Source organism: Helianthus annuus, chromosome 12 (assembly GCF_002127325.2).
Source record: "Helianthus annuus cultivar XRQ/B chromosome 12, HanXRQr2.0-SUNRISE, whole genome shotgun sequence".
NCBI classification, from domain to species: Eukaryota; Viridiplantae; Streptophyta; class Magnoliopsida; order Asterales; family Asteraceae; genus Helianthus; species Helianthus annuus.
The window spans coordinates 52,602,103-52,671,966 of NC_035444.2; the positions used below are offsets into that span (position 1 = coordinate 52,602,103).

The following is a 69,864-nucleotide window of genomic DNA, read 5'->3' on the forward strand; positions in this document are numbered from 1 at the left end:
ACCCACACTCCACCACCATCACAACACCCTCATCCACCACTATCATCCATCATCCATCATCCATCATCCATCATCCATCATAGAGTGTGTGTAGTAGTCTCGGATCCAAGATTGATAGTAAGAGTGTTTGACAATCCAAGGCCATGTTTGCCTAAGTCTCTTACATCACTTGGTGAAGACAAGCATTTAGTGTAATACTTTTGTTTTTTAATCTTTTCGCACTTTTTATTTGGTTATTTATTAATGACTTTAATAACTAGTTTCTTATGTTGAAGTTGAAACTTCCTTATCATTTGTCTGTGGTGTCTTGGCGTTATTTTACTGTCTATATAAAATAAAAGATTTACACCATTCATATCTCTACGGTCTATATAGAGATATATTGGCTACCTGGTCGGGGGTTAAGGGAATGGTTTGGTAAGGTTCTTGCCTTGTTCAGTGTATAGATCCTGCAAGGACCTGGGTCAAGCTTACTAGGACCTCCTTCAATACGCACTGGTATTGGATGGCGGGGGTGCGAATAGCTTGATCCCCTCATATGTAAACTAATGTTAATACATTAACCCGGCTACTTGGGATTGTATCCCTGCTGACTCAAACCACTTAGCCGAGGGTAACGTCACCTTCAAAAGAGGGGCCTACCAAACCCTTTAGGATTGTATCCTTGCTGACTCAAACTACTGGGTTGAGGGTAACGTCACCTTCACAAGAGGGGCCTACTACTATAACTAAGATAATCTCTTAAAAGTGCAAAAGTGCGAGAAACATCAAAGGTTACACTAAAGGCGAGTCGGATCCAAGTGATTCATCTTGTCTATCTGTTTTATTTTATTTATATTTTCAGCATTTTTAGTTTTTATTTTCATGTTTAAAACCTTTTTCTAAAATTTTTGATTTGATTAGACGTTGAGGATAAACCGGTATTAAAAGCTCTTGTGTCCTTGGACGACCTCGGTATCTTACCAACACTATACTACGCTCATGATGGGTGCACTTGCCCATATGTGTGTTTAGTGTTAGTAGAATATCGTGTTTTATAAATTTAAAACTTGACTAAAGTGTTAAAAAGGGCTAAAAATATAGTTAAAAATATATCACCCTCGATACGCATCAAGTTTTTGGCGCCGTTGCCAGGGACACAAGGATTTTAAGAAAGTTTGGAATCAACGTCCTAATAGTTTTCTTATTTTTCTATTTTTTTAGGATTTTTTTTTTAAATTTTTTAGCTTCTGCAGAGCTTAGCACGGGCCGTGCCTGGTCGGACACGGGCCGTGCCCAGCATTATTACTGGCAGTTTTTATTTTTCGAGTTACAGAGAGCTGAGCACGGGGCCGTGTCGGTGCAACATGGGGTCGTGTCGAGCTTTCCAGTAACGGGGATCCGGAAAACAATCACTGTAACTCCGACCCCGGGGCCGTGTTCATTTGAGCACGGGGCCGTGGTGAAGCTTCTGACCAACGTTCTTTTTGTTTTTATTGTAGGACTTGGAACCCAGGCGCAACACCTGAACTTTCTACGTAGTGTATGAGCTCCAGTTCCAGTAGAGACATAAAAGAACCTCTAGACGAACCCGAACGCTTTCTAAGAAAAAGGCTTAAAGCTAAAAACCAAGAGAAAGTTTCGGGGGACCTACTTCCAATGTCGGATCAACGTACCCTCATGGATTACCTACGGCCCACCATAGGTAATCTTGGCGCCGCTATCAATGCACAGAATGTCGATGCCAACAACTTCGAACTTTGGCCGCATTTGATCCAAATGCTTCAAAACTCCGCAACCTTCCACGGGCTTGCGGATGAAGATCCCCCTTTACATATTACCAACTTTTTGATAATATGTGATACTTTTCGGATCAACGGAGCATCAAATGACGCCATCCGCCTACGAATGTTTCCATTTTCACTAAAAGACCAAGCTAGGGCTTGGCTTAATACCCTCCCAGTTGGTTCGGTAAACACCTGGGATGAACTAGCCCAAAAGTTTCTGTATAAGTATTTCCCTCCTGCTAAAACGGCTAAATTAATGACTGAAGTTAATACATACTCACAAGAGGATGGGGAATCCTTATATGAAACTTGGGAAAGGTTCAAGGAGCTACTAAGAAAGTGTCCTCATCATGGTCTTGCGGTATGGCAACAAGTATCCACTTTCTACAATGGGTTGTTGCCACACACAAGACAAACACTTGACTCTAGCTCCGGGGGACTTTTAGGTAATCGCCGCCCAAATGAAATTTATAATCAAATTGAGGAAATCACTCAAAACAATTTTCAGTGGCACACTCCCCGAGGCAATAAATCTATTGCCTCGGGCGCCCATAAGATTGACGAAAGCACTTCTTTACAAGCTCAAATCGAGGCTCTTTCTTCAAAAATCACAAAGTTAGAAATGGTAAAAACGGCCTCGGTTATGGCTTGTGAAGGGTGTGGTGGGCCACATGAAAATTGGAGTTGTATGAAAGAAATGGATAATCAAACGGAAACGATAAACTACATTGATAATCGACCTAGGCCGTCAGGTCCTCCGACAGGTACCTACAACCAAGGATGGCATAACCACCCTAACCTTGGTTGGAGAGAACCTGGCAATAGTAGTAACCAATAAAAGCAAAACCAAAGAACAAACTTTCAACAACCACGCAATGAGTCACAAAATTTCTCTCAACAACAACAACGGGGACGAGAGAGGCTTGAAGACACTGTCTCACGCCTCATCTCTGACTCCGATAAGAAAAACTCGGATCGATTTCAACAATTAGATTCGAATTTTAGAAACCAACAAGCTAGTATTCAAAACATTGAAAAACAATTAAATCAACTAGCTCAAAATTTCTCTGAGAGACCACAAGGCGCGTTACCTAGCAATACCGAAACAAACCCAAAGGCGCAAGTACATCTCATCACATTGAGTAACCGTACCGTAGGTCCCGAGGAAGCTCCGCTTCCCACAACTGAAAGGAGTTCACCAAGCCAAACCACAGCTTCATCAACACCCCAAAAAGAGACGACTCCTACGCCAAGCCAAGAGCCACCCAAGAATCCTCCGGTGCCTTATCCCGGTCGGTTACTTCGCCAAAAGACCGATGAGCAATTCACAAAATTCGTAAATCTACTAAAGCAATTGCATGTCAATATTCCATTTGTGGAAGTCCTAACCCAAATGCCTAAATATTCAAAATTCATGAGGGACTTTCTCACTCACAAAAGGAAAATTGAATCATTCCAATTAGTTAATTTAAGCGAAGAATGCTCCGCCTTACTACTCAACAAACTCCCACAAAAGAAGATCGACCCCGGAAGCTTTACCATTCCTTGTTCAATCGAGGACTCACCCATACGCAATGCACTAGCCGATCTTGGGGCTAGCATCAACCTCATGCCCGCTTCAATGTTTGACCGACTCGGACTAGGGAAAACAAGCCCTACGAAAATGAGCATACAACTCGCCGATAGGTCCGTCAAATACCTACAGGGTGTCGCTGAAAATCTATTGGTTAAAGTCGGAGACTTTGTCTTTCCAGCCGACTTTGTCATACTAGATATGGAGGAAGATACTGAAGTACCCCTCATCTTAGGGAGGCCCTTCCTAGCTAGGCCACGAAATGGTAGACATGAATGGGGGAACACTAACATTGAGGGTTGGGGACAAGGAAATGAAGTTTGGAGTTGGGAAAAGAGTAGAAGATGATGACCCGGTCAACTACATGAAAGTCATAGACTCAAGTTTGGATGATGCTCTCCGACGGTGCAACATGGGATGCAACCCATCCCACTTGGGTAACATATGACTGGCTTTGGGTTTAGCCGAGGACCCTTATAAACGTGGCGCACCACGGAGGCATTCCGCGGAACTATCCTTAGTTTAGATTAACCTTTATGCTTTCTAGTTTAGTTTTAATTTTCAGGAATAAAACACACTCGGGATGGTGAAGGATACTAAGGGAAGCTTGAACCAACACCCCATGCACAAAAACAGAGCCACCCGACAATTTTTCTTCATTACAGCAAGTTCAGCATGGGCCGTGCCCAGCCAACACGCCCCGTGCTGAAGGATCTGCAGAAAATCGCCCAGTTCAGGTAACTGGACATGGGGCGTGCTCACTGAACACGCCCCCGTGCCCAGCCTTCTGTTTGTCACACCTCGATTTCCACGTGTCTCACCGGTGGGCCCGGTGGGGGATTATCGTGACGTAGTTGGCAACAATATAGTCAAACCACACAATATATGAATGCACAGCGGAAGCATAAAGATAAATATATTTCAACTTTATTTGTAATATCAAAGTATCACCATTGTTGAAATAAAATCCACAGGGGATCAGTAATAATAATAAAAGTATTTTTCAACAGACGAAGGCATCCTTAAGCTTGCGAAACTCTTTAAGATGCTAAGGAGACATGGCCAGCCAATTACGTTTAGTACCTGCATTTAATCTTTTTGGGAAAATACGTCAGTTTACACTTGTAAATACATTCAACCGACACTTTGGTAAAATGTTTAATAAAATTGATTTGAATGCACAAGGCACAAGCTCTTTATAACTTGGAGTAATTTATAATTAAATCTTGTAAAGAATTACATGTTTACTATGCGTTTGGTCGCCCGGGTCGTGCCGGGTTAAAGTTTAATAAACACACCACATAGTATAAAACCGTGGCGGGAAAACCAACGGCTATACATTTATAGTCATGGACATAATGTTGGGTGTACGCCTACACCCGGATGTCAGGGTCGTGGCCATTTCGTAAAATGCTGCCAAGGATATCCGGGACATGGTCATTAAGCCCCCAAAGGCGTAAAGCCAACAAAACAAATTTTTGAACGGGTCACATTGATAATACCCAACTACTAACGAGTTGGGGTCAATTGCCCGACCAAGCGGTATTTTAAATACCGTAACCCAAGCCTGTATAACGGAAAATAAGTTAAAAGTATTTACCTTTGCAAGTATAAATCCTTAATCGAAATTAATTGCAGATAGCTTTTACTGATCTCCTAATCTGGAACGAAGGTTTAAATTAACCTATTAGAATCCTAACGGGTCTTTAATTAAGCTTAAGCTTAGACCGGCTAGTTTCAAAGATACGGTTCGTATGCACGATTAAGCGAAGACCGGATAGAATGTGATTTAGACCCGACAAGTTTGAAGACTTGTTCAATATGGGTTTATTATTCACATTCTGGATTTTGAGATAAAACCGTTAAGGTTTGACCCGTCTTGGCTAATTTATGTAAACTTGTTACATAACCCGAATCGTACGCGAAAAAAAAGCGTGACGGGTATTCATGAGAGTTATAGACAGGTCTCCTAAGTTAATTATGCCTCGAATATGTTGTGACATCAGTAAGATGCCTTTCATTATGCCCGAAACGTGTTTAAACACCAACTAGGCCCCGTAGGGGTATTTTGGTAATTTCACATAAGCCGAAAAGCTCAAAACTGGAGTCTGAGTTTATCAACCTTTGCTTACTGTTAAAATATTGAAATTTGCCTCTTATATCAGTAGGTATCAACCCGGGTATGTCCAATATAATTTTGTTACATACTTTGCGTTAAAAACGCTTAATAAGGCGATTAAAGGCCATTTCCGGGTTCGATACTTAAATCTAATATTTTTATATTTCCAGAAGGCTTAAAATAATCTATTTATCGTATGTGATTAGTAGCAAACGGTTTGAAGTTGTTTAGATATGTAAAACTCATTTTATGGTCCGTAAGGGCAAAACCGACAATTACCGGATTAAGCCTACGACTACTAGTTATGCTCAGTCTAAAATTTATTAAAAATATTTAAAAATCCCAAAATAATATATTACATCAGTGGGTATTAAGTTTGATACCAAAAAGTAGGCTTAACTAGGTTATACGCTAATTACGCCATTTTAGTAACATAAAGCATTTATTTTGCGATAATGAGCATAACTCTTAATCTACAATTCAAATTGATGTCAAACTTTGCATACACGTTTATATATCAGTAATTAAAGTTTCTACTCTTTTACATTTCCAAAAATCACGTTTTAAGGCAATAAGGGCATAATGGTCAACATATGGGTAATTAACGGAATCATGCATATTAATTGGATAACTCATGATCCGAGGTGTATAATCACAGAGGGTTATACTAGCATGTAATCTGGTCCAAATAAGGCTCTACGGTATTTTTGAAACAGACCATAACGGGTCAGAACTGAAAGTCCAAGTGAAAGTCAAACTATGTGACTTTCGGTTCCGAACCGGGTCCTTATAGTAAATCGTCGAGCTGAACATGTTTAGACATGTCCTTACACTAATTACTAAGTTATATTAATGATAAAACAGGTTATAAGTGTTTTACATTGTTAATCTTGCATAAATCGCATTTTAAACTTTCTGTTGACTTTTTAAGTACACGTTTGACTCGACTTTTGACCTAGTTAGAGTGGTGATCAGGGGGAACCCTTTTAAGGGTTTATTACCCACATAAATACCAACTTATAACTACTTTTAGTTCGAGATATGACTGAGCCATTGTTGACTAATCTCGAAGTCAAACCGTAATTACGACGGTTTGATTTCTAGCTAAATAACTAAGCTAAACTCAATTTAGAAAGGATTAGAACACTTACTGAAGTCCTAAGCTTGATTAGGGAACACTTGAGAGGAAGTTGAGCTCCAGAAGTGGTCCTCAAATGCAGATGAAGGTGTGAGTAAACTTGTTGCACAATGTGGCCTTTTATAGGCAATGAAGATCATTAAGATCATCACAACAAGGTCTACAAGGGCTCCTTGATGATCAACAACTGTCCCATAGTGCTAGGAGATGATTAGGGGTCGCCCATATCTTTGGAAAGATCCTTACATTAATGTTTTACCGTTTACAACAGCCAACAGCCAACTTTCTGTCGCTGGGCGTCGCTTACGGACCGTATGGCATGGCCCTTGCGGTCCGTAAGCCTATGGCGGAAACATTTTTACCCCTTCACCCTCTTACGGTCCGTAAGGCAGAACCCTTACGGTCCGTAAGCGCTTAACAGAGGAAAAAAAATTAACCTTTCAAGCATTGAATGGTCAACTTGCAATACATGTTTTTGAATCTGGGACAAGTCAGTATGAGGCCCCTTTTAACCCATGCCTGGTCAGATATCACAATGTATTATGGGCTTGCACAAGGATGGGGTTTAAGAACCATTATTTGTATTGCATTATTTTCTTTAAAATCCAATATTAGCAAACTTGGACACTTTTGATTATTAGTAATTACCGGATTAAGATATATTAGATGCTTATTAATTTTGCTTAGGGTCTTGGGATTCATAATGACGAAGTCGCTCAGAGGTAGAAAATTAACATGTCGACATATTCGAAAATCCTACCGCATATCTTAATTAAATCCGGGTTTATATTATTTTTGTCGTAAGCGACACGTGTCATTTATTTATTGGGCACAAAATTCCGAGGTGTTACATCCTCACCCCCTTAAAATAAATCTCGACCCGAGATTTACTGGAACAAATAAGGGTATTTTTCTTTCATCGTGGATTCAACCTCCCACGTGAATTCGGGACCTCTTCGGGCATCCCACTTGACCTTAACAATAGGTACATGCTTCCTTCGAAGCTTCTTTACCTGTCGATCTTCAATCGACAAATGTTTTTCCACAAATTTCAAGCTCTCATCAATATGCACATCTGTATGTGGTATTACGAGTGATTCATCCGCGAAGCACTTCTTTAGATTGCAGATGTGGAACACATTGTGAATTCCATTGAGCTCTTCTGGCAAGTTTAACTTATAGGCAACGGACCCGAAACGTTCGATAACCTCGAAAGGTCCTATGTATCTCGGGCTTAGTTTGCCTTTCTTGCCGAAACGCATCACCCCCTTCCAGGGTGATACTTTAAGTAACACTTTTTCACCTACTTCGAAATGAAAATCTTTACGCTTTGGATCTGCGTAACTTTTCTGCCTATCTCGGGCAGCTTTGAGATGGTCTCGAATCTGGACAATCTTGTCCGTCGTTTCAAAGACTATCTCTGGTCCTGATAATTGGACATCTCCAACTTCCGCCCAACAAACAGGCGATCTACACTTTCTACCATATAATGCCTCGAAGGGCGCAGCCTTAATGCTGGTATGGTAGCTATTGTTGTAGGAGAATTCAATTAATGGTAGGTTCTTATCCCAACTACCACCTAAATCGATAGCACATGCACGTAGCATGTCTTCCAACGTCTGAATAGTACGCTCACTCTGACCGTCTGTCTGAGGATGGTAAGCCGTACTAAAATTCAAACGTGTGCCCAAAGATTGCTGGAAACGTTTCCAGAAATGCGACGTGTATCTAGTATCCCTGTCGGAGATAATAGACACAGGTATGCCATGTAAGGCTACAATCTTATCAACGTATAACTGGGCTAACATGTCGGAGCTATAAGTCTCCTTGATGGGTAAGAAATGTGCTGACTTAGTCAGTCTGTCAACTATAACCCATATTGTGTCATTCCCTTTCCTCGTCTTGGGTAACTTGGTAATAAAATCCATAGTTACGCATTCCCACTTCCATTCGGGAAGTTCAGGCTGTTGTAGCAAGCCAGGCGGCTTTTGATGCTCAGCTTTGACTTGCGCACAAGTCAAGCATTTGGCTACATAAGAGGCTACAGACTTTTTCAAGCCTATCCACCAATAATTTGCTTTTAGATCCTGATACATCTTATCAGCTCCCGGGTGAACAGAATATTTGGAACTATGGGCTTCCTGGAGGATAACATCTCGTAGTCCTCTATAAAGTGGAACCCATATTCGTCCATTCAATCGTAAAATCCCGTCCTTGCTAAGAGTTAACTGCTCCTCAGTCACCCCTAGCTTTTCTTTAGGATAGTTAGCTTCCAACATAGCTTCTCGCTGTGCGGCTAACAACCTTTCAATCAAATTATTCTCCATTTCGATGCTCTTGGCATTGATTCGGATGGGTTTCACCCTTTCCTTTCTACTCAAGGCATCAGCGACTACATTCGCCTTGCCGGGATGATATCTGATTTCACAATCATAATCATTTAAGGTCTCCATCCAACGGCGTTGCCTCATGTTCAATTCCTTCTGATTAAACAGATGTTGAAGGCTCTTATGATCCGAGTAGATTACAAACTTGATACCATACAGATAATGCCTCCACAGTTTTAGTGCGAACACAACGGCACCCAGCTCTAAGTCATGGGTGGTGTAATTCTTTTCGTGCACCTTTAACTGTCTCGAAGCATAGGCAATAACCTTGCCTTTCTGCATGAGCACACACCCCATGCCAGTGTGTGATGCGTCGTAGTAAATTACGAACTCCTCGGTACCTTCAGGCAATGTCAGTACAAGAGCGTTGCTCAACCTTTGCTTCAGAATATCAAAGGACTCTTGCTGCTTAGGGCCCCAAACAAATTTTATCTTCTTCTTGGTCAGGGAAGTTAAGGGCGCAGCAATCCTTGAAAATTTTTCAATGAATCGCCTGTAATATCCTGCTAACCCCAGGAAACTACGAATTTCTGTAGGCGTCTTTGGCTCTTGCCAATTCATGACAGCTTCAACTTTAGCGGGATCCACTTGGATACCACGCTCGCTGACAACATGTCCTAGAAATTGGACTTCTCGAAGCTAGAATTCGCACTTAGAGAATTTGGCATAGAGTTTCTCATGATGCAGGAGTTTGAGAATACAACGCAGGTGTTTCTCATGGTCAGCTCGGTTCATAGAGTAGATAAGAATGTCGTCGATGAAAACGATGACGAATTTGTCTAAGTACGGCTTGAAGACGCGATTCATGAGATCCATGAACGCAGCCGGTGCATTTGTGAGCCCAAAAGGCATCACTAGGAACTCGTAGTGACCGTAACGAGTCCTAAATGCGGTTTTATGTACGTCTTCATCTCTGACTTTCAGTTGATGGTAGCCTGACCTCAAGTCAATCTTCGAGAAGTAACTTGCCCCTTGTAACTGATCGAACAAATCGTCGATCCTCGGCAAGGGATATCTATTCTTTATCGTGACTTTATTAAGCTCGCGGTAATCGATGCACAGACGCATCGATCCGTCCTTTTTCTTAACAAACAGGACCGGTGCTCCCCATGGAGACGAACTAGGTTTGATGAAACCTTTAGCTAGCAGTTCATCCAGCTGGGTCCTCAACTCCTTCATTTCGGTTGGTGCTAGCCTGTAAGGTGCTCTAGCAATAGGTGCTACTCCAGGGATGATATCAATCCTGAATTCCACTAGCCTATCCGGTGGCAGACCAGGTAGATCTTCAGGGAAAACTTCTGGATATTCCGAAATGACGGGAATGTCTTCTATCTTCGGTTTGGGCTCTTCAATAATCACTTGTGCCATGTAGATGACATAACCCTTCTTTAGACATTTTGAAGCCTTGAGCATAGTCACTTGCTCAGGCAATCCGTACTGGGTATCTCCCCGAATGGTAAGCGATTCACCAGACGGAGTCTTTATCACCACTTGCTTTCTGTTGCAGACGATTTGGGCCTGGTTGTGAGATAACCAGTCCATACCCAATACTAGGTCAAAACAGGCCAATTTAAAGGGAAGTAGAGATAGAGGAAAAGAGTGGTTCTTAATGGATATCACACATCCATCTAAAACAGTGGAGACGGTTTCTATGGTGCCATCTGCTAGCTCTACCTCGTAATTCACATTTAAGGTTTTGACAGGCATATTCAGCAATTTGCAAAATTTATGATCTACGAAAGACTTATCAGCGCCCGAATCAAAAAGTACTCTTGCAAAGATATCATTTACGAGGAAAGTACCTGTGATCACGTTATCATCTAGCACTGCTTCCTTCGCCTCCATCCTGAAGACTCTTGCATTGGTCTTCTTGGTTTCCTCCGGCTTCTTGGCATATTTAGGGCAGTTGCTTTTAATGTGCCCTTTCTCGTTGCAGCCGTAGCAGGTTGCATCCTTTATCTTTTTGCAATCCACGGTCTTGTGGTCCTTGGACTTGCATAACCCGCAAGCATACGACTTCGACTGAGTCTGCGAGTTTGATTCGAGTCTACACTTTCCAAAGTGATGTCTCTTGCAATTCTTGCACTTGGGCTTCTCACCAGACTGTTGCCCATCCTTCCTTGACTCCGATCCTCTCTTGTTATCAGCGTTCCCACGGTGTTTCTTGCCGACCTCCGGGAAGTATCATCTTCACGCTTTCTCTTCTCAGCTTCTTTGTTCCTCAGCGATCTTTGTCGGACCGCGTCCAGAGTGAGGGACAAAGAAATGTCAGCTACAGATCTGAAGGTCGCTGGCCGAGAGGCCTTTACGCTTGCCTTTATCTCGGGGGCTAACCCACCGATAAAACGAGTGATTCTCTTTGGCTCCGATGTTACCAGATATGGAACCAACCGGGACATCGTGTTGAAGCTCGTGAGGTAAGCTTGACAGTCAAGGTTTGTCATAACCAACGATAGAAAGTCGGTCTCGATCTTTTCAACCTCATGTTGAGGGCAGTAATTCTCCTTGATGAGAGAAATGAATTCCTCCCATGTCATGCTGTATAGAACAGCCTTTCCCGAGGCCTGAACCAAAGACCTCCACCAAGCCAGGGCCTCGCCCTTAAATGATTGTGAAACAAACTTTACCACATCTTTCTCTGCGCACCCACTGATGTCCACCACGGTATCCATCTCGTCTAGCCACGTCATACAATCGACCGCTCCCTTCTCCCCGGTGAAATCTCGGGGTTTACAAGATACAAAATACTTGTAGGTATAGCCCCTGGCGCGTGATGCATCAGTATACACTCTTTTTGGACGGACACTGTTTTCATTGGATGAGTGATTATCATCGTCCTTTTTGGGCTTAGACGGTGGTTTGCTGTGAGATTTTAAGTGGGTTTTCGGCTTTGAGTGTGGTTTGGATATGGTTCTGCTCCGGGATTCAGTATACTCCTCGTATTGTCGATCCAGGGCTGCCTTAACAGCATTGTCGACAAGAGCTTTCAATTCTGCGCCCGTCAAATGAACCTGGGCGTTATCGTATTCGTCTTCTTTCGAGTGACTATTCTCCGCACTAGGATCAGCCATGGTAACTTGAATCTGTTACAGAAGATAACGAAAAAAATTTTATTTAGGAGTTTATTATGGAATTGTCTTTTATGGCAATTCATTAACCATGGTAAACAGAGACCATATCTGGTTAATTTGTTACTCACTTTTTATTTAGGATTTGAATATAACTTATCCTAATTACAAACAATATTGTTAGTGGCATAAAAGCCTAGTCACGAGGACGTTTTTATAATATTAGCCGGGATTACAGAGAATCAAGGCATGAAGGTTTGAACCGTAGTCCTTTTACCTTTTCTGACAGGGAGTCATAGACTACCACTGCCTTTTGTCTTATGTGACAATAATTATGGCCCGTAGGCATTACACCACTAATGGATGTTGAACAAATTTGGCCCGTAGGCACTACATCGCTAATGAATGTTTAATAAGTTTGGCCCGTAGGCACTACATCGCTAATGGATGTTTAATAAGTGATCATCTTTATTGACGATTTTAACCCATGATTTACAAATCATTAATTTGGGCTTTGGAACCCTTAAAAGGATTCTTATATAAGAATGACGCGTGCGATTTTAACGAATCACATCTGCCATGAATGTTAACATGATTACCGAGGTTAACTTGGAATCTGAATCTTTTAATCAGGTCTTACCATCTTGGCCGGGTCTTATAAAGACACCTGGCTAGGTTTCACTCTTAAGATTCTTTATTTAGGCAGATTTAAATTTAAAAGGAATGATTTTTGATTTATTTCATTTATAATTAACAAATTTAAATTCATAACATAACATTCCATAAATTTCAAATATGATTAGACGCTGCCCTAAACGGGACTTCTTAAATAAATGAATACCTACGCAGAGGTTTATAGAAAAATAAGTCCACGCAGGGACCAATACAAGATAGATGTCCGCGCAGGGACTAAAAGATAAGTCCACGTAGGGACTGAAATACGATAAATGTCCACGCAGGGACTAAATTGTAAATACAACAATACATAAGGAGACTAATGATCTCGTTTCTTCCTCCCTTTTAGTAGGTTTGCTAGGCCCTTGAGAAATCCACGATTACTCTTTCGTTCTTGTTCGAAGTCTCGTTCCACACGGTGGAGTATTTCTTCTTGCTCCGGTGGAGAAAAACGTGGCTGTTGCGACGGTTGCTGAACCGAAGGTCTAGGAGGTATTGGATACCCATGAGCTGAGTAATCTGGTCTCCAAGAGGTTCCATAGAGGGCATTGTAATTTGCCGCTACCACGTATGGATCGGCATCATAGTTATAGTTGTAGTGCGTGTGAGTCGGCTGCTCAAACGGATTGTACGCGGTGGAAGCGCCGTACACTGGTATCGGATTGTCATATCCGAATGGTGGCGGAGGTGGTGCAACTGGTGCAGAATTCACCTCTGCAGGGTGACCAGAAGGTGCCCCTAGTTGTGGTTCTTCTTCAGGCACTGACGGAAAGTGACTAGCACTCGAGTGGCGGGGAGTGTTGAAATGGAATTCCCCTCCTCGGGTAGACATCCGTGCGCCTGATCTTCTACGCCTTGGCGGATCTGGAATTACTGGTTGAACCGGTGGCGGTGGCGGTGGCGTAACTTCCACGAACCGCGAATCCTCCGAAGGATCCTGTTGCTGCTGCTGGTCATGTGGCGAGAAATGATGTGAAGGTGTAAAGTACCAATTACATTGGTCAAACCTCGTCTGGTAGCTGTCGGGACCTTGATAGGGTGTTCCATGGAAGGATGACCCATCAGAAATCTCGATTGGATGGTTGGGAGTACCCCGTGCACGCTCGACGGGATATGTATCCTTGTCCATATCCACTGCATTATCTTTAGAAAAGTGATCCTCTGGTCCTAGAGGGTTATACCCTATTGGCTCTTGGACATAATCCGCCAGGTTAAACTGTCCTACGAAGGAAGGTGAAGGATCGCCATAAGATCGGTGCGAAGCAGATCGCTGGAGAGGTATAAAGGATGGTTGAGGGTTATTGGGATTATTTTCTGAATCTGGTCCAAATGAATGACGGTATGAGGGTGTTGAGCTATGCGGGGTAGAATGTCTCGCAGGTTCAAAGAGGTTTCTTCTTCATCTCTGTGGTTCCTCACTTCTTGTACTAGAAGGAGCTCGCATGTTCGAGGGTCCAGCTTCGTGATCATTGTGAGTAATGATCGTTCCTTTGCCTCTTCCTCGTCTGATTGCTGGTGGCATATTTCCTGCTTTCAAAACTTTAAATAACAATAAACAATAAAAGACAAACTGGAATAACAATTCGAATTTGTCCTATGTTCTTGTCTAGACTCAAGAATGTGCAATTGTGTAACTGAGATTAAACACAAAGGCTAGTGTTTAATTCACTCAGTGTTGGCTCTGATACCAACCTGTCACACCCCGATTTCCACGTGTCTCACCGGTGGGCCCGGTGGGGGATTATCGTGAGGTAGTTGGCAACAATATAGTCAAACCACACAATATATGAATGCACAACGGAAGCATAAAGATAAATATATTTCAACTTTATTTGTAATATCAAAGTATCACCATTGTTGAAATAAAATCCATAGGGGATCAGTAATAATAATAAAAGTATTGTTCAACAGATGAAGGCATCCTTATGCTTGCAAAACTCTTTAAGATGCTAAGGAGACATGGCCAGCCAATTACGTTTAGTACCTGCATTTAATCTTTTTGGGAAAATACGTCAGTTTACACTGGTAAATACATTCAACCGACACTTTAGTAATATGTTTAATAAAATTGATTTTAATGCACAAGGCACAAGCTCTTTATAACTTGGGATAATTTATAATTAAATCTTGTAAAGAATTACATGTTTACTATGCGTTTGGTCGCCCGGGTCGTGCCGGGTTAAAGTTTAATAGACACACCACATAGTATAAAACCGTGGCGGGAAAACCAACGGCTATACCTTTATAGTCATGGACATAATGCCGGGTGTACGCCTACACCCGGATGTCAGGGTCGTGGCCATTTCGTAAAATGCTGCCAAGGATATCCGGGACATGGTCATTAAGCCCCCAAAGGCGTAAAGCCAACAAAACAAATTTTTGAACGGGTCACATTGATAATACCCAACTACTAACGAGTTGGGGTCAATTGCCCGACCAAGCGGTATTTTAAATACCGTAACCCAAGCCCGTATAACGGAAAATAAGTTAAAAGTATTTACCTTTGCAAGTATAAATCCTTAATCGAAATAAATTGAAGATAGCTTTTACTGGTCTCCTAATCTGGAACGCAGGTTTAAATTAACCTATTAGAATCCTAACGGGTCTTTAATTAAGCTTAAGCTTAGACCGGCTAGTTTCAAAGATACGGTTCGTACGCACGATTAAGCGAAGACCGAATAGAATGTGATTTAGACCCGACAAGTTTGAAGACTTGTTCAATATGGGTTTATTATTCACATTCTGGATTTTGAGATAAAACCGTTAAGGTTTGACCCGTCTCGGCTAATTTATGTAAACTTGTTACATAACCCGAATCGTACGCGAAAAAAAAGCGTGACGGGTATTCATGAGAGTTATAGACAGGTCTCCTAAGTTAATTATGCCTCAAATATGTTGTGACATCAGTAAGATGCCTTTCATTATGCCCGAAACGTGTTTAAACACCAACTAGGCCCTGTAGGGGTATTTTGGTAATTTCACATAAGCCGAAAAGCTCAAAACTGGAGTCTGAGTTTATCAACCTTTGCTTACTGTTAAAATATCGAAATTTGCCTCTTATATCAGTAGGTATCAACCCGGGTATGTCCAATATAATTTTGTTACATACTTTGCGTTAAAAACGCTTAATAAGGCGATTAAAGGCCATTTCCGGGTTCAATACTTAAATATGATATTTTTATATTTCCAGAAGGCTTAAAATAATCTATTTATCGTATGTGATTAGTAGCAAAAGGTTTGAAGTTGTTTAGATATGTAAAACTCATTTTATGGTCCGTAAGGGCAAAACCGACAATTACCGGATTAAGCCTACGACTACTAGTTATGCTCAGTCTAAAATTTATTAAAAATATTTAAAAATCCCAAAATAATATATTACATCAGTGGGTATTAAGTTTGATACCAAAAAGTAGGCTTAACTAGGTTATACGCTAATTACGCCATTTTAGTAACATAAAGCATTTATTTTGCGATAATGAGCATAACTCTTAATCTACAATTCAAATTGATGTCAAACTTTGCATACACGTTTATATATCAGTAATTAAAGTTTCTACTCTTTTACATTTCCAAAAATCACGTTTTAAGGCAATAAGGGCATAATGGTCAACATATGGGTAATTAACGGAATCATGCATATTAATTGGATAACTCATGATCCGAGGTGTATAATCACAGAGGGTTATACTAGCATGTAATCTGGTCCAAATAAGGCTCTACGGTATTTTTGAAACAGACCATAACGGGTCAGAACTGAAAGTCCAAGTGAAAGTCAAACTATGTGACTTTCAGTTCCGAACCGGGTCCTTATAGTAAATCGTCGAGCTGAACATGTTTAGACATGTCCTTACACTAATTACTAAGTTATATTAATGATAAAACAGGTTATAAGTGTTTTACATTGTTAATCTTGCGTAAATCGCATTTTAAACTTTTCGTTGACTTTTTAAGTACACGTTTGACTCGACTTTTGACCTAGTTAGAGTGGTGATCAGGGGGAACCCTTTTAAGGGTTTATTACCCACATAAATACCAACTTATAACTACTTTTAGTTCGAGATATGACTGAGCCATTGTTGACTAATCTCGAAGTCAAACCGTAATTACGACGGTTTGATTTCTAGCTAAATAACTAAGCTAAACTCAATTTAGAAAGGATTAGAACACTTACTGAAGTCCTAAGCTTGATTAGGGAACACTTGAGAGGAAGTTGAGCTCCAGAAGTGGTCCTCAAATGCAGATGAAGGTGTGAGTAAACTTGTTGCATAATGTGGCCTTTTATAGGCAATGAAGATCATTAAGATCATCACAACAAGGTCTACAAGGGCTCCTTGATGTTCAACAACTGTCCCATAGTGCTAGGAGATGATTAGGGGTCGCCCATATCTTTGGAAAGATCCTTACATTAATGTTTTACCGTTTACAACAGCCAACAGCCAACTTTCTGTCGTTGGGCGTCGCTTACGGACCGTATAGCATGGCCCTTGCGGTCCGTAAGCCTATGGCGGAAACATTTTTACCCCTTCACCCCCTTACGGTCCGTAAGGCAGGACCCTTACGGTCCGTAAGCGCTTAACAGAGGAAAAAAATTAACCTTTCAAGCATTGAATGGTCAACTTGCAATACATGTTTTTGAATCTGGGACAAGTCAGTATGAGGCCCCTTTTAACCCATGCCTGGTCAGATATCACAATGTATTATGGGCTTGCACAAGGATGGGGTTTAAGAACCATTATTTGTATTGCATTATTTTCTTTAAAATCCAATATTAGCAAACTTGGACACTTTTGATTATTAGTAATTACCGGATTAAGTTATATTAGATGCTTATTAATTTTTCTTAGGGTCTTGGGATTCATAATGACGAAGTCGCTCAGAGATAGAAAATTAACATGTCGACATATTCGAAAATCCTACCGCATATCTTAATTAAATCCGGGTTTATATTATTTTTGTCGTAAGCGACACGTGTCATTTATTTATTTGGCACAAAATTCCGAGGTGTTACACTGTTACTTTCTGTTGCTGGCAATCTGAACACGGGGCCGTGCTCGGTCACCACGACCCGTGTCCAGACGCCCAGTAGCATAAATTTTTGTTTTTACACATTCAATCAACCTAAAAACTTATTTTTGGGACACATTGAGGAAAATGTGTAATTTAAGTGTGGGGGGGGGGGATGCTAAAACCTTGAATTTTGCAAGTCCTAATTACAAGCCTTACACAAAACTCTATTGGAACCACTAAACACCCCAAATTTTTTTCAAAAACTTTTCGTTTTTTACTTGTCTTGTTTTAAATTGGGAATAACAAGTTCTAAAAAGGTTATATTTTTATAAATTTACAACCGATAGCGTCGTGATAAAAAGAACCAACATAAGAAAATTACGAAACGGCATGACAAATCTAGTTAAAATTTGATTATATATAGTTGATCACATTAAAAACTCATTCCCACAAAAAGTGAGTTTTGAGCCTTTAATTGAGCATATAAATACACATCTTTTAAACTAAATGCTCATCTTTTGTTTCTTGTGTGAATAGCCATTTGGTTTCTTACGACTCTAGAACTTGCCATGACGATACATTCCCGGTCCTTACCAACTCAAACCCAAGTAAGTAAAATGATGGAGGCATTAGGACTAACTTTTTCTTTCAACACCATTATTTTTTTTTACCATCTACCCAAAAACTCCCTAGTTAACCCCTTTGAGCCTAAACCTTTTCATTTCTAAACCCACAAAACAAACACCTTTTACCCACCAAAATCGTTTTTATTTTAAACCCTTTATTTTAGTAAAAAGCTCAGTTTCCATGTGACATTCCTTAAAAAAAAAATCTTTGAAGCTTGGCAATAAACAAACAAGTTCATCAAAAAGAAACTTTGTTTGAAAAATGCTTCATTCAAATAAAAAGTCACAAAAACAAAAACTTTTACGAAAACAGACGCTTTTTACGCCTTTCGCCCTTTTCTACTAACCACTAACCCAAAACCACATACATTTAACCCAAGCCTAACCCTTCCCCAAAAGTCCTCTTGATATTTACAAAGGTTTATAGTTAAAAAGGAGGAGGATTGATTGCTTGGCAAGCATATGGTAGAAGTAAGTTCCATGCCGGTCTCGATGTTTCACAAAAATACATCTTCGGCCGAGTGTTGAGTGATCTCCCGTGAGGTATGTGAACTTGTATATAAATGGAATTTTAAAGAGGCATGTTATGCCCAAATAAGTAATTTCTCTTATGTAATGTTCTAAATAAATCATAACGAATAGGATTGTAAACAACATAAAATAAAGCCTAATAAAGATCTTGGAATCCCGACACTCAAGACAAGCCCAAAACTTTCTCTTCTACCCATTCCATTTGGGAGTGGAAGCCACATTATAAAGAGTTTTGCTTGAGGACAAGCAAAGATTCAAGTGTGGGGGTATTTGATGTGTGTAAAATGCAACATATAAATTACATCAAATGAGGCATTAAACTAACCCTTTTTTAGTACTAATGTTGGAAAAGTGTGCTTTTGTCTTCCTTTTGTATTTTCAGGGTTAAAAGAGCTTAAATGAACAAAAGAAGCAAAAACACAGCAAAATCTAACATAAATACAAGAAAAGGAATAAACGTGTCATGCCCGACCCCTCGACAGCATCTTCCCAAGCAAAAACAAGACTTCAGAAGGCTGAACACGCCCCGTGCCCAGCGGACACGGGGGCGTGCCCAAGTGTCTGCAGAAAGGACAAAAGAGTAGAAGCTTCTATACCCCGACACGGGGGGCGTGCCCAGCTCCACACGGCCATGGTCAACGCTAGGATTCGCAGAATCCAAGCAAATCTTGATAATACAGATACGCTTCTGCACACGGGGCCATGCCCAGCGGACACTGGGGCGTTGTCAACTAATGCAGACAAACTGCAATTAATGAAGAAAGAGAAAGTGGGTGGACACGGGGCCGTGCCCAATGGACACGGGGCCGTGTCCGGGCTTCTGTGCAGGCTATAAATAGGGTGCTTGGTTCACTTCAAAGGCATCCCTTGGCAAACCACCTCTCTCACACTTCACCCATACTCCACCACCATCACAACACCCTCATCCACCATCATCATCCATCATCCATCATAGAGTGTATGTAGTAGTCTCAGGATCCAAGATTGATAGTAAGAGTGTTTGACAATCAAATGCCATGTTTGCCTAAGCCTCTTACATCACTTGGTGAAGACAAGTATTTAGTGTAATACTTTTATTTTTTAATCTTTTCGCACTTTTTATTTGGTTATGTTTTAATGACTTTAATAACTAGTTTCTTATGTTGAAGGTGAAACTTCCTTATCATTTGTCCGTGGTGTCTTGGCGTTATTTTACTGTCTATATAAAATAAAAGATTTACACCATTCATATCTCTACGGTCTATATAGAGATATGTTGGCTACTTGGTCGGGGGTTAAGGGAATGGTTTGGTAAGGTTCTTTCCTTGTTCAGTGTATAGATCCTGCAAGGACCTGGGTCAAGCTTACTAGGACCTCCTTCAATACCCACTGGTATTGGATGGCGGAGGTGCGAATGGCTTGATCCCCTCATATGTAAACTTCTATTAATACATTAACCCGGCTACTTGGGATTGTATCCCTGCTGACTCAAACCACTTAGTCGAGGGTAACGTCACCTTCAAAAGAGGGGCCTACCACATTACGCATTAATAACTTAATTAATTATCTTTCAATAATCCAACCCTTTAGGATTGTATCCTTGCTAACTCAAACTACTGGGTTGAGGGTAACGTCACCTTCACAAGAGGGTCCTACTACTATAACTAAGATAATATCTTAAAAAGTGCAAACGTGCGGAAAACATCAAAGGTTACACTTAAGGCGAGTCGGATCCAAGTGATTCATCTTGTCTATCTGTTTTATTTTATTTTTATTTTTAGCATTTTTACTTTTTATTTTCATGTTTAAAACCTTTTTCTAAAATTTTTGATTTGATTAGACGTTGAGGATAAACCGGTATTAAAAGCTCTTGTGTCCTTGGACGACCTCGATATCTTACCAACACTATACTATGCTCACGATGGGTGCACTTGCCCATATGTGTGTTTAGTGTTAGTAGAATATCTTGTTTATAAATTTAAAACTTGACCAAAGTGTTAAAAAGGGCTAAAAATATAGTTAAAAATATATCACACTCGACACGCATCAGTAAGTTAACCGAATTGGGTCAAATTCCTTCAATTTCTTTTATACTCCATAATGTAATCATGTTTACCAACATATATAAGTCTTAGTATTTGTGAGGGTTTAAACTCCATTCTATCCGGTCACCGCTTAATCTAGCGTACCGTACCGTTTTCATTATATTATAGTTAACCGGTCCAAAGTCTATGACTTGAATAGGACCCGTTAACATTCTAATAGATTACTATATCATTCATTCCAAACTAGGGCGTCCAGTAGATTGCAACCTTGCTAAGTTGTTTTGTTATATCGGGTGTGCTTATTATTATATCTTGGATTGTAAGATATTAAGCCAGGTAAATACGCTTAACCTATTTTCCCTATACGGGCTTCGGATACGGTAAATTATTACCGCTTGGTCGGGTATGGGATCAATGTCGGATTGTGAGTAAAAATCCGCATAACCCGTTTTAATCTGTTTTGCTTGATAACTTAAACATTGGGGGTTAATGCGACCGTGTCTTGGATATCCCCGACCCATTTAATTTCAAATGCCCACGACTTAAGCACGGGGTGTAGGCATACACCCGACAGATGCTAATACTATCATAAAATATTTTTCTACCCATATTGGGGATGCCCTTTATGGGTTAAAGTGGCGTGTCGCTTAATCTTGTTATCGGTGTTTAGTATTGGGACCCATATGTATTGACAAGCATGTAAATCTGTATACAAGATATCTTTATATTTTCCTAAGTTATTTATGAAAATACATATGCCTAGTGCACTTAAAACAATTTTGAAATATTTTCAAAATGTGTCGGTTATTTGTATTTACCAGTGAAAATTGACATATCTTCAAAAGACTAAGCACATGTTACAAGGATACGTAATAGATTAGAAGTTGCCCGATAAATGCTTAAGTGAAATTTGCAACTCCATGCATTGAAGCCTAGTTGTCTGCTTACATAATCATTTTGTTTTTTTCGATCCGCCTATGATCTTTTGATACATTTCCGTCTGTATATTATTTTGAACATCCAGACATTATAATTTATAACAGTATTTTAATTCCCAAGACTTCCGCGGTGTTATTTAGGTATCTTGATATCAACTCATCATGTACCCCAAGTCCGGACCCACCGGGAAATACAGGGTGTGACATGACTGGGCTAGATGCCCCCGATGATCGACGTTCTACTACAGGTTATTGTTTATTTCTTGGGCCCAACCTTATCAGTTGGAGTTCAGAGAAACAACATACAGTTGCTAGGTCGAGTACAGAGGCTGAGTACTAAGCGCTTGCTTATACGGCTGCTGAGTTACGATGGATTACATCTACATTGCATGAATTACATATTACGATAACATGTCCACTATCTCTTTGGTGTGACAATATTGGAGCTACATATCTTACAGTCAACCTGGTGTTTCATTAGTGCACCAAACACTTGGAGATTGACTTGCAATTTATTCGTGATATGATTTTGGCGGGTATTTTACATGTTCGATATGTTTCCACTACGCTTCTGATTCCAGATATTTTGACCAAAAGATTGTTTGGTGTTCGTTTTAACAGCGTACGTTCTAAACTTCACATGGATGCTCCTCATTGAGTTTGAGGAGGCATATTAGAGTGTGTATTTGTTTTGTATATATTTGTTAGTTCTCCTCATTCAGTTTGAGGAGGCATATTAGCGTGTGTATTTGTTTTGTATATATTTGTTAGTTAGCCTAGTTGGCATGAAAAGTTAGTTAGGTATTTTCAGTTGTAGTATATATAGATTTATTTATCATGTACGATTCCAAACAACACAAAATAGTGAAATGAGAAAATGCCTATTCAAAGTCTGATTTACTTTACGTATTATCCATTATACATGATCTGGATATTTTCTTACCTCTAAATGTCATATTATTTCTGTTAAAATATCATTCGACAGAATTCTAGAATTGGACCAATCTCAATTTCTAATGAACAATGGTGGCCTTTCAGTGACGTATTAAATTGCCAATGATCGTTGGGTCTCCGGAATGTTGAATCGGCACTTTTGAAAATTTGAACGACCCTTTTTTGACCAATGCTTGTCTATGCATACCCTCTAGGTTTAGGTTTTTTCTTTTCCGTGATTGAAAGTTTTGAAACGCTTTATCTTTATATCCAATTCATGTAAAAGGCTAAGGGGCTGTTTGTTTAGATCTTAATGGAGCTCTTGATAGTTCAGACTTCTTACTAGTTGAGCACTTAATGATTTGTTTCGTGAGCAGATGTCTGAATGGTTCAAACATTTGTCTCTGAGTGGTTAAGTATTATACTGAGTCCGAATGATTAAGATCTATAATCTGAATTGGTCAGACATTTGTTTCTGAACGGTTAAGCATTATACTGGCTCTTAATGGTTCGACCTCTTACTGGTTTGGCACTTAATAGTTCAAACCTCTTACTGTTCAGCACTTAATGGTTCAGACCTCTTATTGGTTCAGGTTCAGCACTTAACCATTCAAAAGTTACCAAACAGCCCCTAACAATTACAAGAATTCTTCCAAGTTGCATTTTTATCCCTACAAAATACACGATTATGCTATTAATTATTTTGATTTTTATTAGTTAATTATATAAGTACAAGTGAATCAAAAATGTGCCATTGGCATTTTATTGTTGGCAGTGGGGTAAAATGAAAGTGGATGCGCATGACGAATACCATTCCCGTAAAGAAATGAGCACTAAACTAGTAGATGTTATAACATGTAAATATAAAATGAGATGATCAAGGCACTTACTACTTTTGATGTCCAACTAGCTAGCCTCACTTAACTGACTAAAATCGGTCACAAAGTACAGGACTTTGAACCGATACTTTGATGATAGCTAATTGAAAGTTTAACTTTCGCGGGTCTGGTAACGATTAAGGACTTATACTTGAAATTTTATCTTGTAAAGAATAATCTTTATAGTGTATGAAAACTAGAACATAATAACATATGTTTCACTTAATTTTTTTGTATGAAAACTAGAATAATCTTTATTGCGGTTTTGTTGACGTACTCATCAGGCTGTGGTTAAAGATCAATAAGGTTCGATGTACAGATTCAGGATTCATGGTAATTGAAGGTAGTTTGCAAGTGTTATACATATACAATTTTGATATTTTCCCTTTAGGGGATTTTGTCACGTTTATGAAATTCGGAGGCTTCGTTTTGCAAAGTGAAAATAACTAGGGAGTGTAAATGAAATTTCCTTTTTTCAGTATCTTTACACGACCATCGTAATCTTATAGGAAAGCATGTAGATAAGTAGCAATAGTGGTATACATTTTAAAAACAATGACAAGAAAAAATATATAAAAGGGGGGAATGAAAGGGACCTTCCATAACAAGAGCATTGTAGTTTATCCACAAATACAATAATATTAAATAATAGAGATATTATCACCAATAGTTTTTGATTTTATTTTCCCATATTAGGCATTCTAGTGTTAGTTTGAGCATAGTTATACATGTTTAGAAAATAAAAAGTAAAAGCTATTGTTTTTTTACCTTAATCAAAACGCGTAGTCTAATTATAGAAACTAATTATCTAAAGCTTGAAACTAAGTCTCTGTAAAATGCTAAACTCTAAACTTTAAACACGTAGTTGCGATAGATACACCAGTGATACAAATATGGTTTATACGACTCAAACATATATACCTAGACGCACGTCTTGTCGTGTTAACTTTATATGTTGTAGTTTGGAAACAGAATATTGTTTATGTGACTCAAACGTATAAAACAAGAGAGTATGTTCGCCAATACATGTTAGTGGGAAATGATAAAAGATACAATATGATATCACCCTTGTTTTATGAAAAGATCACTTTGATTGATTGGCTTTACTATTTGAATATACAAGTGGTGGGAACTTTTAAAATAATAAAGTAATTAAATGGGTATCCATCCCTGATTCCATTAATGACAGTGGAGTTGTGGAACTTGTGTATAGAGAGATGATTGTGCTAAATTGCTTCTCTTACTCATGACATGCAAATGCATGAGCCTACTACCATACTATATATAAACCCTAGTAGTCCATTCACTTCTGCTCACCCAAAACACACACAAACACAAACACAAACACAAACACAAACACAAACACAAACACAAACACAAACATAGAGTTCAAGAACATCAAACCAACATGCAGTTTGAAACACTAAAGCCTTATTTGTATGTCATATTCTTGCAATTTGGGAATGCAGGTTTGGTCATAATTGCCAAAGCTGCTCTTAACCATGGCATGAATCACTATACTTTTGCTACGTATCGAAACCTCATTGCAGCCCTTGTTATTGCTCCTTTCGCTCTCATTTTCGAAAGGTCGGCTTTATCTCTCTAGATTTCTCATTCTCCTATATACACACACATATATTTGACAATGTTGTAATGACAGGAAAGGGAGGCCAAAAGTGACCTTTTCAATCTTCCTCAAGATAATGCTGCTAGGCTTTTTAGAGTATGTTTCTCGCTCTCTTGCGCCTAATAACGTCAGAAAGGATTTAGGGTTGTTGATATATTGATCAACCGATATTTATCTTCTTAATTAAATACATGTATATATGTATAGATATATATAGAAGTGTAGTGAATTACAAGATAATAGAAAGTTAATAATTATTCTAATATTCAAACCACATATAGAGTAGCAACAGTGGCGGATCTAGAAAATCCGCCAAGCGGTAACGTTCTATAAAAAAGCGGTAACGAAATCGAAAAAACGTCAATTTTTTTCCAAAATTTACACTAATTTTACACTACCGCCGGAGCGCCAAGCGGTAGCGGGCGCTCCCCCTTACATTGAAGTAGATCCGCCCCTGAGTAGCAACCAACAAACAAATTAAAATAATTTGTAAATAAAAAATAATAACGAGTATAATAAATAATAAACTCACATAGCAAATGCTTTCTTGATGTTGAGCATTTTGCATATTTTTTTTTATATAGGCCGGTCGTCGACCAAAACTTATATTACGCGGGGATGAAGTATACGACCGCAACTTTTGCGGTCGCGATGACCAACATAATCCCTGCCATGACGTTTCTCATGGCTTGGGTATGCAGGTAATGTTTCTACACTCTACATGTTCACGTAAACACTATTGTATACATTTCAATATCATCTAAGTGGGAAACATATATATTTTACATTTTATACCCATCAACCTTTTTACTTGTACAAAAATGGTCCCTCTTTAATTTCCCCATGCTATAAACCACTTGTTATTTTTGGGCAGGTTGGAGAAGGTCAATATTAAGAAAATACATAGCATTGGGAAGATAGTTGGGACACTAGTGACCGTAGGGGGAGCAATGATAATGACCATTGTTGTGGGGCCTACAATTGGTTTGCCATGGACCAAGGGTTCAACCACTGCGCATCAGCAACAGTCTACGACCCATGTGAGCCCTGGAGACAATATCAAGGGCTCGATGATGGTCATAGCCGGCTGCTTGTCATGGAGCTGCTTTTACATTGTCCAGGTTTGATGTTTCCCAAACTCAAAAGAGGCCACAAAACCCACTAGACTTAGTTTCAAATAGAGCTTGAAATGAGCTAGTCGGTCAGCTTGGTTTTGTATTTACGTTAAGGGGATGATACCCTAGTGAAGTTTTATTAAACGGATCAAAATTGCCACCTCTAGTTACTATCATTGGTAACTAAATCGCTAAACAAATGAACTTTGTTTTTTTTCCACAGGCAATCACATTGAAATCATACCCTGCGGAGCTCTCTCTTACAACGCTAATATGTGCGGCAGGGGCATTGCAAGGGGGTATAGTGACTGTAATAGCTGAAAAGGGTAATAATGAAGCCTGGAAGTTACAATTGGATGCTGGACTTGTGACTATGGTCTACGGTGTAAGAAACTTGCGAAAACAATTTAATGCTAGTTGAAAGATTACTTAATTAATTTTATATATGATCTCTGATTGTGTTTAAATGCAGGGTGTGATCTGTTCAGGATTGGGTTACTATCTTTCTGGAATTGTCATGAAGACAAAAGGGCCAGTTTTTGTCACTTCTTTTAACCCTCTATGCATGGTTATTGTTGCTATTTTAGGATCCATTGTGTTGGCTGAAAGTTTAAACTTAGGAAGGTATATCGGCATCAACCTTGTACCGAATCGACAAACAACTCCCTTACTTGTTAACTCTAAAAAACATACCCAGTATAATCTCACTGATAGCATAACTATTAGTGGGGTTTGGGGAGGGGTGGGGGTAAAAATATTCTCTATCTCAGAAGATAAAGAAACTGCTCCCGCTCAGACCCACTGGCCAGAGAAAACCTTTTTATTAATAACAAAAGGACACTTGGGTTATATATGTAAATAACCAACAAGGTGAATGTTGATTTTGCAGGGTTGTTGGTGGAGTTGTGATTGTTAGTGGACTATACTTGGTGATATGGGGCAAGAGCAAGGATGAAAGTCAGTCAACTTCCAAATGTGACCCGAATGAGCTTCCTCCGGTTGATCATCAAGAGATACCGATGACAATTACTGGTACGAGATTTGGAAAGAAGGATAACGATGCCGTTGCGATAGCAATACCTAAAATTAATGGTAAATAGAGTGATGATTTGTTCGTTACAAATCAGTTGTAATATTGGCCTTTCACTTCCCTTCAGAAGTTTTTCAATGGAATATATTGCAAGCAGTTTCTGATTTCTGGATAATGTTACAGTTTTTTTTTTAAATTACTTTTTACTACTATACCACGGTAATATGAGGAGTCAAACTACAATAAAACGATACTGTATACATCTATTAATCGAAAATTTTGGACACAGGTGGGTCAAGTAAAAGGTATTAGAGGACGTAAATATTACGTAAATATTAGAACCAATGTTTTAGGAGATACAGTTGTATTTTGAATGGTTTCCTTTTTATCTTGTATCTTCACCCTTAAATAGGGTCGTCATTATTGAATAGAGACACAGAAAAACATTACAAGAACCATAAACACTTTTATGGTATCAGAGCTCTCGCTCACCAAACCCTAGCCGTCACCGTCAATTTTTTTCTTTTCCCTGTTACGACAGTAACCATGGCCGGCGACAAAGTCACCACTCCTTCTTCGGCCAACAGTGCTGACTCCAAGATCCACCTACATCCAGCATATACGGTAATAAACATCCAGAATAAGGTTCGCACTCTCGATGGCATCAAGGTAACGTACTCTTCGTGGGTGAAATTATTTAAGTTGCACGCCAAAGCATACAAAGTTTTGGATCATATTGACGGTACGAAACCGCCGGCAGAAGATGACGACACCTATGAAACCTGGCATGAGATCGATGCCCTGATTCTTCAATGGATCTATGCTACGTTATTTGACGAGTACTTGGTTCGAATCCTCGAAACTGATGCTACGGCATCATCTGCATGGCTCAAACTTGAAGGCATCTTTCTCAACAATAAGGGCTCTCGTGCTACGACTCTCGAACACGATTTCAGAAACCTAACACTTGCAGCATGTTCTTCGTTGGATGATTATTGTCAAAAACTTAAAGAAATTGCCGAACAACTCGGTGACGTGGGGTTCCCCGTAAGCGAGCCGAGATTGGTTATGCAACTTGTTCGTGGCCTCCCATCCGAATACGATGTCACCGCAGCCATTATTAACCAAACCTCTCCATCTTGGGATGATGCTCGTACTAGCCTTCAAAAGGAACAACAAAGGCAAGCTGCTCGTCAAAACCAAACCCAATCGGCCCTCGTAACTAAACCCGTCACCAACCCAAACACTGAATCCGCAAACTCCTCTCCTAATCCTCCAACCAACCCCCCTGCACCCACTGAACCAAACCGATACACCAACTACTCCCCAAACTCCTATGACTCCAACTGTGGCTACCGTGGTGGACGCGGTAGAGGTTATCGCAACGGCCGTGGACGTGGATACCGGGGCCGCGGTCAATTCAACAACTATCAATGGGGCCAACACCCTTCACCTGGCTATCAACCTACCTATGGCAATCAGCCTCCACCAGCCCCGTACCAAACCTGGCAGCCCCCACCGCCAACTCCATACCCGTCCCAGGCTTGGGCTCCCAACCAACAACCCCCACCATATCCATCGGCCCAATTTAACCAGGCCCATCTCTCCTATCAACAGGCCCTAATGCCACCCATGCAACAACCCTCTACCACAACCCAATTTCAAGACCCGGGTGCTTTTAACGCCCTTAGCCCAACCGATATCGGCACCGCTCTCTCTATGCTGCAAATGACATCAACTGACAACTCGTGGAACATGGACACCGGTGCATCCTCGCATATCACCTCTCATATCGGTAAGTTTTCCACTCCCTTGTCTTCCTCTTCTAGCACTATACTTGTTGGCAATGGTCAACACTTGCCGATTACAGGATCCGGATCCACCACCCACACCCTATCCAACAAAACCTATAAACTCAATAATGTTCTTCACTCACCCACTGTCATTAAAGATTTAATTTCAGTTCGTAAATTAACCCGTGATAATCAAGTTAGCGTTGAATTTGATCCTTTTGGTTTTTCTTTGAAGGACCTTAAGACGGGAACTCTCCTTTGCGCCATGACAGCACGGGGGACCTCTATCCGCTCACACCGCCCACCTATGCTTTTGTCTCCCCCGCTACTCCCACCCCGTTGCACAACCGGCTCGGTCATCCCGGTGCAACTATCTTACAATTTTTAGCTAGTCATAATTTTATTCACTGTAATAAGACTACTAGTCCGTCTATTTGTTCGTCTTGTCAAATTGCTAATAGTCAACGTTTGCCTTTTAATGATTCAAGTTCTGTTACTTTTGCTCCTTTTGACATTATCCATTGCGATCTATGGACATCTCCAATTTTAAGCAAAACAGGTTACAAGTATTATATGGTTCTTGTTGATAATTACACACAACACGTTTGGATTTACCCCCTTAAATTCAAGTCCAAAACGTTTACCACCTTTGTCAAATTTCACAAACACATCCACACCCAGTTTAACTACCTTATTAAAACGTTTCAATGTGATTTGGGTGGCGAGTTCGACAATCACAATTTTAAAAACTTTGCCTCCCAACATGGCATGGTGCTTCGGTATTCATGTCCATAAACTTCATCCCAAAATGGTAAGGCCGAACGAATGATACGGCGTCTAAATAATAATATCCGAGCTCTCCTAATTCACGCCCGCTTACCACCCTCTTTTTGGGTTGAAGCACTTCATACAGCCGTCTATCTTCACAACATCCTTCCTACGCCTAAGCTACAACACCACACCCTGGCTTTTCGCCTTTACCAACGCCATCCAACCTATGCCCATTTGCGGGTTTTCGGATGCGCATGCTACCCAAATGCTTCGGCAACCCAACCTCACAAACTATTTCCACGATCCTCTCGATGTATCTTCTTAGGCTACCCTCCTAATTTCCGTGGTTACCGTTGTCTTGATCCGGCAACTGGTCGTGTCCACATCTCCCGTCATGTTATCTTTGACGAGAACGATTTTCCCTTCCACGACACCACCCTACCCACCGGTTATCAATTCTTGGATGATGACCAATACCCGGTTCCGTTTCCTTTAAACCCGATTCCCACCTCATCTCCTACACCTTCACACCCACCTCCTCATCCCGTCTCTCCCTTGTCTCCCACAGCCTAACCAATGCCCCTTACAGGCCCATCCCAGCCCTTAACGCAACCCCCTGGCCCAGTTCACCCGACGGCCCAACAGCCTTCACCACCCTCCACCCCACCGGCCCAACAACAGCCTTCACCACCCTCCACCCCACTGGCCCAACAACAACACAACCACCCCATGATCACCCGCTCAAAGGCCGGTATCACTAAGCCCAATCCAAAATTCAACCTGACCACCTCTTCTCCTTTATCTACTATTTCTCCTTTACCTACTTCACCACAAAAAGCCCTTCTGGATCCTAATTGGCAGAAAGCTATGGTCAGTGAGTATAGTGCTTTGCAAGAAAATAAGACATGGGAACTTGTGCCTAGACCAATGGGGGTGCCTATTATACGTTCAGCCCGGTAGTCAAACCAGCATCAATACGTACCGTTTTAAGTTTAGCGGTCTCCAGACAGTGGCCCATTCACCAGTTGGACGTCAAAAATGCGTTCCTACACGGGAACTTGGAAGAAACAGTTTTCATGCACCAGCCACCGGGATTTGTTGATGGCAATTTTCCGGGTCATGTTTGCCAGCTTAAGAAGTCGTTGTACAGTCTGAAACAAGCCCCGCACGCGTGGTATACACGGTTTTCCACTCACTTACTATCGCATGGTTTTCGGAGTAGTATCTGTGATTCGTCACTTTTTATTTATCAGCGGGGCACCTCCACAGCATACCTACTTTTATATGTTGATGATATCATCCTTACGGCTTCGGATGCAACTCTCTTGACTTCCATCATTACCATGTTATCCAGAGAGTTTGCAATGAGTGATTTGGGTCCTCTACATCATTTTCTGGGCATTAAAGTTAAGCGACACTCAAACGGCTTGTTTTTATCTCAGTCCCAATACACTCGTGACATTCTTCATCGAGCAAACATGTCCGACTGTAAACCATGTGCCACGCCCTGTGATACGACCTCCAAATTGAGTGCAACGGATGGGGATCCAATTGAGGATGGCTCGCTTTATCGTAGTCTTGCTGGTGCACTCCAATACTTAACGTTTACGAGACCGGACATCACATATGCCGTTCAGCAGGTCTGTTTGTTTATGCATGCCCCGCGTGAGCCACATTTCGCATTTCTCAAACGGATCTTACGGTATCTTCAGGGCACCCTTGATTTCGGTTTACATCTCTCCGCATCCTCATCCACGGCCTTACTGCTTACTCAGATGCCGATTGGGGAGGTTGTCCGGATTCACGCAGATCAACCTCCGGATACTGCATATTCATGGGTGATAATCTCATCTCTTGGTCTTCGAAGCGCCAACCAACCATCTCCAGATCAAGTGCCGAGGCAGAATACCGAGGCGTCGCCAACGCTGTTGCTGAGATAAGTTGGCTCCGCAATCTTCTCCTAGAACTCCGGGTACCAGTTTTAAAAGCCACAATTGTTTACTGTGATAATGTGTCAACAGTGTATCTCTCGGAAAACCCGGTTCAGCATCAGCGTACTAAGCATGTTGAAATGGACATTCATTTTGTTCGGGAAAAAGTGCAAATCGGTCATATAAAGGTTCTACATGTGCCCTCCGCATCACAATACGCCGATATCTTCACCAAAGGCCTTCCACGTACACTCTTTGAAGAATTTCGTTCCAGTTTGAGAGTTCATCCACATGCCCCTCAAACTGCGGGGGACTATTAGAGGACGTAAATATTACGTAAATATTAGAACCAATGTTTTAGGAGATACAATTGTATTTTGAATGGTTTCCTTTTTATCTTGTATCTTCACCTTTAAATAGGGTCGTCATTATTGAATAGAGACACAGAAAAACATTACAAGAACCATAAACACTTTTAAAAGGACCCCACCTCCCCACCTATCTAAAATGCTCAATATGTCTACTTTTGGTTATGGTACTTGCCAGGCCCGCTCAACTATTTTGGTGGCTTAAATCAAATTAAAAATTCGAGACCTTTTTCTCAAAAAAAAAAAAACACTATTTGAGAAAAAAAAAAAACCCTTCTTTACCCGGGCTTGGGACCGACAAAATAAACTAAAAGGTTTATTGTTGGCGAAGTTTTTTTGTATTTTTATATATTTTTTGTATTTGTAAAGATAAGTTCAGAGCCCAAATATTATTATAATTTTTTTTTAAATTAAAGGCCCTATTAATTTGGAGGGCTAAAGCCCAAGCCTCAAAATACTTGGGCTTGGGCCGGCCCTGATGCTTGCCTACACACACTTGTATAAGCATCCGTACTGAAAAAATGGTACATTGTTAAGCTGATCATGATGCATAAAGAAAGAAGAAAAAAATTCATGTAACGACCATATTAAGGTACTAATTATTTTTCACAATTAACAAGTCGCAAAAGAAGCGGTTGCAAACTGAAAGCAAACATGAGACGGTAGCAAACTGGTCACAACACAAGCGGTCGGAAATTGTTCGTTCTAAAAAACCACGACACACAATTCCGGTTGCAAAACACATTACCCATGAAGATTTTAGCGACAACCTTTTCAGTCAAAAAAGAGTCGCAAAAGTTGCTTTGCGACTGAAGAGGGCACAAATGTGCAGTTTTTTGCATCATGAAGTTATGAATATAATCATCATCATCATCATCATACTCAGTAAATCTCACCAATAACAAAACTAAGGTAAAATTTGAAGAGGGTAAGATGTAGACAGTCTTACCTCTACCCTGTAGGAATAGAGAGGCTACTTCCAGTGAGACCCCCGGCTCGATAGTAGTTTTGCATCAAGCCTTGGTCATAAGGCACATAACACTCAACAATTGGGACAAAAGCCGATTCGTGCTTGTACCCCTTTGTCTTGGGTCATATCCATGCAGCCTTTGTTTCCGCGTATTCCTGGACACGAAGGTGTAGGGTAAGTATGCCATGTATGATAACAATACTTCAGCGTATTATTTGGATTCAATATTTAGTACATAACATGGTTAGGACTCGGGTGTAGGATGGTTGAGAGCATTAGAGAAGACGTGCGGATGTGGCTCAAACCTGGGGACGTAGTGATGCCGCTCTATTTAGGTGAATGTGGTGAATGCTTGATTTGCAAATCTGGAAAGACTAACATTTGTAATGTTCACCCAATTAACTTGAATGGTCTCATGCGTGACGGCACTTCAAGAATGTCTATGGCGGTAATCGGAGAAACCGCCTACCACGTCTTTAGTTGCGCCACATGGTCTGAGTACACGGTGTTTGATGTCAACTACGTGATTAAGGTTGACCCTAGGGTGCCTCTTCCCCATGCTAGTTTCCTCTCACGTGGCTTCACAACTGGCCTTGGTGCACCATGGAAGGAAGCCGCAGTCACTAAGGGTTCTTCGGTTGCGGTTTTTGGCCTTGATGTTATTGGGGTATGTGCTTTAATTTTTACTCCTACTATCCGTACTGAGCTATAAAAATAAATTTTTTAAAAATTATTAAAAATGTCTGGAAAAGTGTATAGCAAATTGCTAAAACAAGTTAAAAAAACATATATAAAAGTTATTTAAAAATGTGAATCAAAATCTATCGCATCCTACGGAGATAAATTGTAGGAAGTCCGCCGGTAAGTAGGGCTGGCAATTCTGACACGAACACGATAACACGATACGAACCTACACGAAGTTATCATGTTTCGTGTTTGACCTTAACAAGTTTTGTGTCTAAAACAGGTCGACACGATAAGACCTTATCAGGTTTCGTGTCTAAACAGGTTAAAACTCGTTAACCTGTTAAGACCCGTTAAATACATGTTAATAATTAAAAAAATAAAAGTATTATAGGTGGGTGTGGACATGGGGTCATTAGTTGTGGGACATTGGATGAATTATACACAAACACATGCGATTCTTTTTCCACAATCCAAACCCTAATCTTTACATCTCTCTCACAAACACCACCATCCCCAATTCGGTTCACAACTTCCCCAATTCAGCCGTGTTCGTGTCTTATACAGGTCGTATAATACGTTGGTAATTTTTTCGTGTCTTAACAGGTCATTTCGTGTAACCTGTTTATTAACAGGTTCGTATTCGTGTTTCGAAAATCTGCCACGATAAGATTTCGTGTCGTGTTCGTGTTTACATGTTTCGGGTCCGTGTCTTATCGTGTTCGTGTCTTAACAGATCGTGTTGACACGTTATGCCAGTCCTACCGGTAAGTAAGTCGTGCAAGTAGAACAGGTCACTTTGGGTGACCCACTCCCTGCTATCATGACAACCGGCGATCGTCACGGCGATACACCGATGTAGGTATCTGTGTAACGGGTCGTAAAGGCGACTCACCAGCGCCTTCGGGGATCGCGAACTGGGTGTCGCGAACTCCCCAGACCCAACAGTGCGCCACCAAGTCCACAACACGTCACTGGACGTGCTGATGGGTGCATCCAAAAATGCCTGGGACTCTGAGTACTCCTGTGAGTACAGACCCAAGGCAACGGCGAACTCGGGAAGTGTCATCCGGTGACTCTTCCCGCAAAGGGTAAAAGATATCGCGTGTGTCGTCAAAAAATGCTCTAAACCCCCACTCGGGTGTCCATAAATGAAAAAGTACATAAAAACTCTAAAGTAATCTCCCTGTGAGCCCGCTCTGCGGCGACATCAAATAAACGATCCCACAAGGAGTTAGCTGGAATGAACCCCCGGACCCGACCGATCGATCTAATATCGGTCAAAACCTGAATATCAATGGTCCGGGGCGCATCCAGCGCTATCTCTCGTAATCTGCCCAAAGACCTGTAGGCAGCCGTACCTCGGGGGATGTCGCGAACAAACTGCCCCACCTCAGTAAAATCGGGCACAACCTCCTCCTCCTTCTCCTCCTGTCCACGTCCTCGTCCGCGTCCACGTCCCCGACCCTGACCCTGACGTCTACGGGCCGCAACACCTGATAACTCAGCCATATCGTCTGTAAAAATAATAATCACAACTCAGAAATCATTATACGATTAGCGTTCACGTATTATACGATTAATGTTCTTGTATACGAACATATTATACATCTCATATACGAATCGTACACATCAAGTATAGGTTTCGTACGCGCAAGTATTATACGCACGTATACGCTACGTACACCTCAGATATACGTTTCGTATACACACGTATTATACGTCCCGTATACGCTAAAAATATAACAAACAAGGAATAAAATATAAGCTTATACGGTCGTATACATTGTGTACGATCGTATATAGCTTGAGTCTTCAAGAAGTATACAATCGTATACAATGTATACGATCGTATCTAGCTTGAAATTCAAGATGTATACGATCGTATATAATGTATACGATCGTATACACAGTTTGAACATTCAAGCGTTATACGATCGCATACAATGTATACGACCGTATACTCATGAATATTCAGTTTCAAAATTTTTATTTTTCAAATACAAACATACAATCTTAATTGTTACGCCTATGTACGCTATTCGATTCACTATACAAGACCATAATCTAACATGTTACGGAATCTGAAAGTATACCATACGAAAACGTACCGTATAAGAAGAATGAGAAGAAAACGTCACAAATGCCAAAGAATGCTATCCAAGAACGATCCGAGAGAAAAACGAAAGAACTTTTAGAGAATCTTGAGGTCGTATGGTAGATATGAGGTCGTATACATGTTATACGATCTTTTGTATATGTATACGTGTCGTATACAGGTATACGACCCGTATACAAACTTATATTATTTTTTAATTCGTTCGTATACATCATATACGATCTCTGTTTTCGTCTTGTATACGCAGGGCCGGCCCTGGGGGTGGGCGGGGAGGACCACCGGCCCGGGCCCGTGATTCCGAGGGGCACATTCAGAGGCGAAAGTATGATGAGTTTTTCGGTTTTTCTAGAGGTTGACCGTATATAATTTTGATATAGTAGCTGAAGTTTAGGGAGAAAAGTGAAATAAGTGTATATCTAATTTGTTTTTCGTCTTAGACTTGCGTTCCGGAGAGTCGGATTTAGTTGCAGAAATGATGGGAAGAAGACGGCAATGTTGTTGTCATTGGGAATATATATTTAGGTCTAACTTGTGTTTTGGGCTTTTTTTTAGTTTAAGCCCAGTAACAAACATTTTCATTGTTATTTCTTTCAAGATCCCTTTGATTATTTCTTTTTCAAAGAACAAATAAAAGTGTTCCATAATGAAGGAAACATTGCAATATTTTTTAAGTTTTGATCATTTATATTTTCTTTATTTTACTAATTTTGTAAACGATATCTACTTAGTTTATTCAACTTTATTAGTTTATTTAACTTTATCTATACAATAATATCGATTGGTAAACAAAATTATTGTAAACTATATAAAAATATAAATTGACTCTGACCCTTCGGTCAAAAATTTCGGGTTCGATAACTGGGCACATTTAAAAAGAAATCTATATTATATTTTTTTTTAAATAGTATACCCATATAAAACAACAAGTTATTGATAGGCTCATTTACAAAATAATTCTTAAATATTATAAGTTAGCCCATTAGGTTTAGTTAGCCCAATACTCATTTGATTTAAAAAAATAATAATAAAACAAGGAATCACAATACATTATTTATTGCTATAACTACCGTTGTATAAAAAATATTTTCATTATATATTTCGTTAAAACCTAAGGGCATATTTTTTGGAGCTTGGACAGGGCACCTGAATTCTCAGGGTCGGCCCTGTGTATACGGGTCATATACTCTTATACGACCCGTATACCATTGAGTATTTTCCATTTTTCTTAAATTACTATATGCGGAAGTGACGAAGATACAATCGGTATGTGTTAACGTTCATTCGTTTTAAACATTTTTTCATGTTCCATTTCAACAAGTTGCCAAAACATTAATATAACGTGTATATTCATCATTACAAATTGTCAAAACGTGAAATAACATTTTAAATTCATAGGCAACCTAAATCCACGAATTCCTTCGTCTTGTATTATTAACGATCTCATTATATTGGTTAATACGTTCCTGGTAATAGTAATACCAACTCTTTGCTGGCGTATTCCGTGTCGGTTGTCGCCAGTATCCTGACGGGGTTGGCATTGGATGTTCCCCTTCTAGAATAAAGTTATACGGCTCGTATAGAATAAAATGAACTGACAAAGGCTGCTGACACAACCTTTGTCAGTTCATTTTATTCTATACGGGCCGTATAACCTTATACGGCCCGTATACACTATGTTAGAATAAGATTTTATCATGTGGAATTATTACGACCCTTTCAATTACCTTTATATAAATTACAAGAAAATAAATAATGTTTTATTTTCTTTAGTCTATTTAATTTTTACATTTGTAACCCATATAATTTAATTATTGTATTTTTTTTCTTTTACTTTAAACAAATTGCTTTTCTACTCCTAAAAGTTTTTTTTTTTTAACGAACACATTAATACCGTTTTAGATATATTTTTTAACTTTTATTTTTCTTTACTATAACGAGCACACTTAAACCGAACGAGTTTATATCGTTTACCTTTTTTTACCTTTGTTATTTACTATATTGTTTTACCTTTTCTTATTATTTGGATGTTTAGAGCTAAGTTATGACGCAAATAGTATAACACATTTATATATCATTTTATTTAATTTTATAAATTTATTTATCGATTGTCATTGTGTGCTATACATTCTGAATTCTAACATCGTAAATGGTAACTACCAGCATAGTTTAATAATAACCATGAACGTGTACCCGTCATTTTCTGTACAAAAGCCCATGTTGTGGAATCACCCTCACTGCGATGATATTTTACGTATCATCATATTTTAATAATAACCATGGCCGGCCCTGAGGTTGGCGGGAAGGACCATCGACCAGTGTCCGATATTTCGAAGGGCATGGTATTCTAAAAAAAATCCGATATGTAAATGTAAAAAAATAAATTGATAGGGTATACACATACAAACACCAACATAGGCACACTTACAAAACTATTTTTATGGTTTATATTAGTTATTAGCTCATTGGCATTAGGTTTAGACTTTTAGTGAGCCCAATACTCAATTTCGTTAAGGTCTAGACGCACGTTTTTTCAAGCTCGAACAATGTACACGAATTCTCAGGGCCGGCCCTGATAATAACAAATCATGGCATTTAAAAATATATAAAAGTGACGCTTTTTGGTCAAAGGAATAAGGTTATGGCCACTTTAGAGTCTAGGAACTAACCTTTTTATTAAAGCAACGAACGTTTGCAAACATGGTGCATGCATAGGCGAAAATAAAGATGTTATGGAGTGGGGAGCATAAATTAAGCCACAACGTATGTCACTAAGCTTTAATAGCTTTATACAACAAAGTTATGAGAATCATAACCGCTTATCATGTTGATAAAAAGATACAGCATTTAGACTCATCCTTCATATTCAAGATATAATATAAAATCAAGCATTAAACAGGGCCGGCTCAATCGTTTTGGAGACCCAAAGCGAAACAAAATATTTAATGCCATTAAATATATCGAAAGTTTTACCAAGTAAGAAACCACTTTGCATACACGTATGTTTTCACAATAATAACTAGTTTTTTTTTGTCTCAGTTTGGTACCAAGTAACGGATTGGTGTTTGTCTTGGTGAATATTGTTAAAGGCTAAGCAGTATAGGTCGTTAAAAGGGCTGGTGTTCTGATGATACATACGAAATCTTTTCGGTTGGTGAGTAGTGAATTCCGCCATGAGAGATATGTATGGGTCATTTTGAAATAGAAAGGAGATGATCTCGAGTGTAAAAAACCGAAGATCTCACATCAATATATCCAAACAGACGTATTTTACGACCAAATCGATATAATCTGTTTACAAATCATCATCATCATACTCAGTAAATCCAGGGCCAACACAAACCATTTTGGAGGCCTAAAGCAGAAAAATATATGAGGGCCTTATTACAAATGTCCCACTATAAGCCTTCTCTCTTACTCGAGCTTCGGAGTGACAATATTTTAAAGCTGGTAGAGTTAAAAAAAATTATTTTGGTTAATTATTTTGTAAGTGTATAAACCTGCTTAGATTTATTTTATTTTGTTTACAAGTAACTGAGTTAATTTTATATAGATTATTAAGGGGGTGTTTGTTTTTTCAGAAAAAACCTCTTTTGACCTCTTATGTTTGCGCCGTGTAGACCACGCGCAGACATTTAGCTTTGCAGACCGTTTGTTTTTTAGAAAACATTTCATTAAAAAAATGTCGTCAAACCTCTGCGCGTCCTCTTGCCCAGGCAGACATGGTCCAATGTCTTCCCACCTCTTCCAACCCTCTCTCCACCCCTCTCATCCTAATCTCAAATCTCTGTCACTTTTCAGGTCTATTATCGTCCATCCTCTACAGAATCTCAAATTGAAAACCAATTTCACCAAAATCCCCTTAAAACTGAACATACATATGGATGTGGATGTATATCAATGTAGATCTGTATATGTATAGATGGCGATGTGTATGTAAAAGGATGTTTATATGGATGTGTGTATCAGTTTATGTATGGATGTGGATGTGGATGTGTAAATGTTTATATATGGATATGGATGTATATATGTATGTGTATGTGTATGTGTATGTATATGTATATGGATGTGTATGTGTATGGATGTGGATGTGTATGGATGTGCATATGTATGTATATGGATGTTTTTGTGTATGGATGTGTATATGAATGTATATGGATGTGTATGTGTTTTTGTTTCGACGTGGAACTATATTTGTATGGATGGCGATCTGTACGTATATGGATGTGTATGTTAGTATGTGTATGTGTGTGGATGTGGATGTGTATGTGGATGCGTATATGTATGTATATCGATGTGGATCTGTACGTGTATGTATATAGATGTGTATGTATTTGTCTATGGATGTGTATGTGTGTGTATATGGATGTGTTTATGTATATAGTTATGGGTCAGTACATGTATGTATAGCGATGGCGATGTGTATGTATACGGATGCGTATGTGGATGTATATGTCAGCATATGTGTGGATGTGGAAATGTGTGTATATGGATGTGTATGTGTATGGATGTGGATGTGGATGTATGTGTATGTGTATATATATGGATGTGGATGTAGTTTGAGTATGTGTTTGGATGTGTTTGCGTATGCGTATGTATATGGATGTGGATGTGTGTGTTTATGTATGGGTATGTGTATATCGATGTGTATATGGATGCGATTGTGAATGTGTATGTATGTGGATGTGGACGTGGATGTTTATGTGTATATTGATGTATCAATATGTGTATAGATGTGAATGTGAATGTGAATGTGTATGTGTATGGATGGCGATGTGTCACTTATGAACGAAGACGCCAGGGAACTTGCTCCTGCAAAAGATGTCTCAGACCCGAATTATAAAAAACTTTGGACGCCTCTACATCGGTTCCGAGAACTTATTTTTAAAGAACCCTTTTATTCTATCTTTGATACCCACCGAACATTCCAAAATGAAACCGTCTTTATATATCTTTATATGGTGCATATTTAATTTAATATGAACATCATATGTGTTCCTATATTCTCCAAAGTCTTTATTAAGGCTTTTTCTTTTATAATACTTTAAATATTATTTAATTTTTATATTAGATTTTTTATTTGTTGTAAATAAATCATTTTAATTATAAATAAACATGTTAATATTTTTATTATAAATACTTAACATTCAATAATAAAATTAATAATTTCTACTAGCATGGGTTAAACATTTAAATAACTTAAACTTAAACATAAAAATATATGGACTAGGCCTACTATTGTAACTTATCAGTTCCGTTATTTTTTTTGGTTATTGAAAATGGTTATCCGAAACGAACTGAAATTTTTGGTTATTAAAAATCCAAAAACCAAACCGTTGGTTTTTGTTTCGGTTTAATTTTTTCAATTATTTTAGTTACGATTCGATTATTTCAATTTTTTGCTCACCCCTACTAACGTGGCTATTTGGCCCAACCCAAGGGTTGATTGCCAGTCGGGAAGAAGCCAAAAAAGTGTCGTTCATTTGAAAAAAAAAAAATTGTAGTAACAAATTTATTTATAAATAACACATTTGATTATTACTTTTCAAACCATTTTTCATACAATCACATCCTTTCTCATACAATATCACCAATACATCGAGCTCAGATGAGTCTTCAACTGATTCGTTTTAACCTAACAATCAGCTTTTAGCAAAGATGGCTAAAACTTGTAATATTTTCGTTTAATGTGATGTGTTTTATTTAATGTGATTGTTTTTTATAGTATTTGTTTATTTTAAATGTTTGAATTGAGAGATGGACATTTCACATGTGGATTGAATGAAAAACACTAAGGGGCATTTAATTTGTGGAATGATTTGGTATTGTCATTGAAATTTGTATAGGAATTAGAATTTGAAGGAACTGGATTTGGAATTTAAACATTCCAATTGAAATTGGAAATTGTTGGAATTGGAATCCCAATTCCATTCTTGCTGTGTTTGGTTGTCAAATGAATTGGAATACATCACCCCGGCACCCACAACAACCAGTTCGAGTCGAAACGGTTCGCATCGAAACGGTTCGCGTCGAAGTGGTTCGATTCGAAACGGTACGAGTCGAAACAGCTCACGTCGAAACGGTTCGCGTCGAAACGGTTCGATTCGAAACGGTTCGGGTCGAAAAGGTTCGGGTCGAAACGGTACGCGTCGAAACGGTTCGCGTCGAAACGGTTCGCTTCGAAACGCTACGGGTCGAAACGGTACGGGTCGAAACGGTACAGGTCGAAACGGTACGGGTTGAAACGCTGCTGGTCGAAGATTCCAATGAATTTACTTTAATTTCTTCACATATCAGAAGAATTTTTAATTCCTTTAGTTAAAGGAATTTGAAGGAATTCATGCCTAATTCCAATTCCATTGTCAACCAAACACATGAAGATTGGAATCGGGATTCCACTTCCATCAAATTCAGTGAACCAATCATCTTAAGAGATGGAATTCAAATTCCAATTCCCTTAAATTCTATTGAATTTCTGCGAATCAAACGCCCCCTAATGTGCTATTCAGGGAAGGGAATGGCAGGGATGTGAGAAGAGATAGATGACTCCTCACCTCAGTCTTCATTTTTATTTTATTTTATTATAAAATGATCTTTTAAAGATATAAAATCAGTTTCACTTGATGCCAGCTATCTGTTTAACGATTGTTCCAAAACTCTAACTCATATTTCATATGCCCAAATAAGTCTGTAACCATAGGATAAAAGTCAGGCAACGTAGAAGATAAGTATAAAGTACAATGACAAAGTACAATGTATCAACTATAATTAACGATTGTGAGATCTTGGAGTTGTCATTATCAAGAAAACAAAAACCGCGTGAAACACAACGACGCGTGTTAATGCATAATAATTAGTTTGAACATAGCGCTATCATGACTGCGTACGGATTTGTACCACATTATCGACATATACGTGTATAGATTTGTACCACATCATAGACGTATTTGAAAAAGATCTTATAATTATGACAAGGTACCACACTTTGATATATTGTTAATTAGTGTGTTCATCAAAAAAATGGGTTCAATAATGGCATGTGATTTGGTTCTCTTCCTTATGTATCAACAAAGTCATTAAGTTAGGAGCTAACAGTCCACATTATATGCATTTGAAAGTCAACATACAAAACCAATAATTCAAACATAGACCAGGGGCTAGATTGACTTTTTAGCTTTACCATTGAATGATCTTGGAGCTTCTTTAACTCAGCTAATAGGGACTTGTTACACCTTAACTGCCATACCTTTTAAAAACTGATAAAATATTATTTAATAAAATTTAATTAGTAGTTGGATGTAATATCAATCATTAATCCTTTCTAATAAGTATGTCTTAATAAAGTGATTTCGTTTGCGGAAAAATGAAAAAGAAAATAGTGTCAGGTTTCCGTCTCTAAACCGACGTTGTTAGTTATCAGAATCGGTTAGATAGTCTTTATAAATTTGTCAAATAAGTCTTCACTAAATTAAGTATGATTAGCGTATTCATAGAGATAAAATCTTAATTGTTGTTAACTCATACACGTTATATGCATCGTTTTTCAACCTTTTCTTGTTGAAATTTATCTTTTTATTGGTGACGGATTGATAAGTTCTTTCCTTGAGGTGTATGTAAAGGTCTTATCATTCCAACTTTTTCTTTGATTGTTTTGTAGCATTATATAAAATAATAAGTGGTATTACAAATAAAACGATTTGAAATAACCTTAAAAGTGAATAATAATATGATTAAATAATAATAATAATAATAATAATAATAATAATAATAATAATAATAATAATAATAATCCGCTCATTCATAATTTAACTCTAAAAGCATTGACTTTTTAACTTAATATATATATTTAAAGATTAACTATTAAGCTAAACATAAGCCATTATTCCAAATGCAATAATATATGTCCATCATCTCCCACGTTATATGAACTCTTCTTGCAATACTAAAACATTATTCATATTATCATCAAGTATAATAAATAATTTTAATAATGAACACGCCATCTCAATGTAAAAATCTGTATTTAATTTACATATATAGAAAAAAGAAAAATGAAGGAGTAAAGTATGATTTAGTGATAATAATTACGTCAAAATCGCTTCATAAACATAATTCAATTCCCAACCGAAACTCTAAATCGTTCTCCGAAGGTGTTAAGTTTAAATCCAAGCTGAAAACCCTTCGATGGTTCACCTTTTTCACTACAGGAGTAGACGAAGCCACCGGTACAAAAGATGAGTTCACATTTGTTGTCATCGCCCTATGTCTTCGCATGTGTCCGCCTAAAGCTTGCCCTATGGAAAACTCTAGCCCACATATTGAGCACTCATGTGACTTAGGCTTCATAGGCACCAAGTTGGTGCCATGACTTAAGTCACCATCAGGATTAAGCCGCGGCTTCTTGTGGCTAGCCCTATGGCCACCTAGGGCTTGGAAAGATGGGAATTGTCGGTTACATGTTTTACACTCAAAGACTCGACTGGGCGTGTTGTCATATGATTCATTGATAGATGGGCCCCTTGAAAGTAGCATCAAGCAGTTAGCCATGTTGGTTATGGTCATGTCTAGCTCAGCATCTCTTGATCTCTTCATCACGTGTAGATACATCATTTCTCAAAAGTATTTCGGGTATTGAATTCAAAGATAAACCTCAAGGGTAGAAGCTTTCTTGTGTGGAAACAAAAGGTGTAGTTTTGTATCAAGTGAAAGTGAATTCGAATGAAATAAGAGATGGTTGAGGGATGGGGTATTTATAGGTGACAAGCGTTGACCTCTTTAAGTTAGACCTAAGAGTGTGGATGAGTAAAGTGACACGTAGTTGCTTGTGAGAACGATGAAACAACGTGAATAAAAAGATTAAGGGGAGTAAAATGTATAAGTAGGAGAATAGTGGTAAGAAAATGAAAAAGGTGTGAGTTGTTAGAGGCCACTCAGCCGTCAGGACCATGTAAGCCTGACAAAACTGAACCATAAAATCTTGGAGCCGCCAAATTCAACAGATGGACTTGTACGGATTCTAGAGAGTTGGTTGGAAATATCTAGATTTTTAGATTTTAATTTTCTCTTAGTTTTTCTTTCCAATGATATATTTTAATTTGTTACGTAATTTTTATTTTAAAGAGTTAATTACTGTTTTTGTCCCTGTAGTTTGTCAAAAATCACTATTTCAGTCCATTAGTTTAAAAACTATGATTTCAGTCCATGTGATTTCACTTTCATAACCATTTCAGTCCCTGTGGTTTCACTTTCGTAACCATTTCGATCCATTATTTTGTTAAGTACATGGACTGAAATGGTTATGAGGTGAACTGAAATGGTTACGAAAGTAAAACCACAGGGACTGGAATCGCAATTTTTAAACTAATGGGCTAAAATAGTGATTTTTGACAAACCATAGGGACGAAAACAGTAATTAACTCTATTTTAAATATTTATTTGGGTATTGCTAAATGCACTCCTATTTTTTTTATTTTACTGGTTGCATCCCCTGAAGTTTGTAAATATATACAATTAACCCTTGTATTTTTTATTTTTTGAAAAATTGTATTAGGAGATACCCCTATTTTTTTGTAGGGGTGAGACTATTAAAAGTTTGTAAATAAATATTTTTTACAAATAAATACAATCAACAGAATGTAGATTGAGAGGTTAGATTTTTTAGCGGTAATTAAAACATCTTTAACACTCTTTCGAGACTTTTTTGATGTTATTTTAATTACATTTTATTAGTGTTGTTTCTCTTGCAGGCTTGAATGTTTGTCTATTTTAATATAGTGGTTGATACTATTTTTTTTTTACCATTTTTCTCCTTCAACTATATATAGGGATGCAAACGATCCAAATGTTTATGAAATCGTTTATGAATTGATTGGTGAAAAGTTCGTTTGTGTTTGTTCCTTCAGTAAATGAACAAACACAAACAAGAAATTTCGTTCGTTTAACTTAACTAAATAAACACAAAATAGGGATATTTTAAGCATCGCCGGCAATCAAACTTTCTTCCCACTATTGTCTGCTCCAAACCAAATTCGTAGCCCTCATCAAGTGGTGTCGCTTGTTCATGTTCATAGAAACCATTTCATCCATGTTAGATTAGAAGGAGACTATCTGATGCCTCTACCGAACAGTCTTTGGAGTAGCAACCGAAGTGGCGCTGCAGCAGATTGGGAAGTTATGTACAGTTCTTGTATAAACCGGTATAAGAAGCTAAAATATCCTAAACTTCAGTTGTAATTTGTTTCTGTTAAACTTTATTTATTTTAGTTAAATTTCAACTTTAATTTGATTTGGTTAACCTTCATTTGTTTTTTTAATGTGTTACTCATTTGTTTTAAACGTAACAAACTTATCATAGTCTTAATCTTAATCTTATATTTTTTTCTTAAAGTATCGATTCATAAATGTTATATTTCAATTTAATTAATGATTGTATTCACTTATTATGTATTATATTTTTGTTTTGATGACCAAAAAAATAAGAAATACGGTATCGATCAATTACACAGCAAGTATTGAATTTGGAGAACAATTATGCATATATGGGTATTATTTAGAACAACTTGTTGTGATTAATTTTGAGAAGAATCAACAGCAAGTATCAATATTTTCTAATCAACAACAATTATATAGATATGAATATGTTATATATTATGTTATAAACAATATACAGCAACAGTAATATATAAAAGGTAAAGAGTGGAATTTAAAACTTATAAAAATGATATTTTTAGAAAGTGAGGTATAAACAGTAAAAATGGAGGTGTATTTAGCCACACCCTAGTATTGCTAAATGCACTCTCATTTTTTTTTTTAATTTTACTGGTTGCACTCCTTCTCTAAAGTTTGTAAATAAATACAAACAACCCTTATATTTTCTATTTTTTGAAAATTTGTATTATGATATATCCCTATTTTTTCAAGGGGTTTATCTATTTGCCATAATTTGAATATTTAGATATTGAAGAAAAAAAACATGCACTGATCGAAAGAAGGATATTAAAAAAGAGCTTGAAGAAACAATTTTTTCAACTTTGATTTTCATCATAGTTCTAATTGTTTGACTGTTCTTGGTATGTATTCTAACTAAAAGATCAACTATAGCATCAAAGGCGCTGCTTCTCCGGCCATGTTTCCGGCCACCGGAAAGAAAAAGTGGAGTTAAATTTTTCTATTGTATATATAAAATAGTATATTAAGCATGTAATAATAATAGTATTTTAAGTACTTCATATAGCTAAAAGAATAACAAAACAGATTGATTCAAAATATCAAAGATAAGGGTTGCATTCAGAAATGATGTCTTGAAGAGCGTTTGCGCCAAAAACAGAGTTAAGAATCACAGCAAGAAGAAACACCATTTGAGGAGTTTGTCACGCCGCCATAGCACTGGAGATGTGAGTTTTAGAAAGCTTAAATGGAAAAGTTTGAATATTAGTCGGAGTTTTGGGAGTAGCAATGAGAGGAATATTAGTAATAATAATAGTCATAGATGGGTTGATCTTCATTTGAATAATAATAGTCGGAGTTTTGTTTGATCTTACTTAATTTCAAAAAATAGAAAATACAAGGGTGGAATTTAAAAAATTATAAAAAATGGTAGTTTTGGAAAGAAATGTATAAACAGTAAAAATGGGAGTGTATTTAGGCATTTAGCCACACCCTTTATTTTTGCATTACATGTTTATCAGCTTCGTTTCAAATCAAATGAGCTGAAGTTATCTTGCAAAACTCAATAATTATATGTATATTACTCACTAATTGAAAGTTTTAATGCTTGTTTTTTAAGCATGAAAACTTAAATTAGTTTGCAAATAAAAGTAAACACGGACACACAATAACACGAGATGTTCTAGTAGAATATATTTATTAAGACCACAATTCATCTTTTGATTATAACCATTAAGATTATAAAAAAAATACAAAACAATAATGTGACTTTATTCTAAACTACGCTAATGTCCGCGCGATGCGCGGCTTCATCCAAAACCATATTATTTACTTTGAGATATAATATTTTGTACAAACGCATACATTGGAAGAAAACAAACAAAAAACAATTCAAATGCCGGAAAAAACTTACTTGTAGACTACATTTGTTGTTTTACTCGTTACATTCTCATCTTTGTCTAGTATAAGCAACTTCACACCGCCTCTGCTTTTAACTCTTGATAACGCAACATAAAGCTGACCATGTGAGAAAACTGGATATTTCAAATACAATCCAACTGTCGATAGAGATTGTCCTTAACTTTTATTATAGTCATTGCAAAACATACATTTATAGGGAATTGTCGTCGTTGAAACTTCATAGGAATTCTTTTATCCGACGGTGTTAAACTAATTCGTGGAATAAACGTTCTGGTCCCTATGTTTCCTCCGGATATAATCTCCGCCTCTATAACATGTTTATAAAGTTTAGTAATCCGTAGTCTCGTACCGTTGCATAAACCATTTTGTTGATCGATATTACGAAGCAACATTACAGGTACACCAACTTTAAGGACTAATCGATGATTAGGCAGACCAGAAATTTTTAAACCATTTAGAAGATCGGGAGAATATAGTCTCGCATTTGCTTCATTCTTTCCTTGATCAGTTTGACAAATACTATCAGAACTCAGATACTCCACTTCATCGCCAGGAAACGAAGCAAGCAATTTTTCGTTAATTTCTTGAACAACCTCGTTTGTTGGTGCCAATATAGCTCTTTCAGCAAAATAATTTTTATCTTTGTACAGCTGAAGAAGCGAAGGATATACAAATTCGATCAGATCTGACATAGGATCCTCAGAGCACTTGATTAACAAATCTTCAGGAATATCTATAACCACCTCACAATCATCACTGTCACCAATCTTTCCCTCGCCCAAGTCAAGCAACCAATCTGCAAAAGCTTTAATCTCCTCTATATCAGATGCATTGGCTCCTACAGTTAACCTCATGTTTTTGCTTAACGTAAGGACCTTGCAAGTACTCCAAATATACGACGACGTGATTGAAGCATTAACGATATCTCGCCTACTGCCATTTGGTACAGCCGGAAGTATTTGTCTAAAGTCACCACCGAACACCATAACTTTTCCACCAAATGTCATCTCACATTTGAAGATATCTTTCATTGTTCGGTCAAGTGCTTCAAACGCATGTTTATGATTCATCGGTGCTTCATCCCAAATGATCAATTTCGTTTTCTTCAATAAATCAGCAACGTCATCATCCAGTTTAATAAAACACATCGAGGTTTCTATTAAATTTAAAGGTATATGAAACCTTGAATGTGCAGTACGTCCACCAGGTAACAAAAGAGATGCGATTCCACTTGATGCAACATTTAGTACAATATCGCATTCATCTAATGGATGCAGATAATGTCTTCCAAAGAAATGTCTTACCAGTACCTCCGTAGCCATATACGAAGAACAAACCACCCGCATTACTATTAACTGCTTCAATTATCTCATCAAACAATTAACGCTGCTCATCGGTTAAGCTACTTAAATTATTATCAAATTCAATGGCAGTAGCGCTTACATCGTACCTAAGCTCGTCAGCAATTAAACGGTTATCTGCTGAATATATTGATTCACTGTCGGGTTGAGGCATAAACGGAAACCGACTTAAACTTGAGTTGTTACGTAATAAGTAACGCTCAATTTCCAGCAATGTTAGGTTCCTTATTTGTTCTTCTGGAAGAGACAAACCTATTAAATTTATGTAAATATATTATTAAATTCTTGTAAATAAAAAATGAAATTTATAAACACTAATCTGTAAGACATAACTGTCAAAATATTAAATAACAATTTGCGTACCTTCGATCCTCAAAAGCTTTCGCCGATTGTATAAAATACCATCCGCAAGGTACTCCCATGTGTTTTCCCAAACATGTTCAGGCTTTGATAATGTATTAGACACCAACATTGTAGCAAATAGATTACGAAGATAGTAACCAGAACCTGTGTAGTACGCCTCTTTGATAGCTTCTATATACTCCTTGTCGTCGTCTAAAAGGCCTCTAGCGTAGCACGCATCTCTAAATGTTGGGAAGACTTGTCCATTCACAGTACGAATGTCTTCAAAAGACTTAGGACCTACTACCTTATTAAGAAGAATTCTTAAAAAGTATGCCTCGCCCATAGAAGGATTCACACAATGAATACGACCAATGGTTTTGCCTATTATGCATTTATCCCATATCCTTTCGTCCTTTTTCCAAACAAATTTAGTTGGGAACTCAACGTAAGTAAGGGTGCGCGCCAACGGATCTTTTTCATTCTTTTCCATCCACCCCAAAAACATCGTAAAAGAAACAGATGGTTTTTGTAAAACACTATCAAGTTCGTCGTCAGGGCAGTATACAACGTTTTGTTTATCAGGTAGATGAAACGGAAGCCTGATTACGGATGGATAGCGATAATGAACATCAAATACAAATATGCGCCATGAAGCTTCGCATACCGAGAGATATCTACAATCGTAATACTCTTTGATTTCATCTTTTCCATCTTCAAGCTGACCTTCATCGGCATTTGGTACAAAACCAAATTCTGCCCTATCTGGTCCTTTGTTAATGTATTTAAACAAATACTTAATGGACGCATCCTAGTTACACCATTCGACGTTAATGTGTGCTTGATAACGTCTCAATAGGGTTTTGCTATACGGAACCACGCTTCTGTTATCAAGCTGAATACCAGATTTCTCAACAAAAACACCTGAATCGGCTCGTCTATAGACCGGATAACCATTCGAATCAAGAGAAGTCTTATCACAGAACTTCTTAGGAAATTTCCTTCGGACAGTTACCGTCGACCATACACGGACAATTTGGTTTTGCAACACCACAAGGTCCGTGAATCATATATTCGCTGATAAGAGTATATAGATCTGGTTCTAACTTTTTGTCAGGTATCTCGGCAGAAATGAACTTCTCAACATGCTCAATCGAAGGAAGCTTACTTTCGCCATTTAAGAACAGACAGATATGCGCATGCGGTAGACCTCGTTTCTGAAACTCTATGGTATAGACAACTGCAATTGGATAATTAATATTAAAATACTTATTTTCAAAGTTATGGTTATGAGCGTAGCATACCAAAAAAAAATATAATAAACTAACTGATTTAAATGGATGCTTACCTGCCGCAAGTCTTTCATGATTACGTCAAGCTTAATTTTGAACAATCGGCATAAACTGTCCGGTCTATCCTCGGGACTAATCTTCGTGTCCTTGAGAAATCTTTTAATCACCGGCCATTTAGATTACACGTGATCGTAATGAAAAAATCAGGGTAACCGAACCATTTACAAATGGCCATCGCATCATAATAATTCTCCCTCATATAACGCGATCCACCAGTAAACGAAGACGGTAGTAGTACGCGTGTTCCAACGTTTGACATATCTGTATTACCATTTTGTCCAAGCTTTTTAAGGTTATCATATGTCTCAGATCTCAGTTTTTTTTTTTTTTTTTGCTGCAGACGTATGATAGTAATCATTCACTTTCAATCATCGTATATACGTCAACCAAGAACTGTTGCAAAAGTCTTCGAGCATTGAGAATCAAAGAGAAATGATTAACTCTATCTTGAACATGGTAAGCAAAATACTCTCTCATTGTACATTTTGACTCTTTCTTCTTCGTTGATGCCTGATGCGTGTGAAGTGTTATATATATTAGGTGTATATTTTAAGCCCTTTTTACACTTTTTAGCCAAGTTTTAAATTTATAAACACGATATTCACTAACACTAAACACACATATGGGCAAGTGCACCCATCGTGGACGTAGTATAGTGTTGGTAAGATACCGAGGTCGTCCAAGGACACAAGAGCTTTTAGTACCGGTTTATCCTCAACGTCTAATCAAATCAAAATGTTAGAAAAAGGTTTTTAAACTAAAAAAATAAAACTAACTAAATGCTGAAAATAAAATAAAAGTAAAAACAGATAGACAAGATGAATCACTTGGATCCGACTCGTGTGTAGTGTAACCTTTGATTATTTTCGCACTTTTGCACTTGTTTAAGAGATTATCTTAGTTATTGTAGTAGGCCCCTCTTTTGAAGGCGACGTTACCCTCAACCCAGTAGTTTGAGTCAGTAAGGATACAATCCTAAAGGGTCGGATTATTGAAAGATAATTAATTAAGTTATTAATGCATAATGTGGTAGGCCCCTCTTTTGAAGGCGACGTTACCCTCGGCTAAGTAGTCTGAGTCAGCAGGGATACAGTCCTAAGTAGCCGGGTTAAAGTTTTAATAGTAGTTTAACTTATGAGGGGGTCAAAGAGTTTGGACCCCCGCCATCCAATACCGTTGGGTATTGAAGGAGGTCCTACTCAATTTGACCCAGGTCCTTTGCAGGATCTATACACTGAACAATGGCAAGACTCTTACCAAACTGTTCCCTTAACCCCCGACCAGGTAGCCAACATACCTCCATATAGACCGTGGAGATATGAATGGTGAAAATCTTTTATTTTGTATAGACAGTAAAATAATGCCAAGACACCACGGACAAACGATAAGGAAGAATCACCTTCAACATAAGAAACTAGTAATTAAAGTCATTAATACAAAACCAATTAAAAAGTGCAAAATATTAAAAATAAAAAGTATTACACTAAACACTTGTCTTCACCAAGTGATGTAAAAGACTTAGGCAAACATGGCCTTTGATTGTCAAGAACTTTTACGATCAATCTTGGATCCCGAGACGACTCACACACTCTATGATGGACAATGGATGATGGTGGTGGATGATGGTGTTGTGATTGTGGTGGGTGGTGGGTGAAGTGTGAGAGAGGTGGTGTGCCAAGGGATGAGTTGCAAGAGCTCCAAGCACTCCTATTTATAGGCTGAACAGAAGCTCGGGCACGGCCCCGTGTCCATCCTCCTCTCTTTCTTCATTAAATGCAGTTTGTCTGCATTAGTTGACCATGCCCCCGTGTCCGCTGAGCACGACCCCATGTGCAGAAGCATATTTGTACTATCAAGATTTGCCTGGATTTCGCGAATCTTATATGTCACACCCCGACCACGAAGAACATACAAAACGTGGCGGAAACGTCGGAGAGTGTTGTAACAGAATTAATTGTTTCAAATCCATGGCAAATAAAGTTTCATTTTATTAATCAAACATGAAAGTTCACATTGTTTAAACAAGAACCAAAGAGTACATAACGTAAATTAACTAATTCTTGTCTCGTTTTAAGTCACTAAGGCACAGGTCCGCCTAAGTATGTCTTGATAAGTCCTATGCATCATCTCCTGAAAACACATGTGAAAATAGGTACGTCAGCATAAAAATGCCTGTGAGATACATAGGTTTTGTGAAAACAGAATTCATGACTTATGTTTGAGAAAGTGTTTAGTCATGAACCTTGTAATTTGCTTTGTCTTGTAAATCATTTGAAAAACGATAAGATCAGATGATATGTATAAATAAGAGAATAATGTATGGTTAAATGAATAACCATGTAAAATGAGTTTGTATAAGATAAGTTGTTTGTAAATCAATGTCTTGTGAAAAATGTGTTATTTGTATAAAATGTTATATGTCTCAAATTGAAATGATTCAAATAACGCTACGATATGTAATACCATACAAACACTTATATATAGGAAGTACCAGCGGCGTATCCACCATGCTTGTATCATATTACACACGCCTCGTTACTTAGATCACTTACTCAAACCAAACCATAAAGATGAAATGTTTAACAATTGTAGAAATGTTCATGTATAGTCAAATGTCTATTGTCAAATGTAAATCATGACAACAGATACAACTGGTTCACACGGTTCAATGGTTACAAACGGTTCATATAATCAAAGGGTTAAGACGGTTCACATAGTCAAATGGTTACAACGGTTCAAAATGTAGTATAATGTGTTCATATGCTGGATGAGTATATGCAACAGAAATGCAATGTAAAACAATGTACTAAGTATGCACACAATGGGCGTACGTAGCATGAAATGTATTGTAAAGTGATGTACTAAGTATGCACACAATGGGCGTACATAGCATAAAATGTTATGAAATCATATACTATAAATGTACTAATGAACATAGCAAGTATATGATGTGAAAACAGGAAAGCATGAAAGTAACGAGTAGGCACATGTGTTTCACCCCAAAACAGTTTGGAAAACAGTAAAAGAGGGGTCTATGTACTCACATAAACACCTTGAAAACATTTAAAAGATGGGGTTCTATGTACTCACATAAACACCTTGAAAACATTTAAAAGATGGGGTTCTATGTACTCACATAAACACCTTGAAAACATTTAAAAGATGGGGTTCTATGTACTCACATAAACACCTTGAAAACATTTAAAAGATGGGGTTCTATGTACTCACATAAACACCTTGAAAACATTTAAAAGATGGGGTTCTATGTACTCACCTGAGATTGCTTTGAAGTCCTTGTATAACAACCAAACAATGCTAGAGATCACGGATATCAAACGGCACCTAATATAGGTAACTATGTTAATATACCGGACCTAAATCGGAGGATTGGATAGGATGCGGGTTCGTAAACCAAACGAGTATGGAGACTCGTGTAATATGGTTTAACAAAGCCCACATACTAAAGTGAAACTTAACCTAAGTGCTTACGACCCGTTTTGGTAGCTTATGCTACCTTAACGCGTCGTTCGCGTAAAACGCGCTTGGAACGCCTAACGTCGTGACCATAAGGTATAACCTCGGAAGGTTATTCCCTATACAACTATGGTCACCTAATGTGTTTGGTCAGATCCTAAAGATCGATCAAATGGGTCGGGTTCGAAAGTATAAGCGATTGTTTAGATCGCTTTCCTTACGACCCTATATAAGCACTATACTAAAAGTGACGAGCTAAGCATGTTAGAACATGCTTAACTAAGTTTAGAAAACAGGTTTGGTATCAAAACAAACGGTTTTGATACCCACGAGCAGTTTGGTTACAAAATACACGAGAATGCGCATTTTGGCCGAAACTACGACTCGTCACTGAGCCTAGATAACGTGGTGATCAGTAGGTGTAGTCACTAGGGACTATAACCGTCGTGATCACGCTCACGTTATGAAGTTCAAACGAACTTCGTGTTGACCATAGGCTGGTCAACGCAGAAAGTCAAACATAGTTTGACTTTAGGACTAGAAAGCGATTAAAAGAACGAAAGAACACTTACGAAGGGTCCCCGAAAGCTAATCTCGATCCAGGAGCTCAGGTATGAAGCAAAGGCTTCAACTTAGAGCTTTAGATCAGATTTTGTGGGTTTTACACCAAATGGGGGGGGGGTATTTATAGGAAAAGCAAGACCGTTAGGATCGTTTCTTGAATATCGTGCCTTGATCTCATTCGTACACTTCTCAAGATGTTGTGGTATCAAAATGTGACCTTAACCCCAGAGATTGTGAAGAGGCATTGCCCCTTGGATGCTTGAAAGGCCAAATTTTGCAAGAAAAACGAGTTTCTGCATCTGCAGGGCTGACGCGGCCCGCGTGAAGATTTAGACAGGGTTTACGCGCCCCGCCTGGGAGTCCAGATCAGAAAATAAGTTTCAGAAATGACAGTTTAGGTCCCTGTTGTGGTTTAAGGCCATTTCCGACACGTTTAAGGCCCGTTAAGCCATCTTTAAGGCCCTAATATGATGCCTAAACATTGAGGACATGAAACGTGCTCAAAAATATGCCAGATGTTGGTTCGTTTGGCCGTACGATCGCGATGTTCGGTTAATTACGACGGAATGCGCATAAGCGCGAAAAACGATCCAAATTGCGCGACGAATGGATTTTTGACAAGCCAAACATTAAAACATAATATTAGGATGCTTACATAAATTTTTGGATGTTCGGATGTATTCAGAACGTAAGTTATGCGCGAAAGTGCAAACTTATGCACTTTTTGTCACTTTTAGTCCCTGAATGATCCAAAAGTTTATTTTAGCACACCAAACCCCTCAAAGCCTATTTCTAAGCTATGTAAAGGATATTTATGGTATTTTTAACTTATGGACATGTTCCGGAATGTCTGTTTTAGTACGAATCGGCATACTTTCGCAGTTTGTCAAGTTTAGTCCCTGTAAGCGAATTAACTTGTTTTTGCCATACCAAAGCCTTCAAAACTTATTTCTAAGTTATGTAAAGGTTATCTAAGGTATGTTAAGTATATGTTGGTGTTCCGGAGTATTTTTCGCATTCAAACTGAGTACGTTTACGCACCAGTTTGCGTATAATTCTCCAGAAAGCGATATAAAGTTTGAAATTGAACAAGAATTGATATGTGCAAAAGATACACATATTTATACAAGATCCCAAGTATGAAATACAATATTTCATCGGCTTGGTATTTGTTTGATGGTCGCGGTGACACAGGTGTCACATTATAGTTGACCACGGCCCTGTGTCCTGTTGGTGCACTACATCTGCTGATTACGTCTTATATCGAGTCATTATCTTAGAATGATAGATCTGGGCACGAAATACGAGAAAGTGTGAGTTTGTATAGATACAGGATTGGATCGCTCATTAGGTCTATTAACTTCTGGGATCGCTCAAATGGGTATGTGGATCGCTCGAATGGACAAAGTCTGGACCGCTCGAGTGTCAATCATACTGGACCGCTCATGTGACATGTATGGGCCGCTTATTGGGCCTGTCCAATAAGCGGTTCCAGAACTCTATAAATACCCTATGAGCAATTTCATTTGTAACGCTGCTGAATCTCGTACCGAAGTGCTGCCGGATCGAGAACTGAATGTAATTGTTGTCAAATCAATAAAGAAAGTGTTTAAAGTGTATTGCAAGCTATTCCTACGTTGATTACTTGTTTTCCGCACCTGTAATTGACGAAAACGCCTCTGATCGACTCATTCGGGTCGCCAATCGATCCTACAAGTGGTATCAGAGCTTCAGGAGGAGGAGTTCTACAGAGAATAGCTGAAAATCGTCAAAATTTCTGCCTTCTACACCTTCTTTTTCAGATTCAGACACTTTTAACGGTCGAAATTTGCTGAAAATCTCAGGGATTGTGCGCGATAGTATAGAGACAAACCCTTGAAAGTTTGGTGTCGAAATTCGAAGAAAAAGTGAGTCAAAATTGTATCCGAAGTTCGTCCGCTTTTCTGATCTGTTCTGGATCGCTTATTGGACTTGGTGGAACCGCTCGTATAGCATCATTTTGGGTCGCTTATTCAGTTGGATAACCTGGTCCGCTCGTATAATACTTTGTGAACCGCTCGATTGAACACTGCTTGAACCGCTCGAACGGACAAGTAGTGAACCACTTATTTGGACTTTCTTCCTAAGCCGCTCCAAACACAGTTTGTCTGGCTCGCTTATTTGGACCCATCCGATTCGCTTATTTGTTCTTATTGGACCGCTTTTGTGACCGATTGAACATTTTGTCCATTTTTGTGTACACTTGATATTCCAGTTCGCTTTTAAGGCTGTGTGTAATTTTTTGTGAAAATTGGAAAATGGATGAAGATTTCTATAACGCATTCGCTACTCCAAGTACTCCAATCACCTCTATTCAAACCACAATGCTAGAAAACGAAACAGGAACGATGCAAAAGCCTCCCAAGTTAATGAACATCGAAGAATATAAGGGTTGGGAAGGTCGGTTTGAAAATTGGGTGCAAGCGAATTATCTTGATGCTTGGGAATGTGTAGAAACCAAGTATGTTCGACCATTGAACGATGATGAAGAACCTGTTCCAATCAAAGATCTTACTGCTGATGCTCGGAAAAAGTACAAAGATGAAAAAATGATGCTTAGTCTTCTTCAACAGGCAGTCAAAGAAGATATCATGGTTCTTTTACAGCATAATGGAACTTCGTACTCGATCTGGAAAGCTTTACGGTCGAAGTTTAGGGGAAGTGAAGAGATGGTTAAAAGCAAGAAGTCGCTTCTAAAGAAAGAATTTGATCTTTTTTGTGGGTTAAAGAATGAGAGTACACGAGAGATTATTGAACGATATTGTAACTTGCTTGCAAATATGAAAAGGTTGAGTATTGAAAAGAGTAATGAAGAATTGATCGACAAACTTGCTGATGCGTTGCCATATGAGAGTTGGGGCACATACTTGATGATGCTCAGAAACAAAAAAGGTTTTAGCAATCTGACGCTCAGTAAGTTCATCGAAAAGATTGAAGCTCAAGAAATGGAACAGAGAAAAGTGATTAGAATGAAAGACTTCGATGGTGAACAAGACATCGGGTTATATTATAAAGCTGGGGTAAATGAGAAATCATCAAATCTATCTCCAAAGATTGTTACTGGTATGAGTTGCCAAAAGTGTATCTGAAAGTCCATCATCTGGATCAAGCAGCAAAACCAGTTTTACTTCATTTCCATCATTTGATCCAAACATCTCAGCAACTAAGAATGGGAGAAAATTACAGTGTAACATTGTATTGAATCTTGAGAATGATCAAGATTATTCTGAGGAAATTGCCAAAAACCAAATGTCTTTATTAGGAATGGTTTTGGAATCTTACACTTGTTTTGTTGCAGGTCGTATCGGTAATCCAATGTTAACCAAAGAAGACTATGACTAGATAGATGCTGAAGAGATGGAGCTGATGGACATAAAGTGGTGTCTTGCGAGTGTTTTACGGAGAGCTGAAAAGTTCAAACAAATCACGGGGAGAGATGATCTTCGTGATGCTAATGTTTCTACTTTAGGTTTTGACAAATCTAAAGTCACTTGTTTTCGGTGCAGGGAAAAGGGACACTTCAAGAGGGAGTGCACAAACCGAGAAGCTAGTGGAGCTCAAAATCCGTTCAACAACAACAACGATTACTATCGCAAAGCCATCTATCACCAAGTTGGTCAATCATCTCAACAACAAAAACATCAAGCTCAGACTGCACATGGTAGGGATGTGATTGAAGATACCGGAAAACGAGCATGTGTAGTTAATCCAAATCAAAAACAGTCGTTTAACTGGGATAATTACATTCCAGAAAATGGAAAAGCGTGTTTGATTGATCAAGAAGATGAAAAGCTAGTAGAAGGTTTTAGCTGGGCAAATTTCACTTGGGATGATTATATTCCTGATCAAACTACAGCTTACACTGTATTTACAGCAAAGATTGTAGATGATAGTGATGATGATACAGAGTATTGGGCGAGAAAATACAGAGAAGATATGAAGTTGCTTGCTGAGAGTGATAGCGAAGATGAAAAAATCAAGAAGGAGAAGAAAAAGAAGAAGATTAAAACACCGGTGAGTAGTGATGATGAAGAAGTGCCGGTGGTGAGAAGGCAAAAGATGACAGAAGTACCTAAGTTTAAAGTTGAAGAACAAGTTGATGCAAAAGAAGTTCCGGTTAAATGTGAAAACTGTGAGATTGTGAAAAAGCAGAACAGCACGTTGATTTACAACTTAAACAGTCTGAAGGAGTCTTATGATGTGCTGAACAAGACAATGAATCAGTACAATCAAACTAGTGAAGAACAAGCAGTTGCTATGAAGACACTTCAGGGAGCGTTTATGACAAAACAAAAAGTTGTAAACAATTACATTGAAAAGTGTGCTGCTTTAGAACAGAAGCTTGAGCTGCAAAGAATTGAAACAGAGAGAGTGAATCGTTTGTTAAAAAGTTACTCATGTACTTCCTATGTGATTGACAGGATTTATCCTACAGTTGAAAGCATGAAGGTCTGGGAGGAAGATGAGATAACTGAAGAAAAAGCAGCTGAAATTAGTGTTGAAGAAAAGATTGCTGACAAGAAGAAGAGTGACAAGAAAAAGGATACTGAAAAGACGTCATCTGGTAAGAAGAAAAGTGTCAGTTATAACAGATGTCCACCTCCACTGGAAAATGGATATTTGCCTAGACATCCTAACGATGAAAGAGTCAAAAAGGCTACAAATCTACAGTGGGAGTCAGAGTCGTCGGTCAATCTTCCTGAAAATATTGATGTTGTGTTTACATCATCTGACACTGATCAACAGTCTCAATTAATGAAGAAAGTTGTGGACCATGTGCTAGATAGTGATGACAGTGACGAGTCAAAGTTGGAGTCCGTGTCAGAGTCAAAATCTGAATCAAAAACTCCGGTGCAAACAGAAAAACAGGGAAAATTAGTTTATGATAGAAAATTCCTGTTATCAAAGTCTAATTTGGATGATGGGTTGTTTAAAGTTGCTTATACTTTGAATAATTCGGACAAATTATATTCTGATGAGGAATTTCCAATAAGAGGTGTCAAAACTGAACTGATTAAAAAGGTTTTCGTTCTCACAGAAATTAATATTTCTGAAATAAAAGACTTATGTCTTAATGAAAAACCTAAATTTTACACCTCAAGAGTTCAACAGAGATTAAACAAGAAAAAGAATTACAGTTCTGGTTCAGGTTTCCAAAAGAAATCAAACCATAACGGTAATTTCAAAAAGAAAGGTCTTGGTTTTACTCCTACAGAAAAACAGAAAAATGAAAAATATGTTCGTGATTTTAAATCCAAAATGTCATTTGTTTCAGGTACATCAACTGATGAAGAAGAAAAGACAAGTTTCTGGAGGGAAACGAACAGTGAGTTTCTGAAAAAGAAACAAGCTAAATTGAAGAAGGTAGCTGAACAAAAGAAGGACTCGAGAACTTGTTTTAAGTGCAACAACGTTGGACATATCGCTAAAGATTGTTCTCAGGCGATAGAATCAAAACAGGGAGTTTTTCGCAAAATCTCAAAAAAGGTGTTTGCATTCGAATCACCACTTAATAGAACAAAATTGTTCAAAGATTCTATTTTTGAAATTGGTGAGAGTTCGAACAAGTTTTACAAAAAGAGAGCCAAATCTGACAATCAAAAATGGGTTGTGAAGAAGGGTGGTGAAAGCTCTAGCGATGATTCTGATGGATCGAAATCAGAGGAGCTATCTTCGGGCGATGAAACTGATTCCACAAAGTCAGTTGAGCCACAAGTTGTCTCAAAATGTGAAGCTGATGTAAAAGATGAGAATTCAGTTCCGAGTGTGAATGATGAGGAGTTTCCATTACTTCGGGCTGAAAATTATAAAAAGAAAATTGGTAAAGTTGAAATTTCTAACCAGTTTTGTCATGATGAACAGGAATTTGATGCTGAGAAGGTCTTTAACCCCAAAGTAAAACACATTTTTGGCAAGATGATTGATCGAAAAGTCAAAGGGGTTAAGGAATTTTATGAGAAGAAAACAGAGAAGGAAAAGGTTTAACCATCCCTGGTTTGTGACTGGGATGGTACATATTATGAACAGTAAGTCTCAGGACTTGCCGGAGCTCCCAGGTTGGTAAGCGTGGAGCATGAATCGGCATCTTTCTTGAATTTTATTTGGTAACGTCAATCATACAATCGGTAAAGAGGTTTGTTTATGTTTGTTGGTTATAATTACAAGTGGTTAGATGATTTGATTGCATATGGTAAATCAAGGACATTAATTTGTACTTGTATTTTCCTACATCTGGTTGGAAGACAAAATGATGAACCACATCCCCGAACATTTGTTTGATAAATCTACAAGTGGTAAAATCAATCAAACTTATTTTCCGGAAAAACCATTTTGATTAAAACAAACTTAAGTGTTTTGAAATCTAAATGGGAAAATAGTTTGTTGATAGGGGAGTTCTGATTGTTTATGCCTAGTGAATGGCGATTTGAGGTGATTTGATATCGGTTGTCATGTTTCTGTACAGTTTGTTTTCATATTTTCGTTAATGTGTTTGCATTTTAGGGGGAGTAAGAAAATTTCAGAAAATCCAAAAACATTAGAAAATTTGAAAAAGCCAAAAACATGATAAAATCAAAAATGAGTTTTGTTGCGAAAAAGAGGAAATGATAGTACATCAGTGGACTATCACAACATGCTAAAGAATTGGAAAGTCAAAATGTGATAAACGATCTTACTGCGGATGTGTCAGTAGATTTTCGCACATTTAGTAAATTGAAACGAGATATAAACCTAAATCAAACTTGCTTGATTCGTGGGTAACTATTCTTGGATATATGGTAACCCCCGAAATCTTGTTTGAAAGGTCCCGTATTCTGAGATACTAGGTCTATATACTCAGTGATATCTGGGGTATTATCCCGGGACTTCTGCTGTATGGAAGTACTGACCTAGTCCCCGGATAATACTTTTCGCAAAATGCTTGAAATATAGCATCGCCCTCAGCAATCTGATTAAACAATAAAATTGATAGTCATTGCTGTTGTAAAAAAGATCCTCTAAAGGGGACCCACCAAAGTCGAAGCCGTCATCTCTCTGCGTATACGAAAGTATCGACCTGAGCTCTCACGGCCCTCGCACATAACCCCTTTACAGATATTATATGTGGTATACTCACCTGTAAGACTGAATATTTGGGATCTGGATACAGGAGTATATTCAAGTGGAGTGATACACAATTAAGTTTAAGTCTTTAAAACACTAATATCGTATCTCGAATCAATTGAAATTTGTGTGAAGATTTAAGTGGACAAACATACTGACAATCTAGGTAAATTGTATAGAACTTAAAATGTTTAAAGCTTAACGGTGTTGGTGATTTGTCTCAAAAACTGATATGATCCTCTTGCACGAGCTCACAAAAATTTTGTCTGTAAATATTTTCTGTTATTGCATTTCAAGTTTCTTTATTTCAAAATCCAAAAAGATTTTCAGTGTGTTTTAGCATAAATTTTTTGAAAAAGTCAAAAAGATTTTCGACAACTGATGTTGAATAACTGATTTTCGAAATTCCGAGTGCTAAACATGATGAGCAATACTTGAGGGGGAGTGTGTGTGTGTGAAATTAAATGTTTTCATAATCTAACCTTTCAAGTGGTTCATCAAAATCTGTTTTTGTTTTGAATGAAAATCTGAATTGATACAGTGTTATATGTTTGAAATATATATGTGAAAGAAATTTACTTTGAGGTAGAGATTATGCAGGATAAGATGAGAAGCTGTTAGACGGAAAGCCAGACAAAGATCCTGAAGATGTTACTGAAGAACAAAGGAATACCAGTAAATCGAGAGGGGGAGTCTGAAGATAGAGAGAGAGAAGCCCAAAGACTGATCAAGACTGAAGATGTGAAGACACAGCATTGTTGTGACTCGATAGTCGACTCCATCAACATCTGAGGGGGAGTCTGTTGGTGCACTACATCTGCTGATTACGTCTTATATCGAGTCATTATCTTAGAATGATAGATCTGGGCACGAAATACGAGAAAGTGTGAGTTTGTATAGATATAGGATTGTTGGATCGCTCATTAGGTCTATTAAGTTCTAGGATCGCTCAAATGGGTATGTGGATCGCTCGAATGGACAAAGTCTGGACCGCTCGAGTGTCAATCATACTGGACCGCTCATGTGACATGTATGGGCCGCTTATTGGGCCTGTCCAATAAGCGGTTCCAGAACTCTATAAATACCCTATGAGCGATTTCATTTGTAACGCTGCTGAATCTCGTACCGAAGTGCTGCCGGATCGAGAACTGAATGTAATTGCTGTCAAATCAATAAAGAAAGTGTTTAAAGTGTATTGCAAGCTATTCCTACGTTGATTACTTGTTTTCCGCACCTATAATTGACGAAAACGCCTCTGATCGACTCATTCGGGTCGCCAATCGATCCTACATGTCCGCTGAGCACGGCCCCGTGGTGGGCGATGGAAGCTTCTACAACTTTGTCTTTTCTGCTGACACTTGGGCACGCCCCCGTGCTCACTGAGCACGGGGCGTGTTCAGTCTTCTGTCTTCTTGTTTAGCTTGGGAAGATGCTGTCGGGAGGTCGGGCATGCCACGTTTGTTCCTTTTCTTGTATTTATGTTAGATTTAGCTGCCTTTTTGCTTCTTTTGTCTATTTGAGCTCATTTAATCCTGAAAATACAAAAGAAAGGCAAAAGCACACTTTTTCTAACATTAGTACTAAAAAAGGGTTAGTTTTATGCCACAATTGATGTAATTTATATGTTGCGTTTTGTGCACATCAAATACCCCCACACTTGAATTTTTGCTTGTCCTCAAGCAAAACTCTTTATAATGTGGCTTTTTCACTCCCAAATGGAATGGGTAGAAGAGAAGGTTTTTGGGCTTGTCATAGAGTGTCGGGATTTCCAAGCTTCTATATTTAAGTTGTATTTTTATTTATTTACAATCCTATTCGTCATGATTTATTAAAAACGTTTCATAAGCTGAATTACTTATTAGGGCATAACATGCCTCTTTAAAATTCTACTTATATACAAGTTCACATACCTCACGGGGGATCACTCAACACTCGGCCGAAGGCGTATTTTTAGTGAATCACTCGAGAGCGGCATGGAACTTACTCCTACCATAAGCTTGCCAAGCAATCAATCCTCCTCCTTTTTAACTATATACCTTTGTAAATATCAAGAGGAATTTTTGGGTGAAGGGTTAGGCTTGGGCTAAAGGTGGGTGGTTGGGTTAGTGGTTAGTGAAAGGGCGAAAAGCGTAAAAAGCGTCGGTTTTTTGAAAGACTTTTTATTTTTCATGATTTTATTTTATTTTGATGAACCATTTCTTTCAAACAAAGTTATTTTTGATGAACTTGTTTGTTTATTTGGTTTCATCAAAAATTTTTTTTTTCCAGGAAGTCATGAGAAAAACCGAGCTTTATTACTAAAAGAAAGGGTAAAAATAAAAAAGGTTTAGGGGGTTAAAAGGGTGATTGTTTTGGGTTAAGAAATGAAAAGGTTTAGGCTCAAAGGGGTTAACTAGGGGGATTTTGGGTAGGTGGTAAAAAAAATGAAAAATAATGGTGTAGAAAGAAAAAGGGTTAGTCCTAATGCCTCCATCATTTACTTACTCAGGTTTAAGTTGGTAAGGACCGGGAATGTATTGTCATGTCAAGTTCTAGAGTCGTAAGAACCAAGCGGCTATTCACACAAGAAACGAAAAATGAGCATTTAGTGTAAAGATATGTATTTGTATGCTCAATAAAGGCTCAAAACTCACTTTTGTGGGAATGGTTTTTTTATGTGATCAAGTATATATAATCAAATTTTAACTAAGCTTGTCATGCCGTTTCATAATTTTCTTATGTTGGTTCTTTTTATCATGACGCTATCGGTTGTAAATTTGTAAAAATATAACCTTGTTAGAACTTGAAATTCCCAACTTAAACCTAGACAAGTAAAAAGAAAATGAAAATTTTTTGAAAAAAATTTGGGGTGATTAGCAGTTCCAATAGAGTTTTGTGTAAGGCTTGTTAATTAGGACTTGCAAGATTCAAAGTTTTAGCATCCCCCCCCCCCCCACACTTAAATTACACATTTTCCTCAATGTGTCCCAAAAATAAGTTTTTAGGTTGATTGAATGTGTAAAAGGGTGTTAAAAGCAAAATTTTATGTTACTGGTACTCTGGACACGACCCCGTGGTGACCGGGCACGGCCCTGTGTTCAAGTGCCAGTAACAGAAGTTTGTAAAAAGAAACAGAAGCCTGGACACGGGGGTGTGTTCAGTGAACACGGCCCGTGTCTAGTTACCTGAACTGGGCGTTTTCGGTAGATTGTGCAGCACGGGGCCGTGTCGGGTGGACACGGGCCGTGCTGAACTTGCTGTAATGAAGAAATTTTGTCGGGAAGCCCTGTTTTCGTGCATGGGGTGATGTTTCTCGTTTTCCTTGTTATCCTTCACCATCCAGAGTGTGTTTTATTCCTGAAAATTAAAATTAAACTAAAAATTAATCTAAGCTAAACTAAGGATAGTTCCTCGGAATGCCTCCGTGGTGCGCCACGTTTATAAGGGTCCTTGGCTAGACCCAAAGTCAGGTCACATGTTATCCGAGCGGGATGTTTTGCATCCCATGTTGCACCGTCGGAGAGCATCATCCAAACTCGAATCAATGACCTTCATGTAATTGACCGGGTCATCGTCCTCTACTCTCTTCCCAACCCCAAAATTCATTTCCTTATCCCCAAACTTCAAAGTAAGTGTTCCGTCATTCATGTCTACCACTGCTTGTGCAATGGCTAGAAATGGTCTCCCTAGTATGAGGGGGACTTCGGTGCCTTCTTCCATATCTAATATGACAAATTCGGCTGGGTAGATGAAATTGTCGACGTTGACCAATAGATTTTCAGCGACACCTTGCGGGTATTTGAAGGATCTATCGGCAAGATGTATACTCATCTTGGTAGGGCTTGTTTTTCCTAGGCCGAGTCATTTGAACATTGATGCAGGCATGAGGTTAATGCTAGCCCCAAGGTCGGCTAGTGCATTACGAACGGGGGATTCCCCGATCGAGCAAGGAATCGTGAAGCTTCCAGGATTAATCTTCTTTTGTGGGAGTTTATTGAGTACAAGGGCGGAGCATTCTTCGCCTAAGTTAACTAATTACAATGATTCAATTTTCCTTTTGTGAGTGAGGAAGTCCCTCATGAATTTTGAGTATTTAGGCATTTGAGTTAGGACTTCGATAAATGGAATATTAACATGCAATTGTTTTAGTAAATTTTCTAATTTTGCGAATTGCTCATTGGTCTTTTGGCGAATTAACCTACCGGGGTATGGCACCGGAGGAGCCTTGGTAGGCTCTTGAATTAGAGGAGAAGCCTTCTCTTGTTGGGGCGGTGTTGTGCTTCCCTCAGTTGGCGGTGGTGGAGCTTCTTCGGAACCCACGGTACGATTTCTCAATGTTATTAGATGGACTTGTGCTTTTGGGTTTGTTTCGGTATTACTTGGTAACGCGCCTTGTGGTCTCTCGGAGAAATTTTGAGCTAATTGATTTATTTGTTTTTCAATGTTTTGTATACTAGCTTGTTGATTTCTAAAATTCGATTCCAATTGTTGAAATCGATCCGAGTTTTTCTTTTCAGTATCGGAGATGAGGCGAGATATAGTATCTTCAAGCCTTTCTCGTCCACCTTGAGGGAAATTTTGTGACTCGTTTCTTGGTTGTTGAAAGTTTGTTCATTGGCTTAGGTTTTGTTGGTTACTACTATTGCCGGGTTCTCTCCAACCAAGGTTAGGGTGGTTACGCCATCCTTGGTTGTAGGTACCCATTGGAGGACCCGACGGCCTAGGTCTGTTATCAATGTAATTTACCGACTCTGGTTGATCATCAGTTTCTTTCATACAACTCCAACTTTCATGTGGCCCACCACACCCTTCACAAGCCATAACCGAGACCATTTTTGTCATTTCTAACTTTTTGATTTTTGAAGAAAGGGCCTCGATTTGGGCTTGTAAAGAAGTGCTTTCATCAACCTTATGGGCGCCCGGGGCAATAGATTTATTGCCTTGGGGAGTGTGCCACTGAAAATTGGTTTGAGAAATTTCCTCAATTTGATTGTATATTTCATGTGGGCGGCGATTACCTAAAAGTCCCCCGGAGCTAGAGTCAAGTGTTTGTCTTGTGTGTGGCAACAACCCATTGTAGAAAGTGGATACTTATTGCCATACCGCAAGACCGTGATGAGGACACTTTCGCAATAGCTCCTTGAACCTTTCCCAAGTTTCATATAAGGATTCCCCATCCTCTTGTGAATATGTATTAATTTCAGTCATTAATTTAGCCGTTTTAGCGGGAGGGAAATACTTATATAGAAACTTTTGGGCTAGTTCATCCCAGGTCTTTACCGAGTCAACTGGGAGGGCGTTGAGCCAAGCCTTTGCTCGGTCCTTTAATGAAAATGGAAACATCCGAAGGCGGATGGCGTCGTTTGATGCTCCATTGATCCGGAAGGTATCACATATTTCTAAGAAATTAGTAATATGTAGATGGGGATCCTCGTCCGCAAGCCCATGGAACGTTGCGGAGTTTTGAAGCATCTGTATCAAATGTGGCCGAAGTTCGAAGTTGTTAGCTTCGACATTCGGGGCATTGATAGCGGCGCCGAGATTACCCACGGTGGGTCGTAGGTAATCCATGAGGGTACGTTGGTCCGCCATTGGAAGTGGGTCCCCCGAAACTTTCTCTTGGTTTTTAGCTTTAAGTCTTTTTCTGAGAAAGCGTTCGGGTTCTTCTAGAGGTTCTTTTATGTCTCTACTAGAACTGGAGCTCATACACTATGTAGAAAGTTCAGATGTGGTGCCTGGGTTCCAAGTCCTGCAATAAAAACAGAAAAGAATGTTGGTCAGAAAGTTCACCACGGCCCCGTGCTCAGTGAACACGGCCCGTGGTCGGAGATACAGTGATTGTTTTCCGGATCCCTGTTGCTGGGAAGTTGGACACGGCCCCGTGTTGCACCGACACGGCCCCGTGCTCAGCTCTTTGTAACTCGGAAAATAAAAACTGCCAGTGACACTGCTGGGCACGGCCCGTGTCCGACCAGGCACGGCCCGTGCTGAGCTCTGCAGAAGCTGAAAAATTAAGAAAATCCTAAAAAAATAAAAATAAAATAGAAAAAATGATTAGGCCGCTGATTCCTAACTTTCTTAAAATCCTTGTGTCCCCGGCAACGGCACCAAAAACTTGATGCGTGTGAAGTGTTATATATATTAGGTGTATATTTTAAGCCCTTTTTACACTTTTTAGCCAAGTTTTAAATTTATAAACACGATATTAACTAATACTAAACACACATATGGGCAAGTGCACCCATCGTGGACGTAGTATAGTGTTGGTAAGATACCGAGGTCGTCCAAGGACACAAGAGCTTTTAGTACCGGTTTATCCTCAACTTCTAATCAAATCAAAATGTTAGAAAAAGGTTTTTAAACTAGAAAAATAAAACTAACTAAAATGCTGAAAATAAAATAAAAGTAAAAACAGATAGACAAGATGAATCACTTGGATCCGACTCGTGTGTAGTGTAACCTTTGATTATTTTCGCACTTTTGCACTTGTTTAAGAGATTATCTTAGTTATTGTAGTAGACCCCGCTTTTGAAGGCGACGTCACCCTCAACCCAGTAGTTTGAGTCAGCAAAGATACAATCCTAAAGGGTCGGATTATTGAAAGATAATTAATTAAGTTATTAATGCATAATGTGGTAGGCCCCTCTTTTGAAGGCGACGTTACCCTCGGCTAAGTAGTCTGAATCAGCAGGGATACAGTCCTAAGTAGCCGGGTTAAAGTTTTAATAGTAGTTTAACTTATAAGGGGGTCAATGAGTTTGGACCCCCGCCATCCAATACCGTTGGGTATTGAAGGAGGTCCTACTAAATTTGACCCAGGTCCTTTGCAGGATCTATACACTGAACAATGGCAAGACTCTTACCAAACCGTTCCCTTAACCCCCGACCAGGTAGCCAACATACCTCCATATAGACCATGGAGATATGAATGGTGAAAATCTTTTATTTTATATAGACAGTAAAATAATGCCAAGACACCACGGACAAACGATAAGGAAGAATCACCTTCAACATAAGAAACTAGTAATTAAAGTCATTAATACAAAACCAATTAAAAAGTGCAAAAGATTAAAAATAAAAAGTATTACACTAAACACTTGTCTTCACCAAGTGATGTAAGAGACTTAGGCAAACATGGCCTTTGATTGTCAAGAACTCTTACGATCAATCTTGGATCCCGAGACGACTCACACACTTTATGATGGACGATGGATGATGGTGGTGGATGATGGTGTTGTGATGGTGGTGGGTGGTGGGTGAAGTGTGAGAGAGGTAGTGTGCCAAGGGATGAGTTGCAAGAGCTCCAAGCACTCCTATTTATAGGCTGAACAGAAGCTCGGGCACGGCCCCGTGTCCATCCTCCTCTCTTTCTTCATTAAATGCAGTTTGTCTGCATTAGTTGACCACGCCCCCGTGTCCGCTGAGCACGACCCCGTGTGCAGAAGCATATCTGTACTATCAAGATTTGCCTGGATTTCTCGAATCTTATAGTTGACC

General features: G+C 38.6%; 4 protein-coding genes and 2 non-coding genes across 7 annotated transcripts; 2 read left to right on the forward strand and 4 right to left on the reverse strand.

Moving 5' to 3' along the window:
• Positions 1-2,016: 2,016 nt before the first annotated feature.
• Positions 2,017-2,123, reverse strand: LOC118485356. Its single transcript, XR_004875656.1, has one exon. It is a non-coding gene; the product is annotated as a small nucleolar RNA R71 (small nucleolar RNA).
• A 22,839-nt stretch (positions 2,124-24,962) lies between these two features.
• Positions 24,963-27,610, forward strand: LOC110894978 (WAT1-related protein At2g39510). The gene is made up of 7 exons (XM_022142240.2): positions 24,963-25,250; positions 25,324-25,386; positions 25,875-25,991; positions 26,165-26,411; positions 26,629-26,790; positions 26,878-27,029; positions 27,295-27,610. Exons 1-7 carry the CDS (start codon positions 25,072-25,074, stop codon positions 27,503-27,505), a joined length of 1,131 nt encoding a protein of 376 aa, XP_021997932.1. The 5' UTR covers positions 24,963-25,071; the 3' UTR covers positions 27,506-27,610.
• On the reverse strand, positions 25,643-36,547 carry LOC110894979. 2 transcript variants are annotated; one of them, XM_022142243.2, is made up of 3 exons: positions 36,064-36,547; positions 35,314-35,469; positions 25,643-25,744 (listed from the first exon to the last, which is right to left on the reverse strand). In XM_022142243.2, the coding sequence occupies exons 1-3, from the start codon at positions 36,284-36,286 to the stop codon at positions 25,680-25,682; spliced, it is 444 nt and encodes a 147-aa protein (XP_021997935.1). In that variant the 5' UTR covers positions 36,287-36,547; the 3' UTR covers positions 25,643-25,679. The 2 variants fall into 2 exon arrangements, with proteins under 2 accessions (XP_021997935.1, XP_021997933.1); XM_022142241.2 differs by lacking the exon at positions 25,643-25,744 and adding an exon at positions 33,056-33,423.
• Positions 36,548-44,076: 7,529 nt separating this feature from the next.
• On the reverse strand, positions 44,077-44,796 carry LOC110894977 (zinc finger protein ZAT11). Its single transcript, XM_022142239.2, has one exon. The coding sequence runs from the start codon at positions 44,676-44,678 to the stop codon at positions 44,169-44,171; it is 510 nt and encodes a 169-aa protein (XP_021997931.1). The 5' UTR covers positions 44,679-44,796; the 3' UTR covers positions 44,077-44,168.
• A 3,347-nt stretch (positions 44,797-48,143) lies between these two features.
• Positions 48,144-49,501, reverse strand: LOC110892892. The gene is made up of 2 exons (XM_022140027.1): positions 48,344-49,501; positions 48,144-48,251 (listed from the first exon to the last, which is right to left on the reverse strand). The coding sequence occupies exons 1-2, from the start codon at positions 49,499-49,501 to the stop codon at positions 48,144-48,146; spliced, it is 1,266 nt and encodes a 421-aa protein (XP_021995719.1).
• A 17,973-nt stretch (positions 49,502-67,474) lies between these two features.
• LOC118485361 lies at positions 67,475-67,581 on the forward strand. Its single transcript, XR_004875661.1, has one exon. It is a non-coding gene; the product is annotated as a small nucleolar RNA R71 (small nucleolar RNA).
• The last annotated feature ends 2,283 nt before the right edge of the window (positions 67,582-69,864 follow it).

Excerpts from the sequence above, each read along its gene's own strand:
- LOC110892892 (XM_022140027.1), bottom strand. The coding sequence starts at position 49,501 with ATGCGGGTGGTTTGTTCTTCGTATATGGCTACGGAGGTACTGGTAAGA. Across the intron at positions 48,252-48,343 it reads GACGACAATTCCCTATAAAT|CTTTATGTTGCGTTATCAAG; the intron begins GTATGTTTTGCA and ends TCACATGGTCAG.
- LOC110894977 (XM_022142239.2), bottom strand. The coding sequence starts at position 44,678 with ATGATGTATCTACACGTGATGAAGAGATCAAGAGATGCTGAGCTAGAC.
- LOC110894978 (XM_022142240.2), top strand. The coding sequence starts at position 25,072 with ATGCAGTTTGAAACACTAAAGCCTTATTTGTATGTCATATTCTTGCAA. Across the intron at positions 25,387-25,874 it reads ATGCTGCTAGGCTTTTTAGA|GCCGGTCGTCGACCAAAACT; the intron begins GTATGTTTCTCG and ends TTTTTTATATAG. Across the intron at positions 26,412-26,628 it reads GCTGCTTTTACATTGTCCAG|GCAATCACATTGAAATCATA; the intron begins GTTTGATGTTTC and ends TTTTTTCCACAG.
- LOC110894979 (XM_022142241.2), bottom strand. The coding sequence starts at position 36,286 with ATGATGTATACGAACGAATTAAAAAATAATATAAGTTTGTATACGGGT. Across the intron at positions 35,470-36,063 it reads CTTCTCATTCTTCTTATACG|ACGATATGGCTGAGTTATCA; the intron begins GTACGTTTTCGT and ends TTATTTTTACAG. Across the intron at positions 33,424-35,313 it reads TGTTCGCGACATCCCCCGAG|GAATACGCGGAAACAAAGGC; the intron begins GTACGGCTGCCT and ends CTTCGTGTCCAG.